The sequence below is a fragment of the Camponotus floridanus genome, unplaced genomic scaffold (genome assembly GCF_003227725.1).
Source record: "Camponotus floridanus strain SB8 unplaced genomic scaffold, Cflo_v7.5 scaffold190, whole genome shotgun sequence".
In the NCBI taxonomy this organism is placed as follows: Eukaryota; Metazoa; Arthropoda; class Insecta; order Hymenoptera; family Formicidae; genus Camponotus; species Camponotus floridanus.
The window spans coordinates 30,514-102,602 of NW_020229315.1; the positions used below are offsets into that span (position 1 = coordinate 30,514).

A 72,089-nucleotide genomic window follows, 5' to 3' on the forward strand; every position below is an offset into this window, starting at 1 on the left:
ATTAATTATATTTCACTTACTCTGGAAGTATTAACTTTGTTTTAATATATGAAATGATAAAATAATATTATATATGGAATGACAAATATGATGTAAAAAGAAATTATTAAATTTTTTTTTATTATTATAAGCTACTTCTCAAGTAAGATAGATTTATGAGCATTTTTTATCGATTGTAAATGGAGAATAAAAATATCAATTATAATAAATATTCCTTCTCTATATCTAAACATATATGCCTGTATATATATAATGAATATCTTTTTATTATTTTCAGTAATACAGAGATTTGGGATAATGCAGAATATTTTTATATACAAAAAGTATTCGAGCGCGAAATAATTTATCCGTTAAATATTGTTAAAGAAAAATGTTTAGACGATTCAGTCGAAGATAATTTACCGCCTAAAAATGATGACAATAAGTGGCTATTCAAAGTAATACTTTATCTTACTTTTTAGCACTAGATGATCAAAATAACATTTAACTATAAGTCTTATTAATATATTAAGTCAATGAATCAATACGTTTTATAACCAATGAATGAAAATAAGAACGTTATTTTTATTTTCTTGTTTGTAATTGAAACTGAAATTTTGTTTATCTGTGTTTTTAGATAACATACAATATGATACAATATCTAGAAAATGAACTAAACAATAATTATTGTATTATAAATTATAAATGGAAATTCGAAACGATTTCCAATATCCTGAGGAATATTGAATGTAATACTGTGATGCATTCTGCATGTTTTTATGATGATGTGTGGATTAAAGATTACTAATTACAGATGTAATAGAGGTAAGTTATTATATATCATGCAACATATTTTAATATTCATTTATCAATATATAAAGAAATTATATTAATTATAATTATTTACAATTTTAATTATTATTTTAAAAATCGACAAGATATTATTTGAATGTTGCTTTTACATTTTTGCAGGTTAGATCTGATAAAAAACAATCAAAAGAAAGGAAAAAAGGAATGAAATTTGCTGTGGGAATGATCGTAACGTATCCCTCACCAGATTTTTTTTGCGTTCCACGAACTTTTGATGGGGTGATAATTGATTGGCGTGATAAACGTGAAATTATGGCTTTGATGGAAAGTTATGCGTTTCCATTTTTAGATGGTTATGCTGACACAAATTTTGTAGATAGAAAATCTTTCAATTCCAACCAACCGCACTACATAATTCTCGCCGAAAATAATAAAATGTGTTATGCGGTACAAAATATGATATCAAAATGTCCACCAAAAGAAATCAATAATATAGAAATAGGGCGATTCTTTTATAGATTTGAGGGTACTCATTACGTACCAAATAAAAACCTCCAACAAAGGTATCCGTATGATATACAATGCTATACGGAATGTATCACAAATTTCAGTAAATGCTTTTTTAATCAATATATCGATGAAGGGAGCCTCTTTGATCTTAACGTATGTTGTCAAGGTTGCTGCCCTGAGTAACATCAGAAGATTTTAGCCGTCGCTCTTCTAATTGCTATATATGTATATACATATATATATATATATATATATATATATATATATATAAAAGAATGAATAGAATGATGACCATTTTTCATACAATGTCTGTATTAGATAAAAAAGTCTAGATTGTGAAATAAATCTACGCATGCACATTATAAAAAATGTTTTTTTTATATTAAATACAAATGATTTCTTTTTGTTTTCTCATCATAAAACTAAAGTAATCAGTCGAACATTAAAAATTCAAGAACAAAGTATGTGAAAAAGAAAAAATAAATGTATTAAAAAATTTTAAAAATTAAAATACTGAATGTTGAAATATTTTCTAAGTAAAAAATTTCGATTTTCCGTGTTTTAAAAAAAATTGTATTCAATGGAAATTATAATAATTGTAGAGACTCTGCTATTTTAAAATTTTTATCTAAATATAAGATTTTAAAACGATCGATGAATGCAGAATATTAAGTTTCTTAAAGTGAAGATAAAAGAGAAATCGAAAACGGAATAGAAACAGAAAAGTCTAGAAAATTTAGAAAATCTAGAAAGAGAAAAGTAAAAATCTCTCTCTCTCTCTCTCTCTCTCTCTCTCTCTCTCTTCCAACGATGGTTGTATATTTAAAATAATTATCTCCAATTTACTCAAAGTTTTATTAAGCTTACGTTCTTATTAATTACTGATGTTACATTCTTTTCTGGTCATTAAATTTTTGTTATTTAAAATAGGATTATGCAATCTATCGAGGCGAAGAGTGGAGAGAAATTATTTTTTAATTTTTTTGTATGAATTATACATTATGTCGAATATCATTATTTAAGATAGAAATTATAGGAAAGCAAAAAATATCATTATTAAATTAGCGAGCATACACAGTAATGATTTTATGATTCATAATAACAATATTACAATATGATAAGAAGAGCTATATATTATTATATTAGTGACGTGTATGCCAATGTAAATGTATAAATTTATCGGATATGACGATCATTAATCATATTAATGAGAAAAAGATTCTAATGTCAAAATTTTATGTCATTAAAATTAAGTTATTTTAATATATAATATGAATTTTTATATATAATATGAATTTTTCAAAATCTATAAATGAAAAAAGTATTTATTGTATTTGTTTGTAAAGAGATGAATTTGATTCTTTCTATTTGTATTGAAGAAAAAAAGAATATAAGAATATAAAAAATTAAAGATAGATTTCAGTGTTAATATATACATAAATTAAAATTTAAAATTTTTATCATAGGGTTTTTGTGCAACGCCGAGCTGCAAATACTTATTTTGTCTATGTCGACTGTTCCTTGTAGTTCCTCGCATATTTCGCGATTCATTCATTAGTTTCCTTAATTTTCCTTAAATAATTATAATTAAAATAAAATATAAGAATAATGAAATTAAAATACAAGAAATTTTTAGAAAATCATAATCTCAATAGGAAAAATATGACCGCAATACAATGGTCATATATCAATATAATGGTCAAAAGAACAAAAATTTAATTTTCCATTAAATTTAATTTTCCATTAAAATAATATTGAAACAAAGCAAAGTGAAATCATAAATCTCAAGACTAGAAAAGTTAGAAAGAGGAGGGGGGAGGAAAAGATTATTTAGAATTTATTCTTCGAAGAATTTGTTATCTGCTTTTAGTCCCGATCTACAATAGATAATTTGAGCCCTAATCCTTAAGAAATTGACCAATCACAATCGAGTATTCTCTTCATACTTGACTGTGATTGGTCAATCTCTTAAGGCTTAAAGTTTAAATTGCCTATTGTAGACGCGACTTTATTTTAAGGCTTTATTTTCCATTGTTCAATCAGAATCGAGAAATTTATGATTTTTTATCATTATTCTTGAGTCGAACATTTTGCCTATGTTCCAAAATTCACTGCCAGCGCTGAAAATATATAATATACGTAAGAGTGCGATCCCATGGACTATATTTTCCGCGTAACGCATTTTGCGTAACCAATCAGAGGCATTACGCATTTTCTGTTACGCCTTTCTTAAAAAGGTACGTACATACTTAATGCGCGTTTACGCAACTTTTAGAGCGGTATTATAAGCAACATGGAGGCATCTCAGACATCAGTAAGTTATTTTTTATTTTATACACAAATATTTCTACAACATTATTTACTCTCTTCTATTTTTTTTCATTATATATTTTTATATTTTTCATATTTTCATATTTTTTTATATTTATTTTATACCCCACCATCACTTTGTCGTCCTTCTGCTCCAATGTCCACGGTGATGAACCGATTGTGCATCATATAGTGCAAACAAATTCAAATTGTGCTGACTTTTATAATTGTAGTAAATCCCACTATTGGGAGGAGCCTGTATGTGATGTTTAAGACAATCACATTCTTAATATAATAAAAATAAAAGAAATTTAAGTTTAAAATATTAACATACCTAAAGTACAACATGTTTGCCATCCAGCTCCTATGCAATGTGGAAAATACCATCGTTCTTCAAATTGGTTTGCTATATGTTTCCAGAAGTCATTGTCAAATTTTGGAAAAACTTTGTCCCGCAAACTAATCCTAATTGCTTCACAAGTTTCAAGCACAATTTTTAAAATAGTGCTAGTCCCTACACGAAACGCATAGGAAAGAGACTTCATACTATCACCTGAAAATAGCGAAGACATATCTCCAGACGTGTATTTGCCGATATTGGATTCCGAATACATTTTTGTTTCATTATGTATGATCCAACTATGTTTAATAATTCTTCGTATGCTTTTTTATTCATACGGAAATAATTCATTCAATTTTTTCGTTGTAAAAATGTAATTCTCTTATTAGAGTATTACTTGCTCCATATTGTTGACGCTTTTTGGTAAAAAAAATTAGATGAACCCAATATCTTCGTTTTACAATTCTTTTTTGTTCTTCCTTTTTGTATAATAAAAAAAATCAATCATTTTTTTAATTTTATAATTGACTGTTTATTAGTTTCTATTTTGTTTTCATTTATTCGTTGCTTTTGTAAAGCAATAATAGATATTAATAAATCTGAATTCATTTTTAGTTTAATATTCAATGTTAATAAGCTATTATACCACACTTTTAATTATATGACATTCATACATATATATTTACGTGTTATTCAGATTTTCATCGTTCACATGGAATATAAAATAGCGTATCGCGTATCGCATATAACCAATAAATTGTAAGCATTTAGCATTTCTGTTGGAACTTTCTAATAGAATAAAAATATCATTGGTTATACTCGATACGCGATACACCATTTTATATTCCATATGCATTAAGGATTTTCAGTTCTGCGTAACAGAAAATGTGTAATGCCTCTGATTGGTTACGCAAAACGCGTTACGCGGAAAATATTAGGGTGAAGTCCCATGAAGCCAGCGTACGGCGTACCGGCGTACGGCGTAAAGAAACTGGGCCAATCACAGGCTTTTACGCCCGTTTTCGTTACGCCAGCAAAAACATCGGCTGTCCCATGGAGCGTATTTACGCGGCATAAAAATAAATAAACCAATCACAATAACTTTTTACAAAGCTCATTTTTAAAATGGATACTCAGGGGATCTTGTGATTGGCTTATGATCATTACGCCGGCGTAAATACGCTCCATGGGACACCCGATGAAATTTTCAGCGTGACGTTTTAATACATATACATTTTTCATACATGAAATCAATCAAAACAAATGTGCACATAATCTTCTTGTTAAAATGTTGGACTCGGACTTTGCGTTAATAAATTTAATAAAGTATTTAAAAATATACAAATGCCCGGAAAATACATTATGCAAAGAAGCTGTTCAACAAAAATTAATGAAAATATATATAATATACAAATTAATGAGAATCGAAGAAAAAAAAAGAGATTCTAGAATTAAACGCAGAAGATTTTGGGTTAGACCAATTTTTAATATCGAAAGAAGATTTGCACAAGGGGCTAGCAACAATCTGGTGCAAGAAATGACTTTTGAAGATGTCGACAAATTTTTTAATTATTTTCGTATGACACCAGAAACATTTGAAAAATTGTTGCATATTGTTTTACCGCATATACAGAAACAATTTATTATTCGTGAGCCAATTTCTGCTCGCACTCGCCTTCAAATCTGCAATCTGTAATATGGAATACTTTAAAAGATATGGTATTCCTAAAACCAATTGAAGATACTGGCGAAGAACGCGCAAGGACGCGCAGGAATACATCCGCTCTCGTCCAAAGGCGGCAACGGACTTTCAACTGTTCTCAACTACAGTGACCGGCAAAAATAAAAAGCCACCTTAACTATAAAACTGATTTGATGCTAAAAGGTAAAAAAAATTCATTATAAAGTTTTTTATAACTAAAACTGAAAATTTATTAAGTAATTTAATGTTTTTAATTAAAAAGAAATCATTTTTTATTTAATACTGTATTTATTTCTATATAATCATTTATTTAAGAGTGACAAAATAAAAAGCCAGTTAAGGTAACATAGTATTACGATTTAAAAAAACAACAATATTATTTTAATTAATAATTAATATGATTTCCTTTAGCCTCAATTACTTTTTGCAGTCTTTTTGGTATACTTTCAATTAAATTTTTTAAATGTTGTGGATCCAAATTCTCCCAGGCTAGTTGTAATGCTTCAAAATAAGAATTCTTGTTAGTTACTCCGCTTTTATTAATCCTATTATCCAAAATTGCCCAGAAATTTTCGATAGGGTTTAAATCTGGAGATTGCGGAGGCCATTCAAGTTGTTTAATTCGGCAGGAACGAAAAAAAGCTTGACTTTTCTTTGCTGTGTGTTTCGGTCATTATCTTGTTGGAAAATGAAATTATCTTCTAGTCCGAGTTTCAACAAACACTCCTCCAAATTTTCATTTATTATATCAATGTAGACATCTGCTGTCATAATTCCGTTAATTTTGACAAGATTTCCCACTCCTGCCCATGAGAAACATCCCCAGACTAAAATATTTCCTCCGCCATACTTTACAGTTTTCTGAATATGACGATCTTGAAGCTCTTCGCCGTGTTTTCTCCAGACTCTAATCCGCTTCTTTTGTCCAAATAACTCGAATTTGCTTTCATCTGTCCATAAAATATTTTTCCAGAAGTCCAATGACATATTTGCATACTTCCGAGCAAATTGCAAACGTTTTTTCTTATTGGTGACGCTAAAGAAAGGTCGTTTACGTGCAAACCGGCTGTGTAAATTTGCTTCATTGAGTCTTCGACGTACAGTGCGGTCAGAAACAGTAAGATAAATGTTTTCCTGAATTTCTCTAACAGTAATCTTTGGATTTTTCTTAACTTCACGGATTATTTTCATATCCTCCCGCTTGGATGTTGCTCGTTTTCGACCTCTTCCGATTCTATCTGCCACCGATCCAGTTGATTGAAATTTTCTTCTGATCTGTTCTACTGCTCCTCTACTTACTTCATAATTTTTGGCTATATTCCGTTGGGAAAGACCTTTTTGAATATCTCGCACAATTAAGTTTCGAACTTGTGTGGAAATTGATCTTCCTCCCATTTTTGACCGCGAATTTTTTGTAATAATCGAGATAAGCCAATGTTGCAAAAATGATTAACAACAACGAGAAGTGAGCGCAATAACACGAACATGTTGACATGACAACCAAACAAAATATTGTATATATTAAATCGAACAAATCTGAATGGCTTTTTTATTTTGTCAATATAATAAACAGCAATATTTAAGAAATATAAATAAAACTGAAAAGTAAAAAATAATTTATGTAATTGTAACATAAAATTTTAAAATAAATAATAAATACTTCTTCTTCATCAATGAAAATCTCATCGTTTTAATATTTTTTACTCTTTCATTAAGCAAAACAGTATAACTAGGAAAGTGGCTTTTTATTTTGCCGGTCACTGTATATGTATATGTGTATAAACGCCGATAGAATGCCGAACGCCATGTACAAACCAGCGTGATCCGTGCTGGCGTAACGAAAACGGACGTAAAGCCTTGATTGGCCTAGTTTTTTTACACCGTACGCTGGCTTCACCCTAAGTCCATGAGATCGCACCCTAACGTGACTATAGATTTTCAACGCTGGCAGTGAATTTTGGAACACATCCTTCGAAGCATTTCTAAATGGATTCTCAGTCTAAATCACGTGAAGGCAATGGTCGTACCACGTTGTAAAACATCAGTTCGTGCGATCACTGAAGTTAACGTTGAGCATCGTCAGTTCTTAAATGGATGAATCATCTGAAATGAACTTGCTTTTCTCGATGGTAGCAATAAAATTGAATATTTACCGATTGAAATAATCGGTATCATTCTAGAAGAAAAGCATCAGCATAATGATATCATGAGATTTAAGTCCACGTGTAAAAGATTACAACAGACAACACTGAGCAACTACTTTTGGAAAAAGAAGTTTTATCAGAGGTACTTTATATTATAATATTTATAAATTTATATAATTTCAATTTTACTTTATATTTATAAATTTTACTTTATATTAATAATTATGTTATATTAATTTCACATTTTATCAATATTCGTCGCACAACAAAATAATTCCGTAAAACAAAATGATGAAAAGGATAATTAAAATTATTACGTTATTATTTTAGTAATTCTATTAAATAATGAACATAAAGTTTATCCACACACGCAAAACGACAAAACTATAAGACATCAAAATGATATTTGACAGCCTAAAACATGACTAAAAATTCTTGCCATTTCATTATTATTCACTTTATCCTAGTGCTGTGACGTGTAACGTGTTTGTAAAAGCCATAAAATGTTCCGAAAACTAAGTTTAGCAAGAAATATATGTGTAAAAAACATTTTCCACTCTTTTCAACAGTTGTCAAACCACGACAATTTGTGATGCAAGAAATTAATATATATTTCTCTTAAATAGAAAGAAAAATAAATATTAAGATTCCCAACTTATTTGATTTGCAACAATATTAATTTGTATAATTAAAAATGTACACGTATTTTAAAGAAAAATATGTAATATTCAAAATGTTCTATTTTGAATCAAATTGTAGATGTCCTACTGCGAGAAAGTATTGCACACAAAAGCCGAAAGAAAACTTTTGATTATATAAAATTTTGAAGAACTGATAAAAACAGGAATAAGCATGTCAAAAAGATACAATTATTATGTATCATTGATGTCCGATAATAATTTATCGACAACTGACAAAAAAGAATTGGAAAGCTTTCTACTGTTTACATTGTTGAAATTCCAATTGACTTTATTTTTTTGTGTTGGATGAGATAAACACAATTAGTTCTGCCCAATGCCCACTTATCTTGGTATATTTTATTAAAACTGTCATACATTGTTAATTTAATAATATAAATCATGTATATATTATTTATAGTTAATCTTTAAATTATTTTCAGGTCAAAATACGATTCAAAATTGACAGTTAAATATAATTTGAATTTAATTGTAAATTTCTTAAAACTGTATCGAGTATACCATTAATAATATAAAAATTTTTATAAGCCCGACGATAAATTCGCCGCTATTAGAACGACAATTACATTGTCGCGCAATACTTCAACCACATGTGTCTTATTCGGTCATAAAAATGTGGTTAGATAAATTTCACAAAGAAATATTAGATCGCGTTAAAAATGAAACATCCTACGCATCCATATTCGACATCTGTAGAACAATTTCTTTTTGGAAAAATAATAATATAAATGATCCTTTTGGAATTCAACAGAACAATGCAAATTATGTGTGAACTTGAAAAATTATCTTTTGGAATTAGATATTCATAAATCGTTTCAGTTATNAGACATGCCTTGTAAGCCATATATTATTAGATGTGATAACAAATCAGCGATTGATTTTACAAGAAATAAAATAGAAAGATCGCGCACTAAGTATATCGATATTGCATATCATATTACTAGAGAGATGCATGAAAATGGTTTAATTGATATAAAATATATTTCATCTAATGAAAATGTAGCAGATATATTTACAAAACAATTATCTCATATTGTAATGAATAAGCATGTTGAAAAGTTAGGATTGCGACAAATTGCAGAGTGATTCAAAGTGGGGATTTGATAGGTATTTGATGCACCCTGCAATGATAGAATGATAAAAGATCGTTAAGATGTTGATTGTATGTGTAGATGGCGACATTGCTGTTATCGACATAACTTATAGATGTGTAAGCGTCATTTTTTTTCTTCTTCTTCTTCTTTTTGTACCTTTTCACGTATAACACAAGTTGTAATAAAAGAGATAACTAACACGAGGTCAAGGTTCATATAACTCAATTATTCCATTCAACAATATCAATGTATGGATGATATCGTACTTTGCTAACATATACCCTTATATATATTTTTAATAACTTTATTTCATAAACTTATATTTTTGAGATATTTCGGTCCAACCTTTTCAAGCAATCTGTGTATCGACATAATATAATAGCGCATTTCCTACGATAGGTACATTTGCAAAAAATTTTTGTCCCCGACAATCTCTGAAAGTTTGTTAGTCGAATATAAGGATTGAAGCGCATCAGATCATAGTACGTGATTTGAAAGCGCATCGACACGTCGGTAACAAAAGTGTTCTCTCAGAAAGTGTTCTCTCAAAAAGTACAGTGTTCTGTTAGAAAATGTGATATATTGTGTGATAATATATAAAATGGAAAACGAAGACGAAGATCACGTGTTGTCATCCGACAGTGACTGTATTAGTGATTGCAGTGAGGATAGTGACTCTGCACTAGTCAGAGCAAAAATAGTATCTATCGCAGAAATTAATGCATTAAGCGGACAAAAAAAATATTGCACGATATTCTTTTATTACTCGACTGGCGGCGCTTTAGCAGTATGTGCGTCCTGCATGATTAGGCTGCAAGGTGTAGACGTCCAAATGATGTATGCCGTACGAAAACATGTAATTCAGACATTGGATGCAACGGATGGACGATACTGTTCCAATTGCAGAGATCCATTATATCTAACATTTCCGTGCATGTGTCCACAATGCACGTCGTGAAAAAAAAACATTAAAAAAAGTGTCCACAATGCACGTTGTGAAAAAAAACATTAAAAAAGTGAATAAGACTAAAGTGTGCGAGCAACGGAATAAAAAATTAATGAACATGTCGGTGGTGGAATATTTAAGAAATCGTGAACTTGGCGGAAGAAATTCTCCAATCGCGACTTCCCATCTAAAATCGTATATAAAGATTAGAAAGAGGATATACGGATTAGAAAGAGGAACAAATTAGAGGCAGCCATTTGCCGAGATTGCTGTTTGCCAGGTGGAAATCGAGAAGCGTGTTCCGAAAGGATGCGAGGAATTCATCAGCATAACTATCTTGAATATATGATCAGTTATGATTCTGATTCGGATTCTGATATGGATGCTGATCAATAATTGGAGGTAGGTCGCATGTGTAGGTATTTATTTTCAAAATTATTCAAATAATTAATAAATTTTTTTTTATGTGCAGAAAGAGTCACCACTCTTCCACCGGCCGCCCCACCATCGCCTCTCATCGACACCACCACCACCACTACCACCATATCGTCATCGCCATCGCCCTTTTATTATATTATATTATTCAATTATATATTAATCATTTATATTTTGTATTCTTTTTTATACTTTTATAATTGTATTATATATATTATATAATTGTATATATTGTGTATTTTAACTTCTTTTAAATTTTGTTCGTACATTATCTTTTACACATTTATATTTTAAATTCTTTTAAATTTTTCTTACAGTATCTTTTTTTACACACTTTATATAATATACATTTATATTTTAAATTCTTTAAAATTTCTTTTGCACACTATGTATATAATACACATTTATATTTTGTATATTTTAAATTCTTTTGCACACTATGTATATAATACACATCTTATTTTTTTTATTAAAATTAATTAATTAATATAAAAAAAAATCTGATTTATTTTCTAAATTCCTCTCTCTCCCTCTCGTTTCATTGCTCCATTTATTACTAAATTATAAGAAAACTATTAAAAAATTATATTAAATTATCAAAAATAATTTCATTGCGTGATATCTCTTCTCTCACGTGCGCCGTATCACTCCTTCTGTCTCTTTCTTTCCTAGTGTTTACTCTCTCATGGTAATTCTCTCGCAAGGAGCTATGCATGAAAGCTGGGACGGGAGAGCACGCCAAAACGCAAAGAAAGTACACCATAATATAGATTTATAACTATTTATTCTGCTTATATATTTAGTATACAAATATAATTTTTGTCTTACATATTAAGAATTAAAAGCTAAAGCTGCCAGCTCGCAATCGACGAGTTGATGCTTGTTGAAAATCACTCGCGCGTATTACATATGATACTTCTTTCGGATCCGTTACAGTGGACGCGATATTGCAGAATTGCGTAAATTTAACATCAACTGTTTGAATAATTTTATCTAATCAATCAAAAGTTACATCTATGCATTGATCGAGATCGAACATACGATGTAACGTCGATTCGACCATCATCATGCGTACATCCGAAGATTCGAGACTTATGAGTTTGACGTCGTTAATCGTACGAACTCTCACTGTTAGCGGTCCAACGCTTATGAAATTGTAGTCATCTTTAGAGTCGTTCCGAAGTAAATTTTGAATATTGCGACGTTGCTCGTAGAGTTCTTTCCACGTTTCGAGAGATAATATCAGTTCCTTTCCTCGATGATCTCCTATTGCAATCTCCACGTAACTCGGTGGACCCACGTTGATACCAATTTCGAGGAATTTGAATTCCGTAGCTGTCAATGCGTATCGTCTACTTAGTATACGAGTCGCACGACGCTCCAACGAAATGCTATAGAAAAATTAAAATTAAATAATAGTAATAATAATAAAATTATAAAAATAGAAAAAAGTTAAATGAAACTTACTAATCACATTTGTTCTCAAACGATGAAGTTTTATTACGACTCGGCACGTAATTATTCACGCGTCTTCCGACGTCGCTGCCGCTACTGTTTCTTTCGACGTAGTACATTTCTTTGAAGGTTATGAAAAGTGAAACACGAGCGGTTAACGCGAGACTGATCGTACAGGAATTAACCGGGTATACGTGACGCTCATCTTCCAAAAGTATAATGTGGTGGGGGGATCAATGCTTCTAACGCTTTGAATTTTAGAAGAAGGGTGAAATAACGCTCAGATAAAATATTCTTAGAAACGCAAGGAAAGGTCTAGGGAAGGGGGAAATAAGAGATAAAGCAAACATATTAATGTTTACATATTTGTTTTATTTTCTTGCAATTCTTTCTGGCGTTGCGACCACCAGTTAAATATTTTAAATACATTTTGTAATGCGCAATTCTTAACATGTTTTCCACATCGCATACTATTGATAATATTTAATTTATTTAAAGCATCAATATCTTCGTAATCTGCATCCAAGGTTTCAATAATATAGCCATTCCTCGCATCGTCTAGTATATCGGTCAACCATTTTCGCTTTTCAAGTCCTTTAACGTATACGACAGATGATTCTTCTTCTTCTTCTTCGTGTATCGTACCAACGACAGCTGTTGTAATTACACGCTGAGCCGAACCATACGGAACGTTTCCGTCTTCCCATTGTAATCCATGATGATTTCTAATCAGCCATGAGACTTGACATCGCTCAGATTTTGTAAGCACGCTCCACGGTACGGGACTTGCGAAAAAGTAATGCGATAGAACGTATCCCTTTCTCAAGACTGCCGCTTCCTTCACGACAAAATTTTTCCCAACGATAAATCCTTGCAGATCCACAAACGTTGGTACGAACATGATAAGATCTCTCTCTCTTCAATACGCCAGTTGAGAGGAATGACAAAACTCTAAAACCATCTCGCAAGACTTTGATTTATATCATGCTCCTCTTCCCCCTCTCTCTTGTGCTCTTCCCCCTCTCGCCTAGGTGATTTTGCGTACAACGTTGGTCAACGGATTGTACTGGATCATGCGATCGTGTATGATGAGACAATACGCAGTGGTATTCGGCGGCACGTTCTCCTTACACTCGAATTCCAATCTCACATCCACGGTCGCGCTCTTGACCGATTCGTTTTGTCGAGAACAATCGATAATCATGAACGGACCGTGTTGTAGAAACTTCAGGACGGTGAGACTCGGCTCGAGATACTCATGTCCGTAATAATTCTTGCAGAAGCGTGCGTATGTTTCATACAGAATGGCATATCTACTTTTTTCGAAATCCAGATTCATATCGTCGTACGGATAATATTCCGAATTCAGATAGAGTTTCACGTTGATCAAATTGCAGTCGTCGAATGCACCCACATCCTTAAACATGTCATTCTTCCGACCTGTCTGCAGAGCGAAGATAACGTATCGTGGTTTCTCCAGCTGAGTCACAGTCTTAATGGCCCACGAATGCTTGGTTGTAAACTGCAATAGCGGATACTCGTACAGGTCCCACGAGCGAAAAGCCATGCTGAGATATCGTCCGCTTTCCAGAGCACGCAGCATCGACAACTTTTTGATTTCGCTCAACAGCACGTGAGGCATTCGCCATTGTATCTTGAATATGTCGATCACAGGCTCCTGCACCGAACTTCCAACCAGACAATTGTTGTCGTTGCGCGATCGTATCAAGATCAATTCGTGACGAGCGTTAATCACCACGCGTCTGTAATCCTCGCAAAATCCCAGCAACATGTAGAGCGGTACGCAAAAATTGAAATATCCATTCGCTTTGGTCGACGGCTCCCAGCCGGCGTTTTTCATAATCACGCTTCTATCGGATGATACCGTTACATAGTTTTTGAGCGTAGTAGTTATTCCTACGTTTCTATTGCGATCAATCTCAACACCGTCGAGTTTGTATCGAATCTCATCGAACATGAATGCGACGCAATTTTTTCCCAGTAACACTTCATTTTCTCCTCCAGTTTGTGGTTTGTTTTTTGTTAGTATTCCCTCGATGTATAGGAAACTCTCATGCGGCAGCGTATACAGATCCTGTTGTTGTATGGGTATTCTTATCTCGTCATTGTGTCCGAACATTGTATTGGCGAACGGGTTGTACGTGTGAGTCTCGATCTTGACGATACGATCGCCAAAGATAGGTTCGTCACCGATGTTGAGGATGTCGGTCATCGTTCAGCTGTTTCGCACCGCGAATCCCAAAGATTGCAAAAACGCAACGTTCGATGTGTTGAGTTTCTTTTTCTCGGATGATTGGATATTAGCGAACGTCGATGTTGTTGTTGTTGTTGGTGTCACTGATTTCATAAAGATTGTGTTATCTCTCACGTCTTTCGATCCGTTCAACACGAGCATCTCATACGTCGCACACGTACGTTATCGCTGCAACCGTCGTACGTGCAATCTTACGGTAATCTCTTCTTCTCGAAAATCGAGCAATCGTCCGTTTTGGTCGACAACGCGTAACGTTAAATCCGTAATGCTCCGCGCGATGATCGGCAGGTAAATGATCTGCGCTGGCGTTTCCGATATCTTATATCCCGGTGGTACCCTCGGTGAAAATTCATGTATCGTATGAACGAGTTTGCCGTTGTTATACGCGCCCGCGGTCACGTTACATTCTACGCGGATAATATTAACGTTGATAATGTTAATCGGCATGTTCGATTCGTACCATTTTCCCGACTCGAGAATACGATTCGAGAATCCTAGCAGCGATCCAATGTTGCCGGGTTTGCTAAAGTTTAATCTGTATGCGCATTTGATCTTGCTCCTCATCGTATTGTAATTAGTGCGGAACACTATCGAATATTCGTCATCTTCATTGACACCGTCGTCATCTTCATTGACACCGTCGTCAATGTGTTTCGTATTGTAAATAGTGTGGAACACTATCGGATATTCGCCATCTTCATTGACACCGTCGTCAATGTGTTTCGTATCGCGATGTTGTCGTGAAATTGCACGTTTCAAAAATTCATGTATATCTCGCAACTCGTACGATCCCTCGGGAATCGTAATTTCCGCGTCGTCTTTGCCAAAGTAAAATTTATTATTCAAAGAATTCACATTCGGTATTGTGTGATAAGTTTCAAAATCCGTTAGACCGAGTTCGTATGCATCGTCGCCCAAATCTACGGCGGGAAAGAAGTTTGCCGTGAGAACGCTACTCTTCCCACTCAACGTGAATGTCATAGACATGTCGACAAAACTGTTTAACGAATACTGAGTTAAATAGCGCAATATCAGTCTTTAAATTCGCATCGACCGTTCGAAGAAACTGCAAGCACAATTGTCCACAGATGCTCTGATCGTAAGTTTGAACAGGTGTGTAATTGTACTGTATCTTCGTTACGTTTCGTCCGAAATATCGCACCAGTTCATTCGGTGGTCGAAGATTGCCGAAACTGTCGAAATATATAACGCGATTTCCCTTCTTTGCGTACGCTACCCAATGAGTACCTGGTCCTTCGACGCTATCCAAATTTACGATGCCGCTCTCGTTTTGATAAATATAACCGATCGGTAAAGAGTTGCGCACATCTAAAACACATCTAAAATATGGAATGCGCATACGTTTTGCTAGTTGCAGCAATTGTACGTTGGTAATTGCACCCTGCGGCATTTTTAGCGTCTCTTTGACGTTTTTTTTTTTCTCGGTGAGGCTCCTCGTCCGTCTTTGTAAGGAGCGAGATATAATCCATGACCTTCCGTGGCGCGATTGTGACGTAGCATCTCCTGCAACTGACGTTGCGCGGCTTTTCTGTCGTTCACCACCTTCGCTACACCAGCCGCTCCACCGATCAGGGATCCGAGCGCTCCCAACATTGGTACAATCGGCAATATGCCGCCGCATTTCGCTACCGGAAGTATCCGTTTCTTCACCGTTCTTTTCTTCGTCTTCGTTGTCTTCAGACCCATACCGAGCTTCGTCTTAGCTTTCATTGCTGTCCAGACAGCTGTAGCGGCGGCTCTCTCACTGAGAGTAGAATCTCTCGCAACGATGCGATTCCGCGCTTTCTTGGCGAGTATCCTATCCGCAGCGTCTCTCGGTGAAATCGTTGCTTCGAGAGTATGCTATATCGTGTTCGCGACACGCAGCATCCAATGGATTTATACCTCGATCACCTCTAATCGCTTCTCCAACCGTGTACCTGGCCCGCAAAACTGATAGCCGGGAATATGTAATTCGATCGGAAGTGCGTGATTTTATAGGCCTCTACCTATTTTCGTTGACATTCGCTGCAATTCTTTATCAATGGCGCCGGACCGTCGATGTGCGTTTCCTGCCACGGCTGATTGTAGTGTTTGTAACAGCGACGATACGTCTGAACCTCCGGATCCGCCTTTATATATTCTGGAAGCTTGTCCCACACGTAGTGAACGTGATCACCGCACATTCGCAACAGAACTGCTTTTGACACAAATTGTAGCTGTTCGACGTTCAAATCGCAAATGTCGGAAGGACTTGATAGCAGAATGAACATTTTTTCTCTACTGAGCGACTCGTGATTTCGCGCACCTATAAATAGGCAGGCGTTCGATCCAATCAACAGTGTTGAAAAAATGAGATTCGTACGACAACCTTTGACGATTTACGTGAGAAATTGCGATAGCAGATTACGATTAATGGGGGACAACGCGGAGATGCGCAGGCACGGTACGATGCTACCGACTACTATACGCGCGATCATATGCGGACCCTCGAATTGTGGTAAAACCAACGTTCTGATAAGTCTACTGGAAAGTCCGCACGGTGTACGTTTCGAGAATGTGTACGTGTATTCGAAGTCGTTGCAACAGCCAAAATATCAATATCTGGAGAATTTATTGACGCCGATCGACGAAATCGGCTACTTTACGTTCTCGAATAACATTGACGTCATTCCACCGAGCGAGGCACATCCAAACTCGATTTTCGTCTTCGATGACGTGGCGTGCGGCAAGCAAGATACGATAAGAGAGTACTTCTCAATGGGTCGTCACTCGAACGTCGACTGCTTCTATCTTTGTCAGACGTACGCGAGAATACCAAAACATCTTATACGCGACAACGCGAACCTGCTGATCTTGTTTAAACAGGATGGTACCAACTTGAAACATGTGTACAACGATCATGTGAATACCGACATGTCGTACGAGGATTTCAGTGAATTATGTCGTACTTGTTGGCAACAAAAGTATGGATTCCTAGTGATAGATAAGGACAGCTCGCTTACGAACGGGCGATACAGAAAAGGATTTAACGTGTTCGCGATACCGCAAAACGATTAGTCGCTGCCAACATTTTGTCGAGAAGGGTGAAACGCTTGACATTCCATCAATATGGCTGAAAGCGATAGTATTCGTGAGCGTGAAAAGATTGCGAAGGAGATTGAGAAAACGAGCGAATCGATTCGCAAGAAACATCGCGCTTTAAAGACCGGTAAGATCGACGACGATATCGCGGTCAAGACCCATTTTAGATCTATTATCGAGCCACTACAAAAAATCGCCGACAACTCTAGCTTTATCGCGATGAAAAATGAGCCGGAGAGTAACGCTGACACTATAATTAAAACATTACTCATCAAGCAATATAAAGAGAAAGAGGAGGAGGAGGAGGAGGAGGATGCGACACCGAAAAAAAGGAAACGATTGAAGGCTAAACGTTTATTGACGCCGCGTACATTGGATGAACGCCGCTGCTAACCTCTACACCGCTGATAACCTCCACACCGTCCGGGACAACGAGAACCGTACAATCCAGGATACCCAAATTACTTGATGAGATCGAAGAAGTTCTCGAAAAATCTCAAAAAAACCTATTTCAAGAGGAAGTTTTCGAAACCTCGGGCAACCCGCTCGAAACATCCGTTCGAAACAGATTACAAACGTCGGAAGGTTAAGAAGTGTTACGAGAACACTTGGGATCACTGGGGCAAAAATACATAGGTGCTCTTCTTAGCGGTGACGAAAGAAAAAACACGATCGATCACGTGTACGGCGTCTATTTCGATGAGAATGGAATGCGTCTCGGTAACAAACGATTCGACATTGACAAAGATGACTCTATAATCATAGATAAAGTGAGGTATATTGGTACACCAGGATTATACGAGTTGATCTTCAAGAGAATTCCCGACGACGTCATATACAGGACGATATGCAAAAATATAAGAACATATTGATGGCGACGAGTGCGCATAAACGTCAATATGATGCGCAAGGTCAATTAAAGAGCAACAAGGGATACAAGTATAAACAAATAATCGCACCGTTGATGTCGATCGAATCGAAAAAGAAAAACACGGGAACGGGAGTATTCACGCCTCGTGATGACGCTAACTGACAATAAGATCGATTACGTGCACTGGGACGATCCCAACGAGCTAGTGGATCGCCTACGATTGCTCGACGCTTCGCCCCGAGCTGGCCACAACGCTCACGACAACGAGATCTTGTCGATCATAGAGGAACTTCGCGAAGCTGGCCTTATTATAAATTAAACGGTGTCTCGACAAAACTAATCAGTCGATCGATGTTACTCACATAAAAAAAAATGCCTATCAACAAATTTGGATTATTCGAAGGGAGAAATGAAGAAATCTGCACAAGCGATCATTGGAGTAAATTGGTGACAAGTTACTTGCGTCGAAACGCTCTGTGTCGCGTCGCTACGGACTATGACGCGAGGTCGCGCAAGATTCGTCGTGTAGCGCAACCTGAGGCTGATACCGATGCAGTCAACAAACTGTATGTGGAACAATATGTTAAAACGTTGAAGAATCAACAGAAAGAATCAGACGAGAAGCTGATTGCGTTTGAGAAGGATATGCGAGCTTTGCAGATTGCGATAAACGAACTTCGACGTGCGATTAACACTAATTCAGAAACGGCTATCAACCTATAATGAGCTGTAGCGAACAGTTTAGGAGCAGCTATTGTACAATTATTAAACATCTACAAAGACTTATCGAGCGGCTACAAAGGATTATCGAACTACAATGAGTGACAGCGATCGAAGAGGAAACGACCTTGGACGAACGGGTCAGCAACGGCTATTGAACGGCTATTGAACGACCTCGAACGGGTCAGCAACGACTATTGAACGGCTATTGAACGGCTATCGAACGGGTCAGCAACGGTTATTGAACGGTTGTCGAACGGCAGTGAACGGCTAAAGAGTGACAACGAATAATAAAACGCATGGTGATAGGTATCGTTTATTTGATCGACGAATCAAAACAACGATGAATCGACGATTGGGAATAATCGAGGAAGCGAAGAAACAACATAGTTTAGAGAAACGGCAGTTGGTGAATGAACTGCACGCACCGACGAGAAAAAATTTCCCCCGAAGACACGTCATAGTGCGGGGATACGATGACCTGTGGCAAGCCGACATCGTCGAGATGCGTCCGTACTCTCGTTTCAACAGAGGTTACAACTACATACTCACTGTCATCGATGCGTTGAGCAAGTACGCGTGGGCCGTACCACTCAAGAGTAAAGGTGGAAGCGAGACAGCTGACGCTATCGCCGAGATAATTCGAGATAGCAAGAGGTGTCCGAAAAATATACAGACCGATATGGGGAAGGAATTTTATAATGTCGACGTGCAACGGCTCATGCGAAAACACGACATCAATCATTATTCTACATATTCGACATTAAAGGCATCGATCGTTGAGCGATTCAATCGCACGCTGAAAAACGACATGGAAGATGTTTACGCTAAACGGATCTTACAAGTGGATCAACGTGTTGCCGGAACTCGTATCGAATTACAACGCGCACAAGCATCGAACGATCGGTATGCGGCCCGTCGACGTTACCCCCGCGATCGCTGAAAGATTCATGACTACTGTGTACAACCATGTAAATATCGTGGATCCGGCGAAATTCAAAGTAGGTGACTCGGTACGCGTTAGCAAGTACAAGACAGTTTTCGAGAAAGGTTACACGCCAAATTGGACAACCGAGGTGTTTAAAATTATAAAAGTGCAGCATACTAATCCCGTAAGCTATCTACTTGAGGATTATCGCAAAAAATCTATCGCTGGAGCGTTCTACGAACACGAGTTGCATCGCGCGAATTATCCGGACGTGTATCTCGTGGAGAAAGTACTGCGCAGGAGGGGTGATGAGGTTTACGTGGAATGGCTGGGATTTGACAATTCACACAATTCTTGGATACATAAAGACAATGTGATTTAATTAATCATACAGTGTTTATTTTTTAATTTTCTGGAAAAAATATATATGTATAACATTATAGATATTATATATATGTATTAGATATTATAGATATTATATATATGTATAACATTATAGATATTATTAACATAATATTTGAAAAAAATAAAAATATACATAAAAATATACATAAAAAATCCTTATCAATATTCCTTTCTATAGTACATGTATTTTTAATAAGTTATAATAAGATGTATGAGATACACATAAAAATATATGAAATATAAAAAAATACAAAAAATCCTTATTAATATTCCTTTCGATAGTACATGTATTTTTTTTTTTAATAAGATAATAAGATGTATGAAATATACATTACATTACATAAAAATATATGCAATATAAAAATTTTATTAATAATTCTTTTAATAGATAATTTATCGCACACATTTTACATTTTATATATTTTACATTTTATATATTTTACATTACATATTACAATGGTATTCCTATAATGTCCCCACGGTAATGTATCTGTGGTTTCGGGTACGATATACCGCTTATCGTCGTACGGACTCAAAGCAATTTTCGTCTCGCGGATCGTGTATACTTGGTGCAGTTTAGATCGTATACACGACTGCTGGCGCGTCATTTCAATTTCTTCTTTCAAACACCGCGTGTAATCGTCAAACGTTCTCGCGACAATGTTGCTCTTGACGCCTTTAACTTTTTTTGTATCCTTTTTCCCATCGACTCGTAATGCGTACATCTTTGCTCTGAGCCCGACGAATTTGGTCATTATGGCACCGTTATTTTCGTCCTTCATCAGGCCCGGTATTTTTTTATTTTCAAGCGGTATACCGTACGCATTGTCCATCGCATAATCGCTCGTGTCAAATCTGGCGATATCGCGCTTCATGTTCTCATACACATCAACGCACTCAATGTGATATATCAAACTATCTGTGTCGGTATACATAATCTTACATTTATCGCGATACTGAGGAGACATGTACTCGTGATGAAATTCATACAAACATATCTTGGATATGTCGAGTATGCACATACCCACATAAATCGGTTTGTAGAATTTCACCTCGAGTTTGCGCAATTCTACCGCAATCAGATTTTCCGAAAAAACGCTTCTGCTATGGAAATTCGGTTTCGCGATCATCGCTTCCGCGCCGTATCGACCGTCCCATTTTGTTAATAATTTTACATCGACACGATTCCGTACATTTTCCATCGTTTCGCCAAACACAGCATTATTCATTAATTTATATAAATTTTTCTCGAAATCGTTTTTCGCGAGTGTTCTAAAATGTGTATTTAATTCGATATAACTGCGAAGCCATGGAGATTGCGTAAATTGTAATACGCGATGTATTTTTGTTACACGAAGGCCGTGACGCGTACACTGCTGTAGGTTACGGTAGTGTATCACGTAACGCTTCTTATCGTATAACGTTGCAAGCAGTTTGAATTCCCGCTTACCGGGCGGCTTGTCGCGCGTCGGACAAAACGGTAGGTCAATGTGCGTATCGTGAAGATGTCGCGGGTATTCGAGATCGACTTCGAGGATATAGCCTGTAGGGGAATCTAGCGCGATAGATGACGCGTCAAAATTCGACACGTCGTCGAAAATCGGCATAGGGCAACGGTTGACACATTGCCCATCCGTATAAATTATTAACGTCAAAATACATCAAGTATAACGATGGTTTCGTTGGATCGTACGATTCTTTCATGTACTTGTTATTAGCGCGCGCGTATCTGTTGGAACATTGGCTCAGACCACCGCGTATACCGCGTTCGATGAACATAACCATGTCGATGTCTGTAAGCAGCTCGAACGTGATTTTCGTATGCTTCAACATGGCGTCCCATGTGTATCCGGGGAGAGTATAGTAATAAGCGGGGTCGAGTTCGTAACTTTCGATACATTTATCTCGAAAGTTTTCGAAAATATCGGCTAATAACAAGACGTCGATTTTCAGATACAAATCGCTATATTCGCCTAGCGTTCGAATGGAGAATCGCGATCAGACGTTCTCGGCGTGCGCGTAATCGCTCTCGGATACAGTTTCGCCGGTCAAAGAACTGTAAAATGATTCGCGCGGTGGTAAGCACGTATCTTGCAATCTGTCGACGGAATCGATGTATTCGTACGGAAATACACCTTTTCGCGTTAACAAATTGAAATGTTCTGCAGATAAATTTTGAAATTGTGAATGTAAAATTTTGAGTTTATCTTTCTCTAGATAAGATACCAATTTGTCGAGACTTGCCGTAAAAAATTTATACGAATCGATAAAACTTAATTTTATATAATTTTTCCAATTGTTCTGTGCGACTTTAACAGTTTTTGTAAACGAAATATATTTTTCCTTGGTTATCGGAAGTAATTCAATTTTCCCTTCGAACGCCGTAGCAATATCTTTGATAATAAAATGTACATCGTAACCTGATAAATTATGAAATACTATCGGAATATATAATGATTCTTTGTAATTTAGATTGCAATTTGAGTGTGCTGGACCTCTATATCGACCGGTCAGATGGCAATGATCGCGTACGCGTGTATCGTCTTCTTACGTAAACGGTTTTTCATATATGACAATACGTTGCGCTGTGAAATTTTTCCCACTCTTCCGATGTTAAATTTACCATAGGGACATTAGTCGTTAAAATATTCTTAACGCGAATCGCTAAATTTTTAAGATCTTCGACGAACCATGCTATACAATCGGCGCGAATGATACGCCGATAAAGATTCGTCGTACAAACAATGCATATAATACGCTATACTAAATACCCGATGATGCTAGTACGCGTTCTTTTCTTTCTCTTCCTCCATCTTGGTCAAAACGCATTCTAAGTCAGCATAGATCACAAATGGAAGCCGCTCTTTCCTGTTGTAGTTGTGGAACTCGAGCCACTTGTCTTTGTCGCTCGGCAATCGGATAGCGCAGTCGTTCATCTCCCCGCAGTCGACCGTATGCGACTGCAACTTGGCGTCCGAACCAAAATAATGCAAGCATCTGTAAAAGAAAGAAAAATTTTAATTAAGATTTAAACAATCCATATTGTAATTATATAAATTATAATTATTCAAATAATATAAAATAAACTTACCGGTCGCAGATATATTTGTGATTCTTGTGTTTGCTCAGTTGTGAGCTCACAAGCCTGGATAAATTTTTTATCCAAGCAAAGTGTCCCACGCTGTTGTCATCTTCAATGTACAGCAAGTTAACATGCTTGTCCCGATTCTGATCCGAAAGACGTATCGGGACAACGTTCTTATCTTCGATGCCGTACACGTTGATTGAAATGTTATTTGCATGTTCAAATTTCTTAATCTGATTCACAGTCGCTGAAAACTCAATGTCCCGGAGATTCAGCACTGTCGCGTAATGCGGGTACGATGATTCCCGTTCCGCGTTCCTTTCGGCGGGGTATAGGGCGACCACTGCCCACGCGAAACACGCATTGTCTTTCGATTGCACGTTTATCACCGCTCTCTTCGTTGCAATTTCTCGCGGTAACTTGATGTGACATCCGGCACACAAAGGATTATACTTGTTTATATTTACATTTAAATTCTGTATTCGCGACAAAGCCCACCCGCTGTCGCGGGTTCCTGAAACTCTTCCAGAGATGCTAGGATGGACTCGATAACGCGCCGTTCGTACCACTCGCGTAAATCCGATGTGCGAAAGAGTTCACAGTTTCTCGTATTCACACTTTTATTGGCGCGTTTATCTCCGGCCACAAATTCACCATTAAACACAGCGTTCACTTTTACAGTGTTGTGTTTTCTTAGAGCGTCCTGCACATGTTCTATCACAATGTCTTCGGCATCCTCGAGAAATTGACGAGGTTCGATATGGTTTGTATTAATTACAGCACCGGTCAAAATTCGGCTATCAAATCCGGTATCGATCTCTCGCCAAACGAATCTTTCCGCGTTATTGTCATCGCTGTAATCGCCACCACTGGGAATAAATCGCCTCTGCAATCGAATTTTTGCACTTTCGAGTCGCGCGATTTTGGCTACCAGGGATTGTCTACATCCGATCAAGAGTCGCGGACGCTTGACACGACTGCGTTCTTCGAGCTCTTTGATTATTTCCTCGCAACGCTGCAGCCATGCAAAATACTCGCCCAAGATGGTAATTTGGTGAGACCGCTCCATCAGATCGCGTTCAGTCCGCTCGATGTTTTCCATTTTTTTCTTATCTTTTTTACACTACGTCACACTTTTCTACGGAGCATTTGCACTTTTTACACTCGATAAATAATACCGTTCGCTTGAACGTGAAATCGCGCAAATATCTTTCTAACAGGCAGGGATGGATTTACTATAGGGGCTTAATGGGCTATAGCCCAGGGCGGCAAAATACAGAGGCGGCAAAATATGGAGATACGACGCGCCGCGGCGCGTCGTGCCGCAGGACCGCGTTTCAGCGGCGGCGTATGGCGGAAGTTCAGTCCTACGCCGCGGTGTGTCGTGCCCACCGAAATCCTATCTCGCAAGAGAAGTTAGACCTCGATTATTACATATACGAGGTCGAACCCAACAACTGGCAACGATACTTTCGATACGGAAGAGTTAGCGTCCGACAATATTGTATCTATTTGTGTTTTATCTTTCATATTTTAAAATCAAATAAATTTCTTGATTAGTATGTATGTATTGTGACGTTGCCGTCACGACGGACGTCCACCCGCCAAAAAGACTGCGTGACGCGAGCCGAGCGGCCGCGCCGGTTGAGAGATCGAGAGCCCCGCCGGGATTTTCAGAGAGGCGAGCGCGTTCGTTTATAAACAAAAGCTTTATTCTTAATCCTATTTGTCTAAACTGTATGATTTTGGGAGCAATAAATCATCGGCGACGATACCGAAGAACAACCTGGAAGCCCATAAGAAAAGCGGCCTGCCGAATCATCGCCGATCAAAACAGTGGCCGTGAAAAACAAGGGTCGGCGATACTCGAGCAGCCTCGCACAATTTCGGTCCATCGGCCCAGCATCCCAGGGCCGGCCAGCAATGACGGGTACCAAAAGCACCCCAAGAAGGGGCTAAACCTTCTCGGAAAATTCTGGGAAAGTCGCTGCCCTCCGCAGGAGAGGGACGAAGGCCGCCAAGATCGACCCCGACGAGAGATTTCCCGAGCACCTGGCGCGGAAAAACACGCCGGAACTGCGGACCGTCGGAGGCGCGGACCGCGGGCGCATGATGCGCCCGTGCGCCACGCTCGAAAATTCGAGCGCGCGGGAACGGGCCTATCACCCCTCTCGATGGGGTGCGGGGCGATTATTTAAGGATAAATAGAGCGATTTCGAGAGAAGTAGGGACTTGTTCTGCGAAAGTTTTCAGAGAAAGTGAAGAGAGAGTATCGCGAACGCTCGGCACGGAAAAAGACGACGTGGCGGAAGCAACGAGAGACGAGTTCAACGGTGAGGTCACCCGGCTATCTAGAGTTTTATTTCGAAAATTTGTACGGCGTCCACCGGTACGGCTCGCGAGTCGACCCCTCTGGCCGGTCGCGATTAGAGTTTCGTTTGCGTAAATTTCGCGATAGTGAGAAGAAGTCGAGTGCGACCGTAGTCAAGGGGCGACAGTGATCCGTCGAACGGTCTCACCCGATATACTCGTTCGCCTCTCCGTTATCCGTGTGACGCGCGCTAAGTGCAGAATTTTGATCTCGAGGCTATCGCCGGTCGAAGTGGAGCGACTCCGACCGATCGTAAGTGCTGTCGACCGCCACCCCAGGGGAAACGTTCCGCGACAGTTTGAGCGGCAAATTGGTGAGTACCTTGGAAATTGTGACAGCGGACCGGAAGTTGCGCGACCCGAAACGGGCCTCGATTCTCGACCATCTCTCTCTCTCTACGTGCGTTTTCTCTTTTTTGTTGCGCCTCGCAGTCCGCTAACAGCGGACGTGCGAATAATCGGCTGTCGGAGGCATAAGCTGTCGACACCCGCCGTGCCGTGCGTGCACCGGCGGGAACGCCTTATTGTTGCGATACGCGAATTCTGCGTTTCGATCGACTAGAGATTGCCGTTCTTGCAGTAGTTTACATCGTCTTGGCGTTATCTCGGCTACTGCAATTAAATAAAATAAAGTATCAAATGTTCATGTATGTTTTCGGTAATTCTGAGATCTCGTACTTCTTTCTGTGTTGCGTACTCGTAATAGCGCGCTTCGTTCAGTTCTCCGAAATCGTAAACGCTCACGCGCTTCTTTTCGTTCTTCGTAATTGCAAGCGCTCGCGCCTTTCTTTCGGTTCTCAGTAATTATCATATTCAGGGCGTTTCTCTCTATTCTCCATAATAATAGAGTTTCGCGCATTCGAGTCTGTTTACCGTAATTATAAAGCCTTGCGTATTTGACTCGGTTTACCACTATTAGACCGTCTTAGCTTTCTTTTCGATTAGTTATCTCGAGCGAACATTTGCGGTGAATCAAGGCTCATTATTCCGGTTATTTTCGATTGTATTTTATACGTCATTTGGTTGTTGTTAATCGAAGTATTGCGAACCTTGTTTCGATCTGATTTGTCATTCGATTGGATTTTTATATTTTTCTCTCATTTGTTATTCTTTTTTATTATTAATAAATCTGTTATATTGTCTAGTTCAATTCGCGTAATTTATTTGGATGTTCGTCCCCTGTGGTCATAGATATCCGTTTGTGTGTCTCTCGCGCCTCGAATTAATTAATTGCCTCGCTCGAAGAACCCCTCCCCTCTACCGTTAGGCGAGCTAGTCAGCCCGTGGCGAAGGAGGCGATCATCTTTCGCGCTGTTTAAAAATTCCATAGAAAAACTGATGCGTGAAAGACCGCATCTGGCGCCCAACCTATCGAGATATCGAACTGCCTCCGCTCCGCCGCGGCCCGCGCGAGCACCCTTCATCCCTGTTGCTCCGAGCGCGGAAATCGCATATTCCTCCTGTGTTTGACGGCGTTCTATCCGACCAAAATTAGAACAAGGAAGGAGAAAAACGTCGCAGTATATATATAACAGTAGCGCTCAAAGGTATTTTGACAACAAGAAATTCTTTATTATTACGCGTTACATAGTGCTAAATAAAAAACGTTTAGTTTATCGTTGAGTGTGATGTGATTGCAGGTCATAAGTAAACAACAAGTTTGAACTTGTTTGTTTATAGTTGTTCGGGATCGCGCTTTCGATTCGCGAATTTTGTAAGACCGGGTAAGCGCGATTGAACTTTGCCGGCACATACCCGCGGGGGTATCGCAAGCTCTCTCAGTGCGTGATCGCGTAAGGAATACTTGATAGGAATGAAATGATCTGCAGTTGCGACTTAATGTGTTACAGTAAGACCGGTGAGCGAATTACTGTCCGTTTATTGTTAAAGTCACAAAATGATACACATTTGCTGGTCTCAAGACGCGATGTAGGGTGAGAGCGCACCACTACGCGGATCGCGTGAGAGCGAGCGAGACAGCTATCGATCAGCTGTTCGCGAGATCGAGCGAGACGGCGCTATATCGGCCGTTCGTTTGAGAGCGAGCGAGACGGCGCTCTATCAGCCGTTCGCGTGAGAACGAGCGAGACGGCGCTCTATCAGCCGTTCGCGTGAGAGCGAGCGAGACGGTGCTATATCGGCCGTTCGCGTGAGAGCGAGTGAGACGGCGCTATATCGGCCGTTCGCGTGAGAGCGAGCGAGACGGCGTTATGCCGCTCGGATAAGAGTTTGAGCGAGACCGCACTATACACGTCAGTCCGCTGGTCCGATATAGATAGAATGAATATTGCTATCTGCGAATACGCGAACCGCACTGTTCACGACTTGACACAAATGCGAGAGAGACGGCGTTATGCCGCTCGTACTAGAGTTTGAGCGAGACCGCACTATACACGACTCGCCACGAATGCGAGAGAAACGGCGTTATGCCGTTCGTCCTAGAGTTCGAGCGAGATCGCACCATACACGACTCGCCACGAATGCGAGAGAGACGGCGTTATGCCGTTCGTACTAGAGTTCGAGCGAGACCGCACTATACCCGTCGGTTCGCCCAATTTTGAGATAGATAGCTGACTTGTGGCTATCTATGAATACGCGAAACCGCACTGTTCACGGCTCGCCACGAATGCGAGAGAGACGGCGTTATGCCGCTCGTACTAGAGTTCGAGCGAGACCGCACTATACACGTCGGTTCGCCACGAATGCGAGAGAGACGGCGTTATGCCGCTCGTACTAGAGTTCGAGCGAGACCGCACTATACACGTCGGTTCGCCACGAATGCGAGAGAGACGGCGTTATGCCGCTCGTACTAGAGTTCGAGCGAGACCGCACTATACACGACTCGCCACGAATGCGAGAGAGACGGCGTTATGCCGCTCGTACTAAAGTTCAAGCGAGACCGCACTATACACGTCGGTTCGCCCAATTTTGAGATATATAGCTGACTTGTGGCTATCTATGAATACGCGAAACCGCACTGTTCACGGCTCGCCACGAATGCGAGAGAGACGGCGTTATGCCGTTCGTACTAGAGTTCGAGCGAGACCGCACTATACACGTCGGTTCGCCACGAATGCGAGAGAGACGGCGTTATGCCGCTCGTACTAAAGTTCAAGCGAGACCGCACTATACACGTCGGTTCGCCCAATTTTGAGATATATAGCTGACTTGTGGCTATCTATGAATACGCGAAACCGCACTGTTCACGGCTCGCCACGAATGCGAGAGAGACGGCGTTATGCCGTTCGTACTAGAGTTCGAGCGAGACCGCACTATACACGTCGGTTCGCCACGAATGCGAGAGAGACGGCGTTATGCCGCTCGTACTAAAGTTCAAGCGAGACCGCACTATACACGTCGGTTCGCCCAATTTTGAGATAGATAGCTGACTTGTGGCTATCTATGAATACGCGAAACCGCACTGTTCACGGCTCGCGGGAGAGTGAGCGAGACGGCGCTCTATCGGCCGTTCGCGTGAGAGCGAGCGAGACGGCGATCTATCAGCCGTTCGCTTGAGAGCGAGAGAGACGGCGCTTGGTCGGCCGTTCGCGTGAGAGCGAGAGAGACGCCTAGTTCGCTTGAACGGAGCTGCGGTACGACGAAGGCTCCGCCTCTTGCCGAGAGTGGAGGCGCTCCGAAAGATCCCGGCACTCGCGTTTGAACTGTTCACGTGCACTGCGGACACGATTACTGGCGCGCACAATGTTACTTCGCGAAACGGTTACAATGATTGAGGCTCGCGGTTGAAAGATTTCACACGCGTGAGACTAATGAAACGAATCTTAACTTTGCTCGTTAAGATTATCGCGAACTCTCGAATTTGCACTAATTTTACTCTCCGTATGACGCTCCGATCACTATGATGGAAAACGGAAGACTCTCGGGGAGAAAGCCTTTCTCCCGATAGATAAAGATTTGATCACGGATCGTATGATCGGACCTCGACGTATCCCTGATCATTACGTCAGATCGCGTGATATATAAGCCTGTTTATTGGCCAGGACCGTGTATTATTTCGCGTGATCACGCGGATCCTGGATGATTTTTGAAAAACAGTAACGGCGTACGTAAACGCGGGTTCGATAGTGCGCAAACGGATGGCGCTAGTATGACCGGGGGTAATAATTTTATGCGCGATTCAGGGCGAATCCTTAACATACCGCCCGCCTCGAAATTATAATTTCGAAAGTAAAGAGTTATCGGATGCCGCCCGCCGTGAGCGACTGATATCGCATCGGAGCGATTTTACAAGGTTATGAATACATATGTACATATTTACAGGAACGCAGATTTACATATTTACATTATTACAAATTATTAGTATATACATATGTACATCGGTGTATTTACATATTTACATGCGTCCGCTTTGACGTATTCACGTCTTGAATTGTGGCTGCGTGAACCTCAATTATCGCTCGGAGAACCGTTAGTCGAAGACTCGATATCGATGGGTAGTACGCATAGCTTAACTATCGGCCGTTTATATTCAGAATGAGCGGTGCGCACGGTAACGACGCGAACGTATCCGTCGGATCCGAGATGACATTGTGTGATCCGACCTAGCTCCCATTTGCACGGCGGAAGCAACGGATTACGAATTAATATCATTAAGCCAGGCTTCACAGACGGTTGTACTTGCTTCCATTTAACTCGCTGTTGTAAAGTATTGACGTAATCGCTCTGCCAGATTTTCCAAAACTGCTCTGTCAATTGACGAATTAATTGCCACCGCGAGAGTCGACTTTCATTTACGGAGAGAATGGACGGTTCGGGATTCACCGTGATGGGAGATCCGATTAAGAAATGCCCCGGTGTAAGGGGGTTATAATCGTCGAAAGTATCTGTAAGCGGACCGATGGGCCGAGAATTGAGGCAAGCCTCGATGCGGCATAACAGAGTAGAAAATTCCTCATACGTGAGAGTGTGAGGGCCCAAAATTCGTCTAAGATGATGCTTGACACTGCGAACTCCGGCCTCCCAAAGACCGCCGAAATGCGGAGCATGGGGAGGAATGAACTGCCAGCTAATGTTATCGGTGGCAATTTTGCTCTGGAACTCGGGGTTGCGCATTGCGCTCTGATAAGCTTTTGTCAATTTAGCGTCGGCTCCTGCGAACGTCGTACCGTTATCAGAGTACATTGTGGAAGGTAAACCTCGGCGAGCACAAAACCGAGAAAAGGCGTTGAGAAACGCTTCGGTGGAGTAATTACTGGCTAACTCCAAATGAATTGCTCTGGAGGCCAAGCAGACAAACAACACAATGTAACCCTTTCGGGACGTAATGCCGCGACCTGCGGATGCGCGAGTAAAAATGGGGCCCGCGTAGTCCACTCCAGAATGGCTGAAAGCTCGAGCGGGTGTGGAGATTCGAGCTTGTGGAAGGTCGCCCATTAGCTGTGTCGGAACTTCTGCTCTTTCTCGGGCGCATGTAACGCATTGATGTATGATTTGCTTGACCTGAGTTCGCGCTTGGAGAATCCAGTAGTCTTGGCGTATTGTTGCTAATGTCAATTGAACGCCTGCGTGTAATGCTCGAATATGAGTGTGTCTGATGATAAGTTTGACTAATGGATGCGGAGCTAGAAGTATCGGATGCTTCGTAGCGAATGAAAGATTGGAATGTTTTAGACGACCGCCGATTCTTATTAAATGATCTTCATCCAGGAAAGGTCGAAGCATAGCTAACGCTGATTTTGATGGAAGTGATTGCTGTTTCTTGAGAGCGTCCAATTCGTCACTGAAAACGTCTGACTGGATTGATCTAATCCAAAATTTGCGTGCGGTCTGAATTTCACTTGCCGTCAAAGATTGGCTTTGCACCTCTGAGTCAGTTGAAGTTTGATCTCTCTTTCGGCATCTGGTTGCGAAGCGGATAGTATATGCTGTAATTCTGATTAGCTTCGGCCACGTGGAGTATCTTGTGGCTAAATCCCAGCCAGAATTTGTTTGAGCTACGTGTACTATAAGTTTCCGATTTTTCTCAGGCGCTTCTTCCAGCGGAGGAGCGGGATCTCTTGGCCATTTGGTCTGAGTTAGTTTGAGCCAGGGAGGACCGTGCCACCACAAGTTAAAGGCGTTGAAATCGGAATGTAGAATACCTCTCGAAGCACAATCGGCTGGGTTATCCGCGGATGGAATGTACCGCCATTTAACTTCAGGTACTCGAGATTGGATATCTGCGACTCGATGAGAGACGAAAGTTTTCCATCTGGACGGATGTGAGTTTAACCATGCCAATACTACTGTAGAGTCCGTCCAACAATGACACGCGACGTTTGACATCTGGAGTGAGGATTGCGTGAACTCGATCAACCAAGCAAGAAGGCATGCTGCTTGTAATTCCAGTCGAGGGATGCTTGTGATCTTGAGTGGCGCGACTTTCGACTTGCCCGCTAATAATGTGATCTTTATCTCTCCTGATTGCGAGGTCGTATGCATATAAACTGCGGCGGCGTATGCCGCGTTAGATGCATCTGCAAATCCGTGTAACTCGCATAAAGCAGTATTATCATCTTGACATGTCCATCTAGGAATCTGTAAATTATTTAAGGCCGATAGGTTGTGGTATATTGATTCCCAGCGCTGAAGTGTTTGTGACGGAATGGCGTCGTCCCAGTTTAATTTTAATCTCCACAAATGTTGCATGAAGATTTTCGCGTTGATCGTAACGGGGGTGACCCATCCTAATGGATCGAATAATCGAGCGATCGTTGATAGTATCTTCCTTTTCGTATCTGGAAGTGTCGGTGAGAGATCCACGCGAAATTGAAAAGTGTCATAGGCGGGATTCCATGTTAATCCCAGAACACTGAAATTTTCTTCGAAAGTTAGCCATCTGTTTCCGGCGAGTCCGTGACATTCTTCCGGAATGTCTGCTAGTAATGCGGAGTTGTTGCTGGCCCATTTTCGTAAAGTAAATCTGCCGCGAAACAGCAGAGAGCAGAGTTGTTCGCGGACTTGACGCAGCACTGATAGGTCATTGGCTCCGAAAAGAACGTCATCAACGTAAATATCATCTTGAAGAATCGGAGTTGCAAGGGGAAATGCGGCTCCTTCGTCTGTTATCAATTGCTTGATCACTCGTAAAGCCAGGAACGGAGCTGACGCGGTTCCATACGTAACAGTGGACAATTGATAATCCTGAATGTCCGATTGATCCTGATTATGGTATACCAGACAATACGTTGATAGTCACGATCACGAGGGTCGACCAAAATCTGTCGGTACATCTTGGCAATATCCGCCATGTAAACATACTTATGTTTCCGCCATCGTAATAAGATCGCCGTTATTTCCGTTTGTAATTTAGGCCCGATCTCTAAATGTGAATTTAACGATGTACCGTTTGTTGTGAGGCTGGACGCGTTGAACACGACGCGCAGTCTAGTGGTAGCGCTCGTTGCGCGGATCACAGGATGATGCGGAAGATAAACCGCCGGTGAATGAGATGCGGTTGGAGGATGCACTCTTTTCATGTGTTTTAACTGCTCGTATTCTTCAAGAAACGCTGAATATTCCGATTTGAGATCTGGATTCGTATCTAGACGCCTTTTTAATGCTGTTAGTCTCCGTATAGCTATTGATCTAGACTCTCCGATGTCGATAGGGAACTTCGTCTTAAACGGCAGACGAACCACGTAACGCCCGTCGGAAATTCGTGAGTGAGTCGTAAGAAAATGTTTCTCACATTGTTCTTCGGCAGGAGACAAAATGTTATAGCGTGGGATCTCTTCGATTTCCCAAAAACGGCGTAACTCACGCTCGATTGAGCAATGAAAGACGTTAATCGTTTGAGCCAAAACGTTTGGATTCTGAGCGAGTCCAGAGATAATCCATTCAAAATGAGATCGCTGGGCGATAGGTTGCCCGATTGGACCTTTCCGTATTCCATTCGTAATGATTTGACTGTAAATGTCGGCGCCGATGATTACGTCAATAGGGCTTGATCCTGTGGGATCGTCGTCTGCTAACTTGAGTGTACTTATATGTCTCCAATCCGATACTGAGACTGATAATCGCGGCGCGTATTTAGTAAGCGCATTTAGAATATACGCGACCGTAGTGAAAACTGGCTTAGGCTTTCCGCGAGGTGCGAGTTCAATGACAGCGGAATGTCGACATGTATCCGCATTGATACCGCCGACTGCGGAAATTTGAGCGAAAATTCGTTTCCGAGTTAACCGCAAGATTCTTGCTAATCTTGCTGAAATAAAAGTGACCTCTGACCCTTGATCGATCAGGGCGCGAGCTTCACAGACGCGACCGTCGGGAGACCGAACTGTTACTTTCGCTGTGGCCAGTAATACGGATGACACGGGCGTACTTGAACATACGGCGGACATCGCGACGGTTTGCGATGGCTCGAGATTATCAATAGTTGCGCTGGTGCTAGACGTGTTCGCTCGTGTAACGTCTAGATCGCTTGAAGAGGCCGAATCAAGATGCAAGAGAGAATGATGCCTTTTTTGACAAATGCGACATGTATTTTTACTTTGGCAGTTTTTTACGGAATGTTTCGTTCCGAGACAATTGAAGCATAGATTTGAATTCTTGACAATTTCGCGTCTCTGATTCGGACTCTTAATTACAAATTGTTGACACCTACTAAGATAATGCGGTGTCTTACAGACTGGACACGGACCGGAAGATTGACGCGCGAAGGTCGCAGTGTTCGCTTGAACAGTATGTCGACCTTTGTTCGCAGCGGAAGGAGCTAATTCCTCTAATGCGAGCGCACGCGATGATATAAACGTAATCAAGTCTTCGTAATTCGGCGGAGTCGATTCCGATCCGGTTTTGAGTTTCCATGCGCGACGAGTGGCGGAGTCAAGCTTGAGCGATACAAAATAGACTAAAATGTCATTAAGTATATCCTCTTGGGTTCGGTTTAACCGCTTTAAGGCTGAAAGCGCTCGATCGGCTTTATCTCGTAAAGCGTGCAAGTCCGCGGCACATTCTTTGTTAACCGAAGGTAAATTGTATAATTCAGCAATGTGAAGTTCAACAAGTTTACGTTTATTTTCAAAACGAGAAGTTAATGCTTTCCAAGCGACGTCAAAATTATCAGCGGTAACAGAAGTACCCGCTACAACATCGCGAGCTTTATCGGTCAAGCTTGAGACCAAAAAATGCATGCGCGCGAAATCGGATAATTCGGGATTCTTTATGATTAACGCAGTGAATCGATCGCGAAAAGTTTCCCACTCGTCGGCTTTACCGGAGAACGGTGGTAATTGAATTGGCGGTAAATGTCTCAATGATAACGCGGATTCCGACTGTATATGAGATACAGATCGGTCGCTTGATTGGAGCGGACTCACGCACGGTTCCAGTTCCTCCAAACAGTCAGACATGTAGTCTAGTGCTGTCAAGTAGATTTCCTGGTATTGATCCAGTTGCTCGTCTCGGAAATAAGCGATGAGATCGCGTTTTGATTCCGGATAATGTTGCAGCAACAGGCGATGTCCTTCCAGGCAATTATTCCACGTTTCCTTGGGTGATGTCATTCGGTTTCGTATCTTGGCGGAGGTGAGATTATTCCGGCCAATTTTCTTGAAATTGTCCAGTGCTTTCGCTACGAAGCGTAGCGTCGAAAGCTGATTTTCAACTAATTCACTCATTGTCACTGACAGTAGTCAAAACTTTCAAATTCACTCACAGTATTGTTATCACGCTGACTTCGAGCTCTTACGATCCGGCTCGAAGGACCAAAATGTTCGGGATCGCGCTTTCGATTCGCGAATTTTGTAAGACCGGGTAAGCGCGATTGAACTTTGCCGGCACATACCCGCGGGGGTATCGCAAGCTCTCTCAGTGCGTGATCGCGTAAGGAATACTTGATAGGAATGAAATGATCTGCAGTTGCGACTTAATGTGTTACAGTAAGACCGGTGAGCGAATTACTGTCCGTTTATTGTTAAAGTCACAAAATGATACACATTTGCTGGTCTCAAGACGCGATGTAGGGTGAGAGCGCACCACTACGCGGATCGCGTGAGAGCGAGCGAGACAGCTATCGATCAGCTGTTCGCGAGATCGAGCGAGACGGCGCTATATCGGCCGTTCGCTTGAGAGCGAGCGAGACGGCGCTCTATCAGCCGTTCGCGTGAGAACGAGCGAGACGGCGCTCTATCAGCCGTTCGCGTGAGAGCGAGCGAGACGGTGCTATATCGGCCGTTCGCGTGAGAGCGAGTGAGACGGCGCTATATCGGCCGTTCGCGTGAAAGCGAGCGAGACGGCGTTATGCCGCTCGGATAAGAGTTTGAGCGAGACCGCACTATACACGTCAGTCCGCTGGTCCGATATAGATAGAATGAATATTGCTATCTGCGAATACGCGAACCGCACTGTTCACGACTTGACACAAATGCGAGAGAGACGGCGTTATGCCGCTCGTACTAGAGTTCGAGCGAGACCGCACTATACACGACTCGCCACGAATGCGAGAGAAACGGCGTTATGCCGTTCGTCCTAGAGTTCGAGCGAGATCGCACCATACACGACTCGCCACGAATGCGAGAGAGACGGCGTTATGCCGTTCGTACTAGAGTTCGAGCGAGACCGCACTATACCCGTCGGTTCGCCCAATTTTGAGATAGATAGCTGACTTGTGGCTATCTATGAATACGCGAAACCGCACTGTTCACGGCTCGCCACGAATGCGAGAGAGACGGCGTTATGCCGCTCGTACTAGAGTTCGAGCGAGACCGCACTATACACGTCGGTTCGCCACGAATGCGAGAGAGACAGCGTTATGCCGCTCGTACTAGAGTTCGAGCGAGACCGCACTATACACGTCGGTTCGCCACGAATGCGAGAGAGACGGCGTTATGCCGCTCGTACTAAAGTTCAAGCGAGACCGCACTATACACGTCGGTTCGCCCAATTTTGAGATAGATAGCTGACTTGTGGCTATCTATGAATACGCGAAACCACACTGTTCACGGCTCGCGGGAGAGTGAGCGAGACGGCGCTCTATCGGCCGTTCGCGTGAGAGCGAGCGAGACGGCGATCTATCAGCCGTTCGCTTGAGAGCGAGCGAGACGGCGCTTGGTCGGCCGTTCGCGTGAGAGCGAGAGAGACGCCTAGTTCGCTTGAACGGAGCTGCGGTACGACGAAGTCTCCGCCTCTTGCCGAGAGTGGAGGCGCTCCGAAAGATCCCGGCACTCGCGTTTGAACTGTTCACGTGCACTGCGGACACGATTACTGGCGCGCACAATGTTACTTCGCGAAACGGTTACAATGATTGAGGCTCGCGGTTGAAGGATTTCACACGCGTGAGACTAATGAAACGAATCTTAACTTTGCTCGTTAAGATTATCGCGAACTCTCGAATTTGCACTAATTTTACTCTCCGTATGACGCTCCGATCACTATAATGGAAAACGGAAGACTCTCGGGGAGAAAGCCTTTTCCCGATAGATAAAGATTTGATCACGGATCGTATGATCGGACCTCGACGTATCCCTGATCATTACGTCAGATCGCGTGATATATAAGCCTGTTTATTGGCCAGGACCGTGTATTATTCGCGTGATCACGCGGATCTGGATGATTTTTGAAAAATAGTAACGGCGTACGTGAACGCGGGTTCGATAGTGCGCAAACGGATGGCGCTATATGACCGGGGGTAATAATTTTTATGCGCGATTCAGGGCGATCCTTAACAATAGTAGGCGCTGAATGACAAACATTCCATATCTTGCGCTCAAAAGTATTTTGAGAAGTCATTTAGTTTCGAGTTTTCCAAAGCGGTCGGTTGTAGTATTACTTGATTTGTGTTTATATCAATTATTGTGATTCTTTTAAACATGCGAAGCATAAAGAATATTCCACTGACTTTTAAAAAGCTGTTATAAACCGCTCTAAAACAAGGGAAAAACAAAGCAGAAGTTGCACGTAATTTTTGTCTCGGCAGCTTGTTAGTATATGAATAAGTGTCAATAAACGAGGAACTATCGAAACAAGTCCCGAAGTGGCCGTCCGAAAAAAACAACTCTTGCTATTGATCGCATAATAAAAGACTATCCGCTAGTGATGTTCGTAAGTCCGCCAGTAGCAATAAAAAACGAACTGAAAGAAAATTACGACACGGATATTCATGTTTCAACCGTTAACGTCGTCTAATGTCTTATGGATTACACGGCCGTCGACCAACAAAGAACTATATATAAATTTAATTAATAATCGCAGTTTTAAGTTTTTTTCTTTTTACTTTCTTTCTTTTTTATAATTTGCATTGGACTGCTAATCGCAGCCTTCAATTAAAAAAAAATATTATATAAGAAACATGAGTGACGGACGAATACGGTTAAGTGGAAGTCAGTACAAGAAACGAAGTTGGATAAGGCTGAGGAGAACGTAGTGTCGTAGAAAAACTCTTAAAATTGATAGTTTTTTTACTCAACCTAAAGTTGTTAATCAACTAAATAACTTTGAAGAACCAGCAATTCCCATTGCTGGTTCTTCAAAACAGCTGCTTCCCATTATTTGTTCGAATAATATCAAAGAAATTGTACCAACAGCGTGTGACATAGACCCTAATTCTAATTTCACCTCAAAGTCCCCAGAGTCAACTACCTCGTCTTCTATGATTAATCTCAATCAAAAGTAATAATTTTGCAGTTAGTTCTAATGTGATTGTAAAGGATCCAGCTTTATGGGTAGTAAATGATGCTACAACGTGAATACGTTTTTGCAGCATGGAATTAACCAAGATGTTCATGATAAGAATTTTTGATTTTTCCCCTAAAGAGACTTTGTGGTAAGCAATATCGATATTTAAATGAATCTTTATTTAAAACCCAACTTGTCAATGGCCAAATAGTAAAGCGATCGTATTTAATGTACTCAGAAAGTTCTGGTTCAGTGTTCCTTTGTCAATTATTTGGTGGAACACAAAAATAGCAAAGAAGGATTTGACGACTGGAAGCATGGTAATGATGCATTGAAAAATCACGAGAATTCTTTTGAACACAAGTCGTGTGTTTTAGAAATGAAAATGAGATCAAACACTCTTGGAAAATTGATACACATTTTTCTTATCAAATAGACACAGAGAAAAAGTACTGGCGCAACGTTTTTAAAACGGGTTTGTAGCCACTTGTCCGTGCTTGGTAACTGCAGGTTTACCTTTAAGGGGTCATATCGGAGAAGTTTGGTTCGTCAAGCAGTGGTAACTTTATAATGTGTCTTGAACTTATTTCTGGAATTTGATCCTTTTTTGGCAGAGCATATAGCTAAGTACGGTAATCCAGGTCAAGGCCACACTTCGTACTTATCTTCTACTACATATGAACAGTTCGTTAAGTTAATGGCTGAAAAAGTAACGAAACAAATAATTAAAGAATTAAAGAGTGCCAAGTATTTTTCCATTATAATAGATTCAAGTCCAGACATATCCATACCGATCAACTTGCAGTGATTGTGAGATATATTCTGGAAAATGAAAATCCTGTAGAGAGGTTTCTATGTTTTTGTTCCGAATGCTGGTCATAAATCAATCAAACTTTTTTATGCTGTTGTTACTGTGCTTGTGGCTTTTGATATCGATATTGCAAATTGTAGAAGTCAATCATATGATAATGCCATGAATATGTCTGGAAATAATGCCGGATTACAAGCTAGAATTAATGAAATTTCTCCAAATTCTATATACTCTCCCTGCTTCAGCTCATTCCCTGAATTTAGTTGGAAACAAGCAGCAAGTTGTTGTAAAGAAAGTAATGACTTTTTTCTTTCTTCTTTCAAAATTTGTATGTATTTTTTTCCAAGTTCTACTAAATCGCTGGAAAATATTACAGAGACATTTAACTCAACGTGAAAACAGAACTCTAAAAGGCTTGTCACAAACACGAATGGTCAGCCCGTTATGACGCGTGTCAGAGTCTTAATAAAGATTGGAATGAAGTGAATTGAAGCTCTTAACATCAATTGCGAGAGGAATGAAACAGAAAAATCTTGTAATCGATGTGAAGCTTCAGGTAACCTCCGTCAAATTACAACGCCTTGAAACAGCTATTCTTTTTCAGTATGGGATAATGTAATTACAGAGACTTTATTTTTCTAGCAAGGAAGCTCCAAGCAAGCTGACATGATCTTTATACTGTAGCAGAACTATACGGTTCACTAATAAACTATGTTGAAAGTATTAGGGAAGCTTTTGATACCTACGAAATGCTGCTCTTAAAAAATCATTTATTACAGAGTATGAAGATACATCGAAAAGAAAAGGATAAGAAAACTTCAAGACGACGAATCACGAAATTTGAAACCGAATTCATTGGGCGAGAATACTTTTAAAATCAAATAACTTTTATGTCATAGTTGATAGAATAGTTGCCAGAGTTAGAACGAAAAGCAGTCTATGAAAAGTTGAGGCACGAGTTTTTGGGGTTTTTTTAACTAAATGGAATTAAACAATGGATGATAAACTATTGCAAAAATGCTGCCAGAAGTAATGAAATATAAAGAAGACTTGCCAGACTCAGAATCGTTTCAAAATGAATGTCTCCATTTCTTTGGATTTTAAAAAAATTTAAAGAAATGATCCTTCCAAGCACTATTCGAGAAAATCTGCAAAATGATTTACGATAGGCCTTCAAGAAGTGGTATCCTTAACATTAATATCGTACTTAGAAATCTTCTTATGCATACCTGTACAAACTGTTCAGCAGAAAGATTTTCTCAGTATTACGGCGCGTCAAAAATTATCTCCGGATCTACGATGTGTGATGAACGTCTCAACTATTCAGCAGTTCTCACAATTGAATCAGAAATCGCAAAACGTATAAATTATAATGATATAATTGATTCATTTGCTGATCCAGTCGCGTGAAGAAGTAATAAAATAAGTAATAATTGAAGATGTAATTCACAATTAAAGGACCTTCATTTAACAAGTATTTATAGTCAAAATCAACATCACAATTATAAATTAAACTATAAAAATCAATAAAAAATTATAAAACTTAAAAAAATAAACTTTAAAAAATTAAAAAAAAATTAAAAAAACAAAAAACACAAAAAAACGAAAAACCGGAGTGTGAAGTCCTATCGTGCAGTCTTCTCGTGGCACACTCTGAGTGGTATTTAATAATTCATTTAATATAATAAATAATCAATTATAATACCAGCTAATGCCACGTAAGTTTTTTTTTGCAATATTGTACAAAGTTGACAAGTTACAAATAGGTTTAAAAGCTGTTACATTTGGGATTACTATATTTTACACACGCATTNAAGAAATTCCGACGACGTCATATACACTGAGGACGATATGCAAAAATATAAGAGCATATTGATGACGACGAGTGCGCATAAACGTCATATGATGCGCAAGGTCAATTAAAGAGCAACAAGGGATACAAGTATAAACAAATAATCGCACCGTTGATGTCAATCGAATCGAAAAAGAAAAAAAGGGAACGGGAGTATTCACGCCTCGCGCGATGACGCTAACCGACAATAAGATCGATTACGTGCACTGGGACGATCCCAACGAGCTAGTGGATCGCTTACGATTGCTCGACGCTTCGCGCCGAGCTGGTCACAACGCTCATAACAACAAGATCCTGTCGATCATAGAGGAACTTCGCGAAGCTGGCCTTATTATAAATTAAATGGTGTCTCGACAAAACTATTCAGTCGATCGACGTTACTCACATCGAAAAAAAAATGCCTACATCAACAAATTTGAATTATTCGAACGGAGAAATGAAGAAATCTGCACAAGCGATCATTGGAGTAAATTGGTGACAAGTTACTTGCGTCGAAACGCTCTGTATCGCGTCGCTACGGACTATGACGCGAGGTTGCGCAAGATTTGTCGTGTAGCGCAACCTGAGGCTGATACCGATGCAGTCAACAAACTGTATGTGGAACAATATGTTAAAACGTTCTATTAAAATTCTTCTGTTGAAGAATCAACAGAAAGAATCAGACGAGAAGCTGATTGCGTTCGAGAAGGATATACGAGCTTTGCAGATTGCGATAAACGAACTTCGACGTGCGATTAACACTAATTCAGAAACGGCTATCAATCTATAATGAGCTGTAGCGAACAGTTTAGGAGCAGCTATTGTACAATTATTAAACATCTACAAAGGCTTATCGAGCGGCTACGAAGGATTATCGAACTACAATGAGTGACAGCGATCGAAGAGGAAACGACCTCGAACGGGTCAGCAACGGCTATTGAACGACCTCGAACGGGTCAACAACGGCTATTGAACGGCTATTGAACGGCTATTGAACGGCTATCGAACGACAGTGAACGGCTACGAACGGCTATTGAACGGCTACGAACGGGTCAGCAACAGCTATTGAACGGCTGTCGAACGGCTATTGAACGGCTGTCGAACGGCAATGAACGGCTAAAGAGTGACAACGAATAATAAAACGCATGGTGATACGTATCGTTTATTTGATCGACGAATCAAAACAACGATGGATCGACGATTGGGAATAATCGAGGAAGCGAAGAAACAACATAGTTTAGAGAAACGGCAGTTGGTGAATGAACTGCACGCACCGGCGAGAAAAAATTTCCCCCGAAGACACGTCATAGTGCGGGGATACGATGACCTGTGGCAAGCCGACATCGTCGAGATGCGTCCGTACTCTCGTTTCAACAGAGGTTACAACTACATACTCACTGTCATCGATGCGTTGAGCAAGTACGCGTGGGCCGTACCACTCAAGAGTAAAGGTGGAAGCGAGACAGCTGACGCTATCGCCGAGATAATTCGAGATAGCAAGAGGTGTCCGAAAAATATACAGACCGATATGGGGAAGGAATTTTATAACGTCGACGTGCAACGGCTCATGCGAAAACACGACATCAATCATTATTCTACATATTCGACATTAAAGGCATCGATCGTTGAGCGATTCAATCGCACGCTGAAAAACGACATGTGGAAGATGTTTACGCTAAACGGATCTTACAGTGGATCAACGTGTTGCCGGAACGTATCGAATTACAACGCGCGCAAGCATCGAAAGATCAGTATGCGGCCCGTCGACGTTACCCCCGCGATCGCTGAAAGACTCTTGGCTACTGTACAACCATGTAAATATCGCGGATCCGGCGAAATTCAAAGTAGGTGACTCGGTACGCGTTAGCAAGTACAAGACAGTTTTCGAGAAAGGTTACACGCCAAATTGGACAACCGAGGTGTTTAAAATTATAAAAGTGCAGCATACTAATCCCGTAAGCTATCTACTTGAGGATTATCGCAAAAAATCTATCGCTGGAGCGTTCTACGAACACGAGTTGCATCGCGCGAATTATCCGGACGTGTATCTCGTGGAGAAAGTACTGCGCAGGAGGGATGATGAGATTTACGTGAAATGGCTGGGATTTGACAATTCACACAATTCTTGGATACATAAAGACAATGTGATTTAATTAATCATACAGTGTTTATTTTTTAATTTTCTGGAAAAAATATATATGTATAACCTTATAATATTTGAAAAAAATAAAAATATACATAAAAATATACATAAAAAATCCATATCAATATTCCTTTCTATAGTACATGTATTTTTAATAAGTTATAATAAGATGTATGAGATACACATAAAAATATATGAAATATAAAAAAATACAAAAAATCCTTATTAATATTCCTTTCGATAGTACATGTATTTTTTTTTTTTTTTTTTTAATAGAGAATTTTTTTTTTTAATAGAGAATTTTTTTTTTTAATAGAGAATTTTTTTTTTAATAGAGAATTTTTTTTTTTTAATAGAGAATTTTTTTAATAGAAAGATTAAGATAATAAGATGTATGAAATATACATTACATTACATAAAAATATATGCAATATAAAAATTTTTATTAATAATTATTTTAATAGATAATTTATTGCACACATTTTACATTTTATATATTTTACATTACATATTACAATGGTATCCTATAATGTCCCCACGGTAATGTATCTGTGGTTTCGGGTACGATATACCGCTTATCGTCGTACGGACTCAAAGCAATTTTCGTCTCGCGGATCGTGTATACTTGGTGCAGTTTAGATCGTATACACGACTGCTGGCGCGTCATTTCAATTTCTTCTTTCAAACACCGCGTGTAATCGTCAAACGTTATCGTTCTCGCGACAATGTTGCTCTTGACGCCTTTAACTTTTTTTGTATCCTTTTTCCCATCGACTCGTAATGCGTACATCTTTGCTCTGAGCCCGACGAATTCGGTCATTATGGCACCGTTATTTTCGTCCTTCATCAGGCCCGGTACTTTTTTATTTTCAAGCGGTATACCGTACGCATTGTCCACCGCATAATCGCTCGTGTCAAATATGGCGATATCGCGTTTCATGTTCTCATACACATCAACGCACTCAATGTGATATATCAAACTATCTGTGTCGGTATACATAATCTTACATTTATCGCGATACTGAGGAGACATGTATTCGTGATGAAATTCATACAAACATATCTTGGATATGTCGAGTATGCACATACCCACATAAATCGGTTTGTAGAATTTCACCTCGAGTTTGCGCAATTCTACCGCAATCAGATTTTCCGAAAAAACGCTTCTGCTATGGAAATTCGGTTTCGCGATCATCGCTTCCGCGCCGTATCGACCGTCCTATTTTGTTAATAATTTTACATCGACACGATTCCGCACATTTTCCATCGTTTTGCCAAACACAGCATTATTCATTAATTTATATAAATTTTTCTCGAAATCGTTTTTCGCGAGTGTTCTAAAATGTGTATTTAATTCGATATAACTGCGAAGCCATGGAGATTAGCGTAAATTATAATACGCGATGTATTTTTGTTACACGAAGGCCGTGACGCGTACACTACTGTAGGTTACGGTAGTGTATCATGTAACGCTTCTTATCGTATAACGTTGCAAGCAGTTTCAATTCCCGCTTACCGGGCGGCTTGTCGCGCGTCGGACAAAACGGTAGGTCAATGTGCGTATCGTGAAGATGTCGCGGGTATTCGAGATCGACTTCGAGGATATAGCCTGTAGGGGAATCTAGCGCGATAGATGACGCGTCAAAATTCGACACGTCGTCGACCCATCGAAAATCGGCATAGGGCAACGGTTGACACATTGCCCATCCGTATAAATTATTAACGTCAAAATACATCAAGTATGACGATGGTTTCGTTGGATCGTACGATTCTTTCATGTATTTGTTATTAGCGCGCGCGTATCTGTTGGAACATTGGCTCAGACCACCGCGTATACCACGTTCGATGAACATAACCATGTCGATGTCTGTAAGCAGCTCGAACGTGATTTTCGTATGCTTCAACATGGCGTCCCATGTGTATCCGGGGAGAGTATAGTAATAAGCGGGGTCGAGTTCGTAACTTTCGATACATTTATCTCGAAAATTTTCGAAAATATCGGCTAATAACAAGACGTCGATTTTCAGATACAAATCGCTATATTCGCCTAGCGTCCGAATGGAGAATCGCGACCAGACGTTCTCGGCGTGCGCGTAATTGCTCTCGGATACAGTTTCGCCGGTCAAAGAACTGTAAAATGATTCGCGCGGTGGTAAGCACGTATCTTGCAATCTGTCGACGGAATCGATGTATTCGTACGGAAATACACCTTTTCGCGTTAACAAATTGAAATGTTCGACGAACCATGCTATACAATCGGCGCTACGACGCGAATGATACGACGATAAAGATTCGTCGTACGAACAATGCATATAATACGCTATACTAAGTACCCGATGATGCGTTCTTTTCGCTATACTAAATACCCGATGTACGCGTTCTTTTCTTTCTCTTCCTCCATCTTGGTCAAAACGCATTCTAAGTCGGCATAGACCACAAATGGAAGCCGCTCTTTCCTGTTGTAGTTGTGGAACTCGAGCCACTTGTCTTTGTCGCTCGGCAATCGGACAGCGCAGTCGTTCATCTCCCCGCAGTTGACCGTATGCGACTGCAACTTGGCGTCCGAACCAAAATAATGCAAGCATCTGTAAAAGAAAGAAAAATTTTAATTAAGATTTAAACAATCCATATTGTAATTATATAAATTATAATTATTCAAATAATATAAAATAAACTTACCGGTCGCAGATATATTTGTGATTCTTGTGTTTGCTCAGTTGTGAGCTCACGAGCCTGGATAAATTTTTTATCCAAGCAAAGTGTCCCACGTTGTTGTCATCTTCAATGTACAGCAAGTTAACATGCTTGTCCCGCTTCTGATCCGAAAGACGTATCGGGACAACGTTCTTGTCTTCGATGCCGTACACGTTGATTGAAATGTCATTTGCATGTTCAAATTTCTTAATCTAATTCACAGTCGCTGGAAACTCAATGTCCCGGAGATTCAGCACTGTCGCGTAATGCGGGTACGATAATTCCCGTTCCGCGTTCCTTTCGGCGGGGTATAGGGCGGCGACCACTGCCCACGCGAAACACGCATTGTCTTTCGATTGCACGTTTATCACCGCTCTCTTCGTCGCAATCTCTCGCGGTAACTTGATGTGACATCCCGCACACAAAGGATTATACTTGTTTATATTTACATTTAAATTCTGTATTCGCGACAAGCCCACCCGCTGTCGCGTTCCTGAAACTCTTCCAGAGATGCTAGGATGGACTCGATAACGCGCCGTTCGTACCACTCGCGTAAATCCGATGTGCGAAAGAGTTCACAGTTTCTCGTATTCACACTTTTATTGGCGCGTTTATCTCCGGCCACAAATTCACCATTAAACACAGTGTTCACTTTTACAGTGTTGTGTTTTTTTAGAGCGTCCTGCACATGTTCTATCACAATGTCTTCGGCATCCTCGAGAAATTGACGAGGTTCGATATGGTTTGTATTAATTACAGCACTGGTCAAAATTCGGCTATCAAACGCGGTATCGATCTCTCGCCAAACGAGTCTTTCCGCGTTATTGTCATCGCTGTAATCGCCACCACTGAATAAATCGTCTCTGCAATCGAATTTTTGCACTTTCGAGTCGCGCGATTTTGGCTACCAGGGATTGTCTACATCCGATCAAGAGTCGCGAACGCTTGACACGACTGCGTTCTTCGAGCTCTTTGATTATTTCCTCGCAACGCTGCAGCCATGCAAAATACTCGCCCAAGATGGCAATTTGGTGAGATCGCTCCATCGGATCGCGTTCAGTCCGCTCGATGTTTTCCATTTCTTCTTATCTTTTTTACACTACGTCACATTTTTCTACGGAGCATTTGCACATGAATTTTTGCACACGATAAACAATACCGTTCGCTTGAACGTGAAATCGCGCAAAATCTTTCTAACAGAACACTACTTTACACTATACTTTTACTGCCGACGTATCGATACGTTCAAATCATAGTGACTTGATGCGCTTCAATCATCCCTGTATTTCGTCTAAACCTTTTTATCTTTGTGTAAAGTAAATAAGTAAGGTGTATCGTAATAATTATTTTTTATTTAGATCTCAGAAAAAAATTCGTTCTCTCTCGCACGCGTGGCAAGAGCATAAAGCAGCCAAACATCGGCGCTGATACGTTGGAATTCTTCCAAGAAAAAAATATGGAAAATAATTTTGGCCCTAACATCCAATCCTCTTCAAATACCGCTCTTTTTTGTTTATGCTATTCATAAGACATCCAACACGTCCCCAAGCATCCCCCGCGCCACCGTACTATGATTTGACATGTTTCAATCCTCCTCCTGCTCCTTATATATATATTTCATCCAATCCTTTCTCTTTTGAATGTGGGAAGGTACAACGCAGAAGAGCATGAACATCGATAGAAAAAAGAAAAAGAAAAAAAAAGAAAAAAGGTTATGCCCTAAGATGCAATCCTCTTCCAAGGAATACAGCTGTATATTGTTTTATGTTAAAAATATATAAAACGAAAAGGAGCTGCACTAGAGTATCATTTTTTCTTTCGTTGTTCTTCTGTGTTTTTCTTTCGTTGCTCTTCTGTGTAATCTTGTGCAATGGCTGAAGTAATTATTATCGATGATGATGATTACGATATGGATCTGATTGTGGCTGAGAGGATGGAGATAGAGAGAGAGGAGAGAGAGATGGATATTGGTGACCACGAATTATCAGACGAGGATGGGTCTGATAATGAAATATTACTTAATATAATAGAACCCTTGACGGATAGTGATTATAATAGTGATGATAGTGAGGATGATGACGAATTATGACAAAAAAAACAACGACACCTAGAACTACCTGAAATATTGACATTGAATGAAACGCTAAAAATATGTTGCATATCGTGGTATTATGAAGAAAATGAAGAAAATTCGAAATATTGCACCGAATGCTTTATCCAACGAGCGTTTTTATTTGTAGAGGCTAAATCTGTTCGGGAACATAGAACCACAACTTATTGCAATATAGAGGATATGTCATGCAGAGAGTGCAGGAAATCTTTACATCAAGTAATGCCATGCGACATGTGCCCTCTTTGCAAACATTAAAATAGATGAGTCATGGATAACATTGTAAGTATCTTTTAATTTATTATATCAAAAGTATCTTAAAATAAATTATTAAATAATTTAAACTAATGAAATGTATATGTTTTCTTTTGTTTCAGGAGCAGTCCCCTGCGACCATCATATTGGATATTTTTATTTGGATGTTCATGCTCTTTCTGCGTTGTACCTTCCCACATTCAAAAGATGAGAAAGAATTGGACGAAATATATAAGGAGGAGGAGGAGGAAGTAAAATATATATGTATAAATGCCTTGTACATGTCTTAAAAAAATTTTTTCGCGAACAATTTATGTTTGAAAATTTACGCACGAAAATTTATGTACGAAAATTTAATTTCTTTATTAATTCTTTTATATTGTATACTTTTTTATTAAACTCACACATAAATAAATTATAAATAAATTATAAATAAATTACAAATAAATTATACTATATATCTTTAATTATAACAAAAAAATGCAATTATTTACATGTCTTTCCTTACGCTCCAATCCTTTGTGCGCTCTCGCATTAATTATAAGTCTTATTATTATAAGTATCGTTCTCTCTCGTATGCGTTCTTTTCACACTCTCATCGTTCTCTCTCACACACGCGACAAGGGCACAAAGCAGTCGAACATCGGTGCTGATATGTAAATGGGGGACAAAGGCCAGACCGAAATATCTCAAAAATATAAGTTTATGAAATAAAGTTATAAAAATATATATAAGGGTATAAAAGATTTTTTACAATACCCCATTTGCAAAAAAAAATGTTTGTCCCCGATGATCTCTGAAAGCTTGTCCGCTTAATCTCTATTGTTTATACGTCGAACGGGAAAACAAAACCTGGAATTATCTATATTAGGGGTGTACCTCGAGAGTACAAAGCAGCCGAACATCGGCGCTGATATGTAAACGGGGGAAGCGAGGGGAGACAAAGCAGCCGAACATTGGCGCTGTTAAAATTTTTCCTTAAAAAATAAAAATAAAATAAAATAAGATGATAAAAAATGATTTTTTGGGTTAGGCCCAAAATCATCTTCAAAAGAATACCGCCCTTTTTTCTTGTTTATGCATGTCATAAAACATCCAACACGTGCATCCCCCACCCCGCAACCCCCGCGTGACGTTATACCTCCGCTCTGCTGAGATCCCCTTGCACCTCACCTCCCCTGAGAGGACCTGAGTTAGAACCCGCCTAGTACTAAATACTTATATGACCTTCAAATGATCCTATCCAAGGTCAAATTTTTGCCACCCATCTTCTGTTCCCCTCGAAGTCAAGCAACTTTTATTTAAAACATTTTGTTGTACATTCAAATATAAAAAAGTTATTGGGGTGGATAAATTAAAATGGCTCACCCTGTATATATACAGGGTGCTTCCGCAACATACAGATCGGTAAGTCGGATTGCCTATCTGACGATCGGTCTTCTTTTACCGACCTCGCATAATTAAAAAATAATAAAATCAGAGGATCGATCATGTAACTTTTTTCGTGGAAAGTAAAAAAATTCCTTGATTGATACTTTGAATGCAAATCCGTAGGGAATGAGGAAAGTGAAATCAGCTTTTAACAATGATATAGTGTAATTGTAATATTTAATAACATAAATAACATTATATTTAAAAACATAAATAACTTAAATAACATTAATAACATAAAATGACACAATTGAAATATAATAACACAGATAAAATATAATGAATTTAAACAAAAGCTATTTTTTAATGGTTACAATATATGCTCAATGTAACCGTCATTCTCTTCTAAACATAAAGGAATCCTCCACATAAAATTTTTCCTTACTCTCCGAATCATCGAAGGAGTCATTTCCGCACACGCGTTTCGAATTTTATTTTTAAGATCTTCTGGATCTTGCGGTACATTCTTATATACTTTTTGTCGCAAAAAGCTCCACGCAAAAAAATCCATTGCCGTAAGATCGGGAAAGCGTGGTGGCCATTGCTGAGGACCATAAAGTCCAATCCATCTTCCCGGAAATTTTTGATTCAGAATGGTTCTCGCCAAAAAAATAGTATGAGCGGGATGTCCATCCTTTTGGAACATCATTCCTAATCTATTTGCTAGTGGCACATTTTCGAGTAATTCATCAAACCGATGAAGAAGAAAATTTAAATAATAATTTGCCGTAATTCATTATATTTTATCTGTGTTATTATATTTCAATTGTGTCATTTTATGTTATTAATGTTATTTAAGTTATTTATGTTATTAAATATAATGTTATTTATGTTATTAAATATTTACAATTACACTATATCAATGTTAAAAGCTGATTTCACTTTCCTCATTTCCTACGGATTTGTATTCAAGGTATCAATCAAGGAATTTTTTCACTTTTCACGAAAAAAAATTACATGATCGATCCTCTGATTTTATTATTTTTCAATTATGAGAGATCGGTAAAAGAAGACCGATCGTCAGATAGGCAACCCGACTTACCGATCTGTATGTTGCGGAAGCACCCTGTATATATATATATATATATATATATATATATATATATATATATATATACAGGATGTTCTATGTAATCTGACAAATCGAAATATCTCGTAAAGTTTAAAAGATACGAAAAAATGTTTCAGATAAAAGTTGTATGGTTTCAAGGGGGACAAAAGGTGGTGTCATTAGTTTGATCTTGAAGAGACACGTGAAGGTCACGCCTGAAGGTCAGCTCCAACTTTTTAAATGAGACACCCTATATGCTTTTGCATATTCTTGTAGCTCATCTCAAGAGCTTTCCAAAACACTATAATTAAGTTAGTTTTCATTAAGTACTTTCCAAGTTATAAGGCTTGAAATCATTTTTTAATTTTACATAAACCGTAAAATATCTTGTAAAATATTCATTTTTCGATTATTTTACCCTAATACTTTTATGCACAAAATAATGAGAAGAATCAATTGGTACAAAAAAAACACATAATTGTTTCGAACAAAAAAATGTAATTGTTAATTGCCAATTACATTTTTTTGTTCGAAACAATTATGTGTTTTCTTTACACCAATTGATTCTTTTCATTATTTTGTACGTAAAAGTATTAAGATAAAATAATCGAAAAATGAATATTTTACAAGATATTTTACGGTTTATGTAAAATTAAAAAATGATTTCAAGCCTCATAACTTGGAAAGTACTTAATGAAAACTAATTTAATTGTAGTGTTTTGGAAAGCTCTTGAGATGAGCTACAAGAATATGTAAAAGCATATAGGGTATCCCATTTAAAAAGTTAGAGCTGACCTTCACGTGACCTTCAGGTGGCTCTTCAAGATCAAACTAATGATACCACCTTATGTCCCCCGTGAAACCATACAACTTTTGTCTGAAACATTTTTTCGTATCTTTTAAACTTTACGAGATATTTCGATTTGTCAGGTTACATGGGACACCCTGTATATACAGGGTGTCCCTGAGCATATGCTCACTCATTTGTAAAAAGGTAGAGCGCAGTAAATTAAATAAAGAAATCCTATTATATGTAACGATTTTTGTAATAACAATCGAAATATTAATTATTGAAATCGGAGGAATAAGAGAAGTGCTCGAGCGCTCGAGCTATAGCACGGCCCACCGTGTCAGACATTGCCTGCCGGCACGTGGCGGGAGGAGGGACAGCGCGCCGCTACCCGTGGTTACCGCTATCGCCATTTTCACGTTTCACTGCATCGCATCAAGACTCGCATCTCGCGTCTCATTTCTGACATTGTTTGCGATTATAATTAATTTATGTATGATAAGAGATATGTATAATACAATAAAAAGACGAAGCTGAATTAGATTTAGATGCTATAAATAAGATAGGAAAAGGAAAGAAATGTAAGGAATCTGAATCGTGAATTTATGATAAGTTTTTGATTAATGTATTATTTACAATTAATAGATAACAGCTTTTTCTATCGATTTCTTTTGCTTCTTTTGTCAGGGCTACAACAAATATTCGTATAAAAATATTCGAACATCATATCATATCAAAATAAACCGTCCATTAATATAAAAATGATACAAGAAGCATTTTCCGTAATATACTTTTCGATATATGACATAACAAATATAATTTGCAATCGTGTGAAAAAAGAATCGTGCTTCGTTCATATCATTTTTCAAATAAAATTATTTCGTAGCAAGGAAACATACTATCGTTTCCACACCACCTTGAGGTAGATAGCTTGGCGCGTTTTTTTTTTTAGTGGTTTCCCCAATAGGCCTAATCCACTCTCATCATTTAATGCAACAAATGCTCAAAGTGCTTTCCTCGTACTTGTAAGCAGAGTTCAGCTCTTCGAACTATTTGTTGCGTCGCTCGGTATGCCATATCTGGCGTGATATTAATTATTAAAGACCGCTATAATCGCTTCGCGTGCCTCATTTTCATTTCTATCACGCGTGTGTTCCACTAATGTTTTTATGTAGCCCCAAACAAAATAATTCAATACGTTTAAATTTGGGGACCGTGCCGGCCATATGATTGGGCCACCTCGACCTATCCATCTATCCGGAAAGCGCGCGTTTAAAATTTCCCGTACTTGTCGGCGATAATGTGCAGGAGCTCCATCGTGCTGAAACATCATTGTTTCTCGATCGCGGAATGGAACGTCTTCCAGCAGATTTGGCAATTCATTTTCAATAAATTCCGCATACGTTAGTCCATCGAGACGTGGCAGAAAAAAATATGGGCCGATCTAAAAATCGGCAATAACTATTATGAAAGTAGTGCGGGAGAAAAAAGATTTCTTAATATACAAGATTATTTACCACTCTGTTTGCCATTATTCCTGCCCATACATTTATCGACCAACGATATTGAAAAGTACACTGTCGAATAGCATGGGGATTCTCATTTTGCCAGAGCACAAAATTTCGAGAATTAAATATGCCATTCGATGTGAATGTAGCCTCATCCGTCCACAAAATACGATCGGGAAATGAAATATTTTGCCGACACTGAGCGAGGAACCCTGCGTGTATTTTATGATGATTATTGTATGAAAGCTGAGACTCGAAGAAAACTAAAATAATGAAAATACCTTCACAGAAATAAATACGCTGTTGTTCATCTCGCGCAAGAAGTTGCTGCACGCGTTGATAATGAAATGGATGTAATCCATTTTCTTTTAAAATCCGATGCACTGGATCGTGGTTCACCGAGTGTATTAGCTACATGGCGTATACTATTTCCCGGATTTTCTTCAAATGCATGCAGAACTTCTTCATCGACATTAATATGACGACGTACTGCTGCGTTAACACGGTGTTGCGGAAGAAGGTATCCGCTTTCTCTTCCTCGTTGCATACATCTCAGTATGATGAACCTGGATGGATGCCGCCGATTGGGAAATCGTTCCGCATATAAACGCGCCGCACCATAAGCATTTTCCCCGGCTACCCCGTAACAAACAATCATATCCATATACTCTTGAGCCGTATAATTCATTTTGCACCTTACTAATACGTAAAGAAAACGTACAAGACAATGAGTGCAACAAACGAGAAAACAATTGAAAATCGGAAATTCTGCGCGTGGTGTCCTCATAATAAAGTATCTCAATTAATCATCGCTCGATCTCGGTTGATAAACGTATGGGCAAACAGAGTGGTAAATAATCTTGTATATTAAGAAATCTTTTTTCTCCCGCACTACTTTCATAATAGTTATTGCCGATTTTTAGATCGGCCCATATTTTTTTCTGCCACGTCTCGATGGACTAACGTATGCGGAATTTATTGAAAATGAATTGCCAAATCTGCTGGAAGACGTTCCATTCCGCGATCGAGAAACAATGATGTTTCAGCACGATGGAGCTCCTGCACATTATCGCCGACAAGTACGGGAAATTTTAAACGCGCGCTTTCCGGATAGATGGATAGGTCGAGGTGGCCCAATCATATGGCCGGCACGGTCCCCAAATTTAAACGTATTGAATTATTTTGTTTGGGGCTACATAAAAACATTAGTGGAACACACGCGTGATAGAAATGAAAATGAGGCACGCGAAGCGATTATAGCGGTCTTTAATAATTAATATCACGCCAGATATGGCATACCGAGCGACGCAACGAATAGTTCGAAGAGCTGAACTCTGCTTACAAGTACGAGGAAAGCACTTTGAGCATTTGTTGCATTAAATGATGAGAGTGGATTAGGCCTATTGGGGAAACCACTAAAAAAAAAAACGCGCCAAGCTATCTACCTCAAGGTGGTGTGGAAACGATAGTATGTTTCCTTGCTACGAAATAATTTTATTTGAAAAATGATATGAACGAAGCACGATTCTTTTTTCACACGATTGCAAATTATATTTGTTATGTCATATATCGAAAAGTATATTACGGAAAATGCTTCTTGTATCATTTTTATATTAATGGACGGTTTATTTTGATATGATATGATGTTCGAATATTTTTATACGAATATTTGTTGTAGCCCTGACAAAAGAAGCAAAAGAAATCGATAGAAAAAGCTGTTATCTATTAATTGTAAATAATACATTAATCAAAAACTTATCATAAATTCACGATTCAGATTCCTTACATTTCTTTCCTTTTCCTATCTTATTTATAGCATCTAAATCTAATTCAGCTTCGTCTTTTTATTGTATTATACATATCTCTTATCATACATAAATTAATTATAATCGCAAACAATGTCAGAAATGAGACGCGAGATGCGAGTCTTGATGCGATGCAGTGAAACGTGAAAATGGCGATAGCGGTAACCACGGGTAGCGGCGCGCTGTCCCTCCTCCCGCCACGTGCCGGCAGGCAATGTCTGACACGGTGGGCCGTGCTATAGCTCGAGCGCTCGAGCACTTCTCTTATTCCTCCGATTTCAATAATTAATATTTCGATTGTTATTACAAAAATCGTTACATATAATAGGATTTCTTTATTTAATTTACTGCGCTCTACCTTTTTACAAATGAGTGAGCATATGCTCAGGGACATCCTGTATATATATACATATATATATATATATATATATATATATATAATAAATATATATATATATATATATATATATAATAAAATTAATATATATATAATAAAATATATATATAAATTAAAATATATATATAATATAATATATATAAATTAAAATATATATATAATAAAATATATATATAATATAATATATATAAATTAAAATATAATATAATATAATATATATAAATTAAAATATAATATAATATAATATAATAAAAAATTAAAATATGATATAATATAATATATATAAATTAAAATATATATATAATAAAATATATATATAATATAATATATATAAATTAAAATATATATATAATAAAATTAAATAATAATATAATTTATCTATTTCATATAAATTTTATACAAAAATTTTACTATATATATATATAGTAAATTTTTGTATAAAATTTTATATGAAATAGATAAATTATATTATTATTTAATTTTATTGGACCAAATGTTTTATATATTATAAAGGATACATAATGCCATATATATATATATAGACATATATATATACATATATATATCTATATATATATATATATATATATATATATGTATATATATGGGGCATTCTTTCTCAACTTTACACCCATGCTGCCCATTTTCTATTTGATCTAAAAATTTTTGAAAAAATCTTAAAATTTACAGAAAAATGTAAGCTTTCCAATGGCGCGTGGCAAAATTATCAAATTTAATTGGATCATACTTAAAATTTCAGAAAACCGAAAAAAAATAAAAACGGTAATTATTCAAGTGTAGCCATTATTCATTCGACGTTTTTCTCTTCCAATTAACACTTTAGAGTACTCTGTTTATCTGTGCACTGTCACATGAGTCTAAACTAAAATGGCGGATCCAATATGGCCACCAAAAATTTAAAAAATTTAAGAAATTAACGGATTTTTATAAAACTTGGTATCAAGAGGTTTTTCGAGTTACTGTATACGAGTCTAAAGTTATCTTTCGAAAATACAAAATGGCGGATCCAATATGGCCACCAAAACATTTTGAAAATTTTTAGAAATTAACGAATTTTTATAATACTTGGTATCAGGGACTTTTTCGGGTTGCTAATAACGAATCTGAAGTCGCATTTCGAAAATTCAAAATGGCGGATCTAATATGGCAACTAAGAATTTGAAAATTTTAAAAAAGTAAGGGAGTTTTATAAAATTTGAACAGAGAGTTTTACGACCAGCTAAATACAAATCTTAAGTCGGATTTCGAAAACTGAAAATGTCAGATCTAATATGAACACCAAAAATATTGAAAATTTAGGAAATTGACAGATTTTTATAAAACTTGATACTAGAGATACCTCTGATTCTGATGTCGCCTGAGCTCTTACCCCCTACTTTTTGAAATCTTGATATGAAAAAGTCGAACTATTACCAGCATTGGAATATCTCTTAATCACCATTTCTTTGTTGATTGGGACGAAACAGTGATTTCTCAGAATCTCTGGAACTGGTGGAGCTACATCAAATCGTTTTTTCAAAAATCTTTTTGTCTTTTGGTGCTCTTTGTCATTATATGACAGTATACTAATACTTTTAGAATTTTTTTGAGCCCAGTCAACAAGTTTCTCGAATGAAAGAATGGCATTGTTCGGTTTACTAAGGAGGCTAGCTCGCATAGCTTCCCTTTTGAACACAGCACCTACACTGTCTGAAGCACCTTTACCATGTGCAGTGGCATGATAGTTCCATTCCGCTGCAACACCAAAATCCTCTTCGTGATGCATTAGATTCATCATCTGATATTTATTTTTAAAATGCTGTTTTGCCCCATCGCTAAAGTAGATTACTCTTCTTAGCTCAGGAATGATTATTTTCAATTCAGGAATCAGCATCTTTTGTACAGTATATACAGCAGCTGTGTCATGAAGTGTACTATCCGACAAAAAAATAAAACTTTTGTGTTCTAACTCTTTTTGATAGTAACACACGACAGGAAAGACAGTACATTGTGAATTATTAAAATGGAACGCCTGCGATGCATCTTGCACAACATACTTGTAATTCTCAGAAAAATCTAATACTGCAAGAACTTCACCTCTTTTTAAATTCTCTTTTCTTTCCTGATAGAATCGAGATTGTTCTTTTGCAATGAAAGAATGAGGTTTTAGAATGATCAATTTGTCACAAAATTCATCAACAAATTCCGACGACGGAAGAATTTGCGTCTGAAGAGTTGATCTGTCAGTTGTTGTCCAGACACTGAACTGTATGTGGTGAATACCTTTCTCATCTAAGAGTTCTTTCAAATGTTTTTTTAGTTCAATAATACCAGGACATTTACTGCATTCACCAATATAACGCATTCACCAATATATCACAATTTTCATCAGGATTTTTGCACACGATTTGGCGTAAGCAATCTTTATAATCATGTAAAATCACATTGGAATCTTTAGTAAGATTATTTAAATTGACAGAGTTAATCATCAATTTGCAATTTTGATGTATCGTACAGACACAGACCGAATGCGTACCATTCGCACCAGCAAGTATACAATGTTTTGGTTGGAGTTGGGCAAATTTACTAAAACTAACTGGACAGTCAGGATGGCATTTACTATAAATATCATAAAGACCTCTTAAGTCTGAAAGGAGAAGATATTTCTGAATCAAATCTCTGCCCTCGTCATTTTTTACTGAAACCATATCTTTCATACCTGGCATGATTCTGCTATTTTCGTCACTATTGTAAAAATCTTTAATTCGTGTAACAGTACTTTCCGGCAATGGTTTACCATTCTTAGCAGTTGTTTCTGCTAAAACGCCCTTAGATGCTTTCAATTCTCTAGCTTTTTTTGCAAAATACCTAGAACAGTTAAATTCCCGAGAAATTTGACTTAGACTCCATGCATCTGGTACTACAGTCAAAATCGTCAATCTCAAAGGATCATTAATTTCAAGAGTGGAAAATTTTTCTTTCAATCCACTCAACATATCTTCCAACTCAATCTCTCTTTGTGATTTTATGTTGTATTCAATTCCACTGAAAGATAATGAAGATGCACCGGAAGATACAGAAATATTCTGTTCAGTATCATGAGTACAATTATCAAACGTTTTATCAAGACTCGATGAGACGTGCGTATCTTCATTCATGCGAGGATATTTCATTTTCCTACATGCTGCACAAATTTTAGCATTATCTGGAAACTTTGGGAATAATCGTTTGATAACACTCGAAATGCGTCGAAGATCTTTCCCTCTGTGACCTTCCACATTGTAGGGATTGCAACATCTATCAACGTGTATACTGGACATATTCAGAATCAAATTCTAAGATTCACGATCAAAAATAGTACAGATAATAGAATTTTCTATAGTATTGTTCTGAGAGCAGTCCTAAAAGAACGGTTAAAAGTAGCTCTGAAAAGAACTGTTCGAAGAAAACCTCAGAGAAACGCTCAAAGCACAAAAAAGCCCAGAACCATGGGAGTCGGATATACAAATCCAAATATTAAAGCGTTTAGAAATTTACGGAATCACAATGATACGTTTTTTAACGTTAAAATGTTGTAATGAATGGCGATAATATCGCGGTAGAGAAACTCTCTCGAATATGTACAAAATGGATTTCACAATCTTATTTTATGAAAATTTTTTGACTAGGCTCAGAAAAAAAATAATGATCCAATTGAATTTGATAATTTTGCCACGCGCCCATGGAGGACTTGAATTTTGTTATAAATTTTAATAGTTTTTCGATAATCTTTTGACCAAATAGGTCGATAAATACGAATTTAATGATGAAATTTTAAAATCTGCGTCCCAAATATACTCCTGATACCAAGTTTTATAAAAATCCGTTAACTTCTTAAATTTTTCAATATTTTTGGTGGTCGTATTAGATCCGCCATTTTGAATTTTCAAAATCCGATTTGAGATTTGTATTCAGCATACAGAAAAACTCTTTGGTATTAAGTTTTATAAAAATCCGTTAATTTCTTAAAATTTTAAATTTTTGGCGGCTATATTGGATCCTCCATTTTAGTTTAGACTCATGTGACAGTGCACAGATAAACAGAGTACTCTAAAGTGTTAATTGGAAGAGAAAAACGTCGAATGAATAATGGCTACACTTGAATAATTACCGTTTTTATTATTTTTTTTCAGTTTTCTGAAATTTTAAGTATGATCCAATTGAATTTGATAATTTTGCCACGCGCCATTGGAAAGCTTACATTTTTCTGTAAATTTTAAGATTTTTTCAAAAATTTTTAGATCAAATAGAAAATGGGCAGCATGGGTATAAAGTTGAGAAAGAATGCCCCATATATATATTGGAATATGAATATGATTATATTTCTTAATATTTTTACATATTTGTATATCAATTTAATTGATAAATGAGAAATAAATAATTTCTTAATTTATAATATTTAAAATTTTTAATCAAAAAAAAATAAAAAAAAAAAAAAAATAAAAAAAAATATGGAATTGTTAATTGCAAATTACATATTTTTTCTTAGAAACAACTATGTGTTTTCTTTATACCAATTGATTCCTCTCATTATTTTGTACATAAAAGTATGAAGGTAAGATAATCGAAAAATGAATGGTTTACTAGATATTTTATGGTTTATGTAAAATTAAGAAATTATTTCAAGCCTTATAACTCAAAAAGTACTTAATAAAAAGGTACTTAATTATAGTGTTTTGGAAAGCTCTCGAGATAAGCTACAAGAATATGCAATGAAAAATAGGGGGTTCCATTTAAGAAATTGAAGGTAATCTTTATGTGACCTTCAAATGACTATCCAAGGTCAAATCTAAGGTCACCGTCCGATTGCCCGGGAAAAATCCTACAACTTTTGTCTAAAACTTTTTTCAAAATAATCGACTCCAATCGAGATATTATCTTGTCTCAAGATAAATGCCCCACCCTGTATATATATATATATATATATATATATATATATATATTGGTCCAATAAAATTAAATAATAATATAATTTATCTATTTCATATAAAATTTTATATAAAAATTTTATACAAAAATTTTACTTATATTTATAATTATTTATTGCACTTTACATTTTAAATAGATAGTGAACGAATTATTTTCGTTTATTCGCCAAACATTTACTTGTCCGATTTATAAAATTAATTTAATATCTGAAGTACTGACATCAAAAATTACATTGAACAGTATATCTTTAATCCTATTTATTATCCTTTACGAATGTTATATAATTCTGGTAACTGAAACTTAAATAACGAGAAAGATAACGCATCGCACGTCACGTAGCGATAAACGAACAAACTAACACATCCTTGCATGCTCACGCGAAACTTTGACGTCCACGACTGGACATCTTATGAACGTCCAAATATTGGTCATTAATGTAATTTCTCGAATCAGACGTACATTTCATATCCATGGACATGCGGAACGTGGACACAAAATGAATGTCCATAGGATGTCCTGTGCTATCTAGGATTAAAGTTGCTTTCATTCATTACAAAAAGTAATGCTCAGACGCAATTTTGCCACAAGAAAAAATTGTTTGTTTTGATATGAATAATCACGCTGTGAATTTTACATTTGCGAATTCTGATAAACCCTGTATATATTTTCGGTTTAAAATGTTGCTGCAACATTGCTAAAATAATATTGTAAAATAATATCTTTGCTACATTACACTGCAATGTGCAATGTTGCAATGTTGTAGCAATGTTGCTGCAAGCTTCTGTATAAATTAAGATCTTGATAATATATATCAAAGTCAAGATCATTAAAGATTATTTCTTATTTGTCAATATTTGCTTTAAGTGACAATAAATAAATTATTTAATTTTATTACAGACTTGTGGATTACAAAGATGTAAATAAGATATATATGACCATCAGTGTGAGTGGAGTGTCGCAATATACCCCAGATGATATAACATTTACTCCTATTGAATTATGGGAAAAGGAATATATATATTATTTACAATTGATGAAGGTATTATATATACAATATTTATTATTTTATGTAAATTACACATCATATAATATTAAATTATATTAAATTAATGATAAAAAATTGATAATAAATTATATTATATTAAATAATATTAAATTAATGATAAAAGTACATAAAAAGTTACACAGCATCGATTTTATCGCTTGGATATATTAGAGGAGATTGTCCTGACTAATTCTCCGCAAAAAATAAACAAAGGACAGCATTACTTTAGAAGATATAATATAATGTTTTTAGACATTATAGGCTGTTCTAGGCATTCAAAACATTGTATATAATATAAGCTTTGTTTACATTCTACTGATCTATTTGAAATCTTCTATAATACATGCGTGAATGTAGTGGGTTTTGCTCGCTCTACGGAGGCTCTACTTGTGGAAAATATAACCCAACCTTTTCTGATTTAAAACTAAAAGGACCTCGCAAATTTTTTATGGAAAATGGCTCTCAGTCGATTTGCCTCAGATTAAAGTATGTTGCTGTTCATGACCTACTGACGAAATGTTCTCATGGGTGCATCGTGCAACTCGAAATAATGGGCCAGTTTCGAGCTAGAGAGCGCTGAAATCGTCAACATACGTAATACGTTAAGGATTTGTGGAAATGATATTGTAAACGTGTGAGTGCGTGTGTATGTGTGTCTGTGCGTATTTATGTACCAGGAATACCTCCACACAGCATTTTGAATTCCTATTATGGGAGCGAAGTTTGCGTTGTATAGTTAGAAGTGTCTCTTGATTACTATTACTATATTTATTTTTATTATATTTTATTACCATTAAACAATATTATTTCTTAATAATATAAAATAAATACCATCAAACTGACAGAGTTATATTAATAACTGCTAACTTCAATTAACAAGAATAATCCTAATAATATATCCTATACCAATGGTGAGAGGCAAGGGGACTTACCTTATAAACAAGCACCCCAAAGGGATTATATTCTCAAAACATCCTCATCGTTGATCCTGATTAATTCTAATATTGAGAAAATAGATGGATAACTTATATGTCATTAGAGTGAAATAATGTTCCCAGTTGAACGAAATGTCTGCTTGTAACAAGAATGAGGGTGGAACTTTGACCTTTCGGCATTTGAGAGCAGGACTAATCTAAATGTGCGCACACATAAACACATACAGCATAGACACATACACACGCACTCACGCGTTTACAATATCATTTAAATGTATCATTTAAATTTTCACAAATCTTTAACGTATTACGTATGTTAACGACTTCAGTAGTCGCTCTCTAGCTCGAAAATGGCCCATATTTCGAGTTGCGCCCATGAGAACATTTCACCAGTAGATCACGAACAGCAACATACTTTAATTTCAGGAAAATCGACTGAGAGCCATTTTGCATAAGAAATTTACGGGATCCTTTGATTTAAATCAGAAATAGGTTTGGATTAGGTTATATCTTCCGAAAGTGGAGCTCTCGCAGAGGAGAGATCCATTACTATTTTGATACGAGATTATCTTATGCTGGTATTACGTCCGATGGACGTCGTGATTCTTTTTTTTTTCGAAACTATACAAAAACTATACGATAACCATGTGCGCGGACAATTCTCGACAATATCTAAAGCAAGGAAATGAAAAATAATAAATAAGCCTAGACTACGCGGATAGCTTGTCGTAATACATAAAATTCTACTAGAATAAAGAACTGTAATAAAATCAAACTCGCATATGTTTACAATTGGGACGTCTCTTAGAACCATCGGAACTCTAGAAATAAAGCGATCCTTCTTAAGAATCGCGCCGACGATAAACATATGTATATTTAATCCTTGTAGCGGATATCTGAGACCAAGAGACTTTAAGCAATAAATAGACCGGAAAGACTAGAGCTAAGGATGGCCAGTCATTGGAATTTAGAAATTCTAAATAAAATCGGAACCAGAGCTGCAATAAAATTTTTATAGCACTCCACACGTGGAGCTATAAAATCAGAAACTCTTCAGGCCTGCAATATCTTAAGCGGGCAATAAAAAAAAGAGAAAACTAAACAATCCGCCTGGCCATCCTTAAGTGTTAGCCGAAACGCGAAAAGACTTTCGCGAGCCATGAAATCTGTCCATTAAGCTCCCACTCTCTGCTAGATGGAGCCAAATCTTGAACCAAAGGGCCAGCCTATTAAAATCTTAGAACCGCCTTTCCTTCCAAAATCAGCCTCCTTGTCCTTAAGAAAGGGGTAACTGAAATTATCTCATTCGCCCAAAAGAGTTCCACTATCCAGAAAAGAGAAAGAGCAATGACTTTAAAAAGTCGAGCGCAAGACGCGAGACACAGTTTTTCTGGTACTCGAAAATTTTTCGACAAACTCCCAGTACGTTTTCCGCAGTTCGTTCGATTCTTAACTTTCGCAGGTCGCGTATCGCGGATTCGTCGCGGAAGGCGCGGAGGGGGCATGCCATGCCCGGCATGGACTCCCGCGAGAATCGTATAAATACGGAGAGACGGTCGATATTGAAATCAATAATCGCTCGATTATTAGAAGAAGAGTTAAGAGAACATGGCAAGCTATACGATTGAAGATTATTATGACATGATAATGTCATTCGGTGCATCCGACAGGCAGCATTACGTTGCTGCAAGTCGATACGCCGAATTATACCCAAATCGGGCGAGACATTCAATGCCTGATGTTATACTCAGAGCAGCCCAAAGATTATTCGAAACGGGCAATGTTCTCCCGAATAAGTACAATGTTGGAAGAAACGGAACCGCAAGAAATTTGTGGAACCGAAGAAGTGGTTCATGCTGTCGAGCAAGAGCCTGAGACAAGTATTCGGACTATTGCTCGAGAGCATAATCTCTCATATTCAACGGTACAGAGGATATTACAAGAAGAAAAGTTACACGCTTATCATTATACTCGCGTGCAACATTTAAAACCAGATTATCCTCTGAGAAGAACATTCTGCGAAAATTTTCTCAGGAGCGTGGATAGAGATCCTAGATTCCCTTCTCGTATAATATTTAGCGATGAATCGCTATTTACACGAAAAGGAATATTTAATCCACATAACACGCATTTGTGGAGTGAAGAAAATCCCAGAAGTACACGAGTCAGAAATGTTTAGACTCGTTGGAAGCTCAATATCTGGACTGGAATTATGGGAACAGAAATATTGGGCCTAGTTATCCTCCCGGATATTTTAACCAGCGGAATATATCTGCAATTGTTGGAGAATAATTTACCAGATTTCCTAGAAGTGCCGCTATTGGAAAGAGAAGAAATTATATTACAACAAGACGGAGCTGGTCCACACAATGCCAGGATTGGGACAACTTTTCCAAACAACAAGTTTCCTGGACGTTGAATAGGCCGATATGGTCCTATACGTTGGCTGCAAGATCCCCGGATTTAAATTCATTGGATTTTTTTCTTTGGGGATACTGCAAAGAAACGATCTACAAAACGCTCTCTGAAGATGTAGAAGATTTAGAAACAAGATTGCGATATTCCATATGGTCCAGAAGAAGACGTAATGGAAAATGTTCAACAAAATTTATTGAAACGCATGAAAGCTTGTGTTCGAATGGATGGGGGTCATTTCGAACATTCATTATAAATGTTCAAAATTAATCCGCCCTTTTTACGGCGATCAAAAACAATCCGCTCTTTTCAAAGCAACCAATTTTTTAACGTATGGAGTATCTTATTTTGCAATTAAAAACACAAGAAAAAAAGAGAGAATAAAACGCGATTAATTAATATTTTTTCATTTATCTATTTCATCTATTTATTTTTAACTATTCATTATGAATGACCGATTTTCGATCATTGATAATAAATAGTTAAAAATAGATTGATAATAAATATTTAAAAATAAATAGGTGAAAAGATAAATAAATAAATAGATAAAATAGTTAAATAAATATTTAATATTAATATTTAATATGATAATAGTAAAAGTAATAAATATTATAAAACACTTATCTAATTAATCTAATTAATTTTTAAATAGATATCATACGATGCATGGATATCACACACATTCATAATAATAATAATATTAATATGTTAAATGTTTATTATGTTTACCGCATTTTTCAATCGAACACATAATCGCGTTCAATAGCGCCAGTAGTACTTTAACCTATCGCAACTTACCATGACAAAAAACTGCTTGCAGTCGCCAAGTAATTATCGTTGGCTTGTCGCGTCGTCGCGCCGTGTAGTAACGTGTCCGCGCGTGTTTCTTTCATCCAGTGATTTTTAATCGCCAATAATTATTATTCGACAGTGATTAATAGTGATTAGTGAATAGTCATTAGTAAATTTCTCGTCTCATCGAGTGAGTAAATAAATGTGATTACGTTAAAGTTTATAAAAGAATACAGTTTCATGAAAGAAGAAAAACTTTCAGTTAATAATTTAGTGTGGATTTCTGTCTTTTGCAACGTGATATCTACGTTAAATTTGAGAACGTACGATCTATCGGAAAATTTATTTCTCCTTCAAGCAATTACAGTAATACATCAAAAGTCGAACAAGGTAAGAATAACTATTTTTTGACGTTATGTGAAAACAGATCTCGGGAAGGATAGAGGGACAGTGTGTCAAAAAAAATTCGTGAAAAGAGAGGGGTTTTTAGTGGATAGGCAGTACCGAATTGGTAATTCGACTTGGTACTCGAATCCCACAACTCACTGGATCAACCGGTAGCTATGCATAAAATGTATTTTCCCCTCTCTTGTAAAAAAAAATTACAGGTGAGTGAGCGAATGAGAGAGAGAGAGAAAGAGAGAGAGAGAAAGAGAGAGACAGACAGACAGAGAGAGAGAATGTATGTGTTCGCATGTGTGTATGTGTATAGCGACCAGTTGATCGCAGCAGGCGCCCCGTGTAAGCACCCGTGTCTGACGGTGCCACTCTTGCCTGCCTCTTGTATGCGACTCGTCATGCGTTAACTACTTTCTTTAATAATTTAAAAACTAAGCTTTGGAAATTTTGCTAAAGGAAATATCGTTTTAGAATTGATTCAAGAATGTGTCATTTCAAGGATAATGGGGTTATTTTAAATCACTCTATATATCATCTACATATCTCCACTAAAAGTAGCTACCAGAGATATCCACTAAATTATATGTTATCCACATATCTTCATTCATACACAAAAAACGGGCTACTAAACTATTTTAGCAAAATTTTTTAACTTTCAATAGCAATAAATCAACAAAGAAATCACCGTATTGATATGAAATAAAGCTCAAATTAAACAGTCCTCTTAAAAAACCAAATTTGAGTTACAAAAAATGTTTTACAAAATGACGAATACTGAAGATAGACTTTGAGAAATGAAAAACAAATTTTTTTAAACTGCTGCATTATTCAAAAAAATTGGCTCCATGGTGATCCAAAAATGTTTTTAAATTTGTTTATTTCTTAACAAATCCATATTTTAATAAATTTTCTACAATCTTTTTTGATAAAGTTATACCGTTTGGAAGAAAATGTTACAAAATGAAACTTTCCTTGTAAAATCTGCAATTCAGAAACAAATTATCATGGAAAACGTTCAAAAAAGAAATTAAATTGTAACTTCATCCAAGATAGAAGTTTCACATAGAGATAGACAGTCATGTTTAAATCTTTCGTCAAAACGATATAAGTTTATCAATAAAGATCATAGAAAATTAATTAAAAAATGCATTTATTGGGAAACAAATAAGATTTTTTAAAAACCCATACATTTTTATACCAGGAAATTGATTCTCATGAACAATGCAACAGTTAAAAAAAATTTGTTTTTTCTCATTCCTCAAAGTCTATCTTCAACGTCCGTTTTGTAAAATGTTTTTTATAACTCAAATTTGTGTTTTTGCTTTTTAAAAGAAACGTTCAAGCTTTCCTCTAGCTTTTGCGAGGAGCTTTAAAACTCCATAAATTAACTGGTTAATTTTTTCTTTAATTCTATCTTAATATATAATGTATTTATATATAATAATGTATTTATATACAGAACATTGAATGAATATCTATACAAAAATAAATATCAATATACATGTAATAAATGTGTCTATATATAATAAATATCCACTATTGTACAGATATTTGCAGAAAATTAGTTTACATATCCTGTAAATATGAAACCTCGAATTGCAGACATTTAGATATCTATAGCTCATCTCTATTAACTATTTTTTATATATTTGTTGATATCCTCAATGCCTATGAAGAATATCTAGTGGATATCTAATATCAATGGGAGCGTCCCGTTTGGCCACGTTAATATTGACCACCGTCCCGATTGACCACGTTGAAATTGACCACGTTGCGATTGACCACGTTGCTATTGACCACCGTTCCGATTGACCACCGTCCCGATTGATCACGGTCCTGATTGATCACGGTCCCGATTGACCACCGTCCCGATTGACCACGTCCCGATTGACCACGGTCCCGATTGACCACGGTCCCGATTGACCACGGTCCCGATTGACCACTGTCCCGAATTTCACATGGGTTTGCAACGGGGTGGGGGTGGGGGGTGTGCAGCTGTGCGTGTACTTTGCAACGCAAACTGGGACTTCACATAGGTTTATAAAACTGTGGGCAACTCAATCATACCTTATGTGAATATTTAAATTATTTTTTAAATTATTTTTTTATTATTATATTTATAACTAGTTATATTAATTTAATTTTTTAATTTTTTTTGTGGTCAATCGGGACCGTGGTCAATCGGGACCGTGGTCAATCGGGACGGTGCTCAATCGGGACCGTGGTCAATCGGGACGGTGGTCAATCGGGACGGTGGTCAATCGGGACGTGGTCAATAGCAACGTGGTCAATCGCAACGTGGTCAATTTCAACGTGGTCAATCGGGACGGTGGTCAATATTAACGTGGCCAAACGGGTGCCACTCAATATCAATTATTTTCCGTATGGGATCTTATGTCCTAGTAAAAGTAGTAGTAATAGTAGTAATAGTAGTAGTAGTAAAGAAAACGGGTGGGGCTAGGTCAATCCCTTATGTCATCTAGATCTAAAAGTTCTTTTGTAACCTCCGTGATTATCTGAGGTTATAAGTGGCGATCTTTACCTTTGTAAGAAGGTTGTACAGATTGCGCATCCTCACGTTTTGTAATTCACTGGGTTCAGAAAACATATGACCCCAGAGTAAGTATTTCCTAAGAGCAAGAGCAGGACAATAGTACAGAATGTGGATACTGTCCTCCTTATTCTCGTCACAAAGGTAGCAGTCTTTCCGCTCGGCCAGACCGAGATTAAATAAGTGGATCCTGAGGGCCACATCACCCGAGACCGATAGAGACATTGAGCTTCTTTCTGCTCATGATTAGAAGTTCATCCATTCTTTTTGAGAAGCGTTGGTTCAGTAGGAGTTTGGCTTGGCGACAATTCTGAACCTGGTCCCACGGAATCAGATGTTCCCGTTTTAGAGACTCTTTGATGAGTATGTTGCCCATGGCAAAGATGACGCCGACGACCTATCTGGCCAAGATCTCGAAGCCTAGCTTTGCCAGACCATCCGTCACCTCATTGCCATGGATTCCCTGATGACGAGGAATCCAGACTAAGGTGATCTTATTAGATTCGCCTAGTTTGTTGAGCACAAGCATACAGTCCCAGACTACCGAGACTTCAGTGGTGGGCTTAGCTAAAGCATTGATGGCTGCCCTGTCGGAGCAGATGAGTATGTTTCTGTTAGTAGCTTCAACAGAAATTAAAATGTTTGCACACTCAAGGATAGCTAGGATCTCGGCGTGAAATACCGTGGTCAGTTCCCCAAGGAAAGCATTCCTTATTGGTCCTTGAGCCGACTCCAACACCAAATCCGTCTGATCCCGAGCCATCCGTGTATCAGATGTCCCAGTTTGACCAGCAGATTCGTTTTAGTTTACACCAAACTTCCCAGAAGGTATCTGGGTTTTGAAGAACTTAAAGACCTGGGATTTTTTCCGGGATCATCCCGATTGCGCACACTACCGATCGGACACGACAATATTTTCCAATCAGACACATGTTTGATCAGACACATTTTCAATCGGACACATATTTCATCGGACACAGGTTCGATCGGACACAGATTCGATTAGACACATAGGGTTGCAATCGGACACAGTTCCAATTGGACACATGTTCGATCGGACACAATTCTGAACGGACACATTGCCGATCGGACACAGTCTTGATCGGACACAGGCGCAATCGGACACATTCTCAATCAGACACGGTCTAGATTGCACACGTTTCTGATCGGACACATACGGTTGCAATTGGACACATGTTCAATCGGACACATATTCTATCGGACACAGTCCCGATCGGACACATGCTCGATCGGACACAAACACTGTGCTTGTGTCCGATCGAACATGTGTCCTATGAGAACTATGTCCGATCATGTGTTTGATCTGCAATGTGCGCAATCGAGACGATGCCTTGTGTTCTATTTAGTCATGTGTCCGATCTGCAATGTGCGCAATCGAGGCGATCCTCGAAAATAGACTTCTTGGAGGAAGGTTTTACAAGTTATTAATAGATATTTTAATCAAAAGATCTAGGTATATGCAGAAGCATATGCCTAGATTACAAATATACGGGGTGTCGAAAAAATGTTCATATAAAACATATATTGTTTTTTTTATAATATAATTTGGTGATTCAAATTATAATTATTTCGACATTTTAGTATTGTTTTTATTGAGTTAATCTTAATTAATTTCATATAAAGGTATATATGTATATATGTAGGTTTTTTAGATTTTATATATTGATATTCTATTTCTTGTCATGTGTCCCATCTGCAATGTGCGCAATCGAGGCGATCCTCGAAAATAGATTCGCTCGGACACACACACACACACACACACACACACACACACACACACACACTGTGTTCTATCTTGATATGTGTCCGATTTGCAATGTGTGCAATCGGGACAATCCCAGGTAATAGATTCGATCGGACACAGAATCAATAAGATACATGTTTTAATCGGACATAGTCCTGATCGGACACAGGTTCGATCGGACACAGAATACTAACTTTATTTAAATTTGTTTATTAAACAGAAAATGACTAGTAGCACAGTTTTAGAATCCATTTTTTCTACTATAGAAGGTTAGATATACATATAGAAGATACATATGTAATAAGATATATTTGCGGTTGTAGGCAGAATTTTTGTTTTTACTGTCCCACGAAGCGGATTTTGCGGAAGCGCAATCAATGGATCGTCAATTGCAGCACTGTTTTGACAGATAATCGTTACAAACTCTATCGGGATGATCCCGTGATTAATGATCCGCTGATTCCGCTTCCGCGAAATTCGCTTCATGGAATAGTAATTCTGCGTATTAAAAACAGTGGATCGTCTGCAATTGGTCGAAGTTTTGATATGCTCAATACGCGCTATGGGATGTCACTCTTAAATGCTAGGATACTGTTAGGCCGGGTCTACAATAGGTGTAATAAGCTTTCAGCTTTTAAGAAATTAACTAATCACAATTGAATTTAGAGGAAAATAATGAATACAATAGGTCAATTGCCATCTAAAGTTATATTTATGAAAGCCGTAACTGATAATTTATGTTATAAACTGTAAGCAATTGACCGATCACAGTGTAAGAAGAATAATCGAATATAATTCGTGAATTTTTTAGTTTACGGCATAAACATAGACTTACTAAAATAGACTACTTATGAAGGCATATATGTAATACTACTATATTGCTAGCATCCGTAAAAGAACGGGCGCAAACATTACAATATGGAGGACAATATATATCTCTCTCCGTCGCACTAAAGAAGTGTACTTTGACAGTTTTGCGCATGCGTGATTTATATATATAACACTATAGGCTAGGTTCGGGGAGACGCTATTAGTGCTAAAAGCGTCCTATATTGTTGCTTATTGAAGGTTAGCACGCTAATAACGCTAAATGATGTCTATATGGCTAACGCATGCGCAAAACTGTCGAAGTACACTCTTTTAGTGCGACGGAGGGAGATATATATTGTCTGCACCGTAATGTTTGCGCCCGCTCTCCTACGGATGCTAGCAATATAGTAACCCAGATAGCAAAATATATGCATTCTGAATTCATGTTGTTCTCATATTTTAATAAACATAATGACAAACGTAGACACAGATGCAGACTCATATGCTGCTCAGAAATCAGACATGTCATGATATCTATAAAAGTTCACAAAAAAACGACATAATGAATACATAAATAATGTACTACTATTGTGTACTCATGTGTGCGTAACTTGTGCTCATGATATGTATCATCATGATATGATTATAATATATACATCATATTTCGATCAATATCATAAGATCATGACGTGATGAAATCTGATCATCACTTTGCTATCTGGGAGTATTACATATAATATATTATATGTGTATAGCATATACATATGTAGTTATATATACATATGAAGGTAGTGAGGGTATTCA

At 38.0% G+C, this 72,089-nt stretch overlaps 1 protein-coding gene across 1 annotated transcript; it reads right to left on the reverse strand.

The window, feature by feature from the left end:
• Positions 1–30,568: 30,568 nt before the first annotated feature.
• On the reverse strand, positions 30,569–58,925 carry LOC112637665. The gene is made up of 6 exons (XM_025407874.1): positions 58,325–58,925; positions 58,203–58,224; positions 57,663–57,947; positions 57,040–57,539; positions 33,376–35,789; positions 30,569–33,322 (listed from the first exon to the last, which is right to left on the reverse strand). The coding sequence occupies exons 1-6, from the start codon at positions 58,923–58,925 to the stop codon at positions 30,569–30,571; spliced, it is 6,576 nt and encodes a 2,191-aa protein (XP_025263659.1).
• Between the last annotated feature and the right edge of the window lie 13,164 nt (positions 58,926–72,089).

Coding starts and splice junctions, on each gene's coding strand:
- LOC112637665 (XM_025407874.1), bottom strand. CDS start 58,925: ATGTCCAGTATACACGTTGATAGATGTTGCAATCCCTACAATGTGGAA. Junction 57,540..57,662: donor GATTTTTCTGAGAATTACAA/GTATGTTGTGCA, acceptor TTTGTCGGATAG/TACACTTCATGACACAGCTG. Junction 33,323..33,375: donor AGATGTACCGACAGATTTTG/GTCGACCCTCGT, acceptor TACCATAATCAG/GATCAATCGGACATTCAGGA.